Source organism: Pelecanus crispus, chromosome 3 (assembly GCF_030463565.1).
Source record: "Pelecanus crispus isolate bPelCri1 chromosome 3, bPelCri1.pri, whole genome shotgun sequence".
In the NCBI taxonomy this organism is placed as follows: Eukaryota; Metazoa; Chordata; class Aves; order Pelecaniformes; family Pelecanidae; genus Pelecanus; species Pelecanus crispus.
Window position 1 is genome coordinate 105083756 of NC_134645.1, and position 72089 is coordinate 105155844.

A 72089-nucleotide genomic window follows, 5' to 3' on the forward strand; every position below is an offset into this window, starting at 1 on the left:
CTATATCTCCCTCGCTTGTCAGAAATAGGACTTGACCACTTTTTAAAGTGTTACGTATATGAAAGTTGCTTTTAAATACTGACCTGGGGGGGACCATTCCAAGTAAGAAGGTGGTTAACAGGATTAAAACTTAACTAGTCAACATCACTAAAGTAGAAATCCATACTACTAGCTTAGCTTAACAGCAAAGTAGCTCTGTTCTGAGCTGTCGGAGCTGTTGAAGAGCAAATGTTTTCTTCCATCTTGTTTCTCAATACAGAAAACCATTCTCAGAATATGCCACGTCTTTGGCATCATGTCAAAATGAGAAAAATGGAGACCTAACTGTAACTCTTAGTTTTGAGCTGAAAATGATGAAAAATTTCAGACTCCATAGAAAGGTACCAAGACATCTGAAAGCACCTGTACCAAATAAAGAATGAAATGGCAAGACAGCCTTTTGAGCATTGCAGTCTCCTCTCTTGTCAGCAGGGTGCTAATGGAATATGTACTCATGTAAGTGAAGACAAAACTGGAGTAACATGCCTCAATTACCTGTGAACTACCGCAGCTTTATGTTGCTCTAACTCTCCCGACTTAAATGAAAACAAAGTAAAAAAACCCCAAATACTGCACTGTGCGGTACAATATTGATATAGGCAATAAATTACAATAAGTACCACAGTAACCTTACTGATTTCTCTGCATTACACAGTTGCAAAGCTACTTGTTGGTTGTACAGCTTATTCCACGTAATGCTACAAATGAAAAAAATATATATTTATCGCACAGCTTAGTGGAGCCATTTAAAATTTTATTTTTACATTGTCTTGCAACAGATTTTGGTATTATATTTCTTATGACTTCTTTTATAAACCACAACATTTCCTAATACATTTCAGAAACCTGAAAAATGATCAAACAGTTTTTTCTCTGAATAGTAATTTTTCACCTATCAATGCACAAACATCTATTGCCGCATAAGCTTTTTGTTTCTCTCAAGGGTTGTAACAAATACTACTATCCTCATGTATTAGACAGCTGGAAATTTATTTTTTCTTATTTTTAACCTTTCTTTACATCTAATTCATGTTTGTTAGCATGAATAAAGAGTGCAGTGCAAACCCATTAATAAGAGAACCAACGTTTTGCAATCTGAGAGGCAGTAAAAACTGTTTATTACAAGGCTGAAGAAATTAATTTATTCACTGGGTATTATGACCGTATGTAGGGGTGGTTTATGGTTTATTTATGATATGAATTGAATGGGCACCATATGAGGAGCCTGTATCTCCTGGCCACACTGCCCTCCGCTGCCGACGATGCTCTCAAGGGCCACGCTCAGCATTGCATAACTCTCATCAGCTTTCGCACAGCCACCCTCCTAGATCTATTATGGTGCTAATGGTATTTTATTTAATGTGGAAATGACACATAATTTTTTATGGGTTTCACAATTCCCAAGCCATTTGGCCAGATGACCATCATGCATGGCAACAGCTATTACTTCACAGCCTTACAAAACTGGGAGTGCATTGGGTGTGTGTGGGGTGTAACAAACTTGCAATGTGCAGAGCACATTTAGGACACATTAAATTACATGCATCTCCTTGGAAAAGCAGAAACATCAAGACAAGCTTTGGGAAAAAGGAAGTTAAAAAATATAAACTCTATTTTTCCCTCAAAAAATGTGCATATCCCTTTTCTTTGCTGATGCAAAGAGCAGGTATCTTTTTTTTTCATATTTGTCCCTTCTGTTTTGTGAAACAGCTAGGTTCCCACACAGACACCAGGCAGATCAGACAGGACTGGGTGACCATTGTTTTCCCACCTTTAACACCTAATTCTGGAAGGAACAAAAGAACAGTTGATCCTCGCACCACCTCCCCAGTGTGCTCCCCCACCTTCAAAGCCCTAGCTGCATGCAGGGCATGGGGCTGGTGTTCCCATGGCGTCAGAGCCTCGTGCTCCCCAGGGAGCTCTCGGTCTTGTAACATTTCTAAAACAGTGGTGTCAGTACATTAAGCATCTGATCCTACTTCCACTGAAGTCTGTGGCGATCTTTTGCATTCATTTCAATTAATCTCGGATCAGGCCTTAATGTTGCACCACTCCTATGCAGGGTCTCTAAGGAGAGATCTGAAAATGAAAAAACCACTAGTTCTACCGTGATTTTTTTTTTTTTTTTTGCATTATTACGTCTATGAGCAGGCTCTTCACTGAAGGCTCTTAATCTTCTGTGTAGGTACAAAATAGTAGTATATATCTATAAACATAGATGACTTGGTAAATTAAAATATCTGTCTTCTCAGGACTCTCTAATTAGCAATCTACTTTGAAAAATACAGTAAAATATTTCCAAACTGTATCAAAATAGATTTCCCAAAATTTACTACAAAATGGAAAGCACTGTCGCCTCAAAGCTTGTCCCAAGACCCTTGTTCTCCCTCTCTCATTTCCTTCCCAAATATAGTACTGCCTACAAGTGTATGTCGGAGCTCATAAGAGTACAAGGGAAAACTAAGGATCCTCCTAAAAACTACCCACACCCTTTTTAGCACCACCTGCATCTTGGTTAAGTTCCTTTGCTGTACTGTTAATTTAGGCACCATTGTGAATAACTGTCTGCCCTGCTAAAAATGTTAAGAGTTATAAAAAGTACAGTATTGCATTGCTGTTGGCTGCGTAACTGTGGAAGTATGTTGTGCCTATATTGAAAATATGCCTAGAGCACTAGAGAGAGACTGCGTGTCTTGGGTCTGAAAATGCTACCTCTGTCAAGACAGAGTATTTAAATATAAATGTTCATTTGGGAAAAATACCAACTATGGCATTTCAGCAAGGAGTGAACAAAGTGACCAGTGTTCATCAAGAAATTCCTAAAATCTCTTCCATGGTCACAGGTAAAGGGGAAACCTAAATTTTCAGCAAAGGACTGAGATGCAAGACTTTGCCACTCATAAATAAATACCATCCCCACAGTAAAACAGTTATTGCTATGATGCATCAACCTAATAAAGTTGCCTGAGAAACAGTTTGAACAAAAAGCTGATACTGCTTCACTGAAATCACTGACAATAACTATGGTGAGTTCACAGGAGCTACAGCAGATTCTCGGTGAGAAGTAGATTTCCATAAGAAATCTCTTCCCAGGGCCACAGGTAGAAGAGACAAATGAACTCAATCTAGCTGGTGCATGAAATGCCTTTTTGGTGTTTCTTTCTAAAGAATAAAACAAAGACCTTCCTAGTAGGACTCCTCCATAGAATGCTGTAGGACCTTTAAGATCTAAGAGTGAAGTGGTCTCCTAAAACATGCTCCTGAAACATGAAAAGCCTGTATAAGGATTAAGCTTTCAGCAATGAGTTTTCCCAAATTTCTGAATTTGGAACAAATCTGTTGCACAGCACATTGCAGCTAAATGGTTATGGCATTCTCCTAAGAGACAAACTCCATATCCAGGAGGGCGTGAGCCAGCTGGATGTTCTGGCTGTGCATTGCAGATGAGAAGTGGATGCCATGCTGCTGCCCAAACACCCTGCCTGTGTTTTTTGTAAGCACTAACCTGGCATAGGAACTTAATATCAGGAAATTTTTTATGACTGAGAGGCTTGGATGAACAAAAATGTGTCCCTTAGACTGCAGTTAGGTGCCTAAACACCTTCACTAAGGTTAAATGCTTGCTACTACCACCCTTGACTGATACCTTCTTTGGCTTAGGAGAGGTGCCTTACTGTTTGATGCAGTGAGTTACAAATCTCATTTTTAGATGCCTAATTGCTCCCAGCCTGTAATATTCACCTTGACATAAGGCAGCGTTGCAGGGTTGAGCTTGCAATCTCCCTCATACGCCTAGTCTAAGCACTTGCAACCTTATTTAAAAAAAACTAGGTTATTAAAGCCAGAGTTGCAAATACATCTGGCAACATTTAAAACAGACTGTCACATGTGAAACTCAAAAACTTACCTGAGAAATGGAAGGCCATGGACAAGTTTTTTTTTTTAAACACCAAATAGAAAAATGTAACAAAAAGCTATTTTTAGAATACATTACAGAATACTGGCTTATATATATATAGTTATACAAATGTAACTAACCCATTGAAATTTAAACTAGTTGTAAGTTATTTTCAAGGCACCTTATTTTATAAATAGCTTTTTTAATGTTCATCCTACATTCACACTAGTTTAACCATGTAAACAAGTCTGTGAAAGCTCAGATAAGGTCACTTTAAGATCTGTGTGCCAAATACTTCAGAAAAATATTGTATTACATGGAAAATTCAATAAAGTAAGATAGATCTATCTGCTGCCCAAACAGTTCAATAGATGCTATGGGGTAAATTATTAACAAGATGAAGCCTAAAAGAGGTTTTCAAAAATTAGTTTAAAGATAAGTAACATGCAATGCATTAACACTTGTGTTTATAATTTGAAAGTGTACATAAATGCTGAAAAAAATGCAAGCCACTATTCCTAGTGCTATCCTATTTTTAAAGGGCAAATCTTTGGAATCAGTATTATTTGAAGTTTAAAAACATCCTCCATCTTTTTTCCCCCACACTTAATCTTACAATATGCTAGTACGTACTTTCTTCACAAGGAAAATGTATAAAATCAATCTTACAATATAAACATTATCAACAACCCTTGAGACGTCTTCTGGACACAGAATTTCTGCAAAGACTTAAGTCTAACAATTCTAGGATTATTACGTAAAAATATGTACATTCATTCCAATGTCCTAGACCCAAGAAGAAACCCAAGTAATCTCTACAAAAGTTGCCTGTCAAGTCTTGTCCAGTTGAGATTATGTCCAGCTTTGTTACTCTTGCTGTATTTCAACATAATCAACAAAAGTTTTACTTGTTTTTGTGTAGGAAGCTCCCAAACTTTTGCATAAATCCTCTCAGCTTGTTATCATTAGGCTGCAATGGATGGTAAGCAGTTGAGTTGTAGCTGACCATGTGATTACTCCTGCCGTAATTATTCCCTAAGGTCTTGCTTTTGATATCTGTGAGATGTGAACTGCTGTTGGGTGCATTTCCTGCATGTTGGCTAGCATTTTCCATCTTGCAGAATGGCTCAAAGCGGCTATAAACACGCCTTTCACTCAAACGAGATCTTAGCTCCTCTTGGTGTTTTGAACTTGCCAGCTGTGGTGTCATTGAACTTGCTCTTTGAAGAGCAGAAACAGGGGCACTTTCGGGAGTGGTATTTGTAGTGACTTCCTTTACATCTTGATACTGAATCTGTTCTGTATTAAATCTTGGGGTAGATGCATCTCCTGCAGTTTCTATGAACTTACTTTCAAGGGAGCATAAGAGGGGACACTTTTTATTGCTTTCATCAGATGGAGGTTTTTGAGGTTTTGGTGACTTCGGAGACTTTGGAGACTTTCTTGGGCTCCCGGTGACATCTTCTTTACTTCTGTTCAAGCTTCCTTGAGAATTTGATGATGTGTTTCTCTTTCTCCTTGGGGAAGAATCTGTTTTATTCTCAGAAATCTTTGGTTTTTGATTCTCTTCTTCAGAAACCAATGTGTCAGAACTACTACACATTCTGTAAAAGGCAGGACCTTTGTTTTTTGACAAGTTCTCCTTTTTGTCTGGTGTGAGATTAAGAAGTGACCGCAATTTCTGGGATCCTTTCTTTAGAAAACTTGGGGAATTCTTACTTTCTTTCTTTGATGTGCAATCCTTACAAGACTCCTCTTTGCTAGCTTCAGTGAGAGCAGCCATAGAGATCGCCTTGCTAGCAGTCGGGCTCTTTAGCTCTCCTTTGAGGTTCTTTTCCTCCTGTGGCAGGTGGTTGGTCACACTGTGCAAACTTTTAGAGCTCTTCAGCGTGTCTTCTGGAAGTTTTGGACTAACTGGCTGCTTAAGTCTGTGCCTAGTCAATGTGCTGTAAACATAACTGGATGCATTTTTGTTGGCACCAGGGTCTAATATGGATTTTGAATTAAACATGGGAAAACTTCTCCTTTTTAGCATATTTTCATTTTGAAGGTTTTTCAGATTTTCTGTATGTTTGTCTGCACACAATGTTGTGTACAAGTAGAGAGATGAGTCGCCCGTTGCATTTGAATTTACACCAGGTTTTGTGTTGTCCGCAGTATGAATTCTGTGGTTTTTTCGTGCATCTGATTTAAGTGGGACGTTTGTGCTACGCTCTTCTAAAGTATTTTCTGTTCCATTTTCCACACTTGGAGCATGATTAGATGTCCCTTTAGGTGTTGCACTTCCCTCTGACCCAATTATAGTTGAATTTGAAGAACTTGCACAGCTGCTTACTTCCTGCTGTTCAGGTAAAGTTGGCTGAAACACCAATGATGATCGTAAGCGAGAATGAGAATATAGCGCATGAGCTTTAATATTTTCAGCTGTGTCATAGCTATCATATCTGTCACCCAAGGCTGACCCATTAGACTCTACTGGATAATCTGACTGATCATTCAAATATGACTTAATTCGCCAGTTACGTAGAAATGATTTCGTTGTGTGTTCGAGGGTTGGCATCCTTTGCTGCAGATGGCGGATATGATTATCTGTCCCATTAAAAGACCTCCGTACAATTGAATTTCTTTCTGCAAGATTTACCTTTGGTCGTGAAAACTGATCGGCAAAACTTTGCTGGGGTGTATTGTAGTTATTTGCATACCCTCCTCGTAATGAAGAAACAATACTAAGGCTATCAGATGGCATTTTCCAAGTATTTGATGGATTGTTGGCTCTATTAATAGCTCTGTTGAGCAATAGGTAAGGTGTCCTTTCTGGCTTCTCCCCAGCATAACTATGTCTCTTCCAGTGCTCATTTTTTTCACTAGGTTGATACTGCTGTATTGGATTTTGCATATTAAAACCTGGATGAAATGGTTGTTTATTATAGGTTTGATTTCTCAAGCCATATTTATCTATTTCATTTACAGCATATCTTCCACGAGTTTTCCAACAAACAGGATCTATCTTATGAACATTGTCTTGCCTACCAAAAAGGTTTCTTTGGCTAGAAACGGAAGCCAAGGAACACACAGACTGCTGGTATGTATCATTATCCCAGAGTGTCCTGCGACTGTTTACCCGCACTAATTCTGGGGCAAATGAACTAGGAACAGAAGAACGGGCATACAGTGTCCTGAACTCTTCATCAAAAGATTCAACCAGCTGTCCTGTGATAACTTGAACCATACTAAGGTTGGTTTTTTCAAATGACCACATAAAGCTGAAAAAAGAACAAATGACCATTAGAAACAGTTCTTTTGAACTGAAGTATTACACTGGTCCTTCTTGATATGAAAGCTTTCACACAAACCTGGGTTTTGCACAAATACTTTCTAAATAAATAAATAATTTGGGGGCATGATTCATGGAGTTTGGATTTGGAAGGTCTAATCTAATACCAGTCGAACTCAGCTGGAGACTTTCCACTGCTTTCAGTGGGAGCAGGAATGAGTCTATAACTACTTAATTGCTCTTATAAAAAGTGGATATTGCAAAAAAGTATTCACAAATGCAGAACAGTGGAGTACAAATACCTAATGGAGGAAAATTACCTCTACAAAGACAGCCGGAATTGACTAGACCCACTGTATTTACTCCTGCGTCAGAGAATGTTAATGTGCGGTTATGTCGTGAAAAAAATACATTTGAAATAATATGCAGAACTGCTTCAACGGTTCTGAATGTACTTCACTCTAAACACATTTTCAAAAAGATGCACCTCAGAGTTGTTAAAAAGTTTACTTTTCTACTATGCACACCAGATGGATATGAACATTTCTTTTAATTGCAATGATGATATACTGATTAAGGAAATTTTCCTCTTTTCTATTGTACTTAGAAAGGCTGAACACATTCTCAAAACTAAGGAGCTATAGCTACTTTACAGCCACAACATGAGATAAAATACATTAACATGTACATTAAGGATGTTTCAACAAGCCTAATATCATGGTGTCGAAAGCATGCAATTTGTAGATTACAACGAAGAAAAAATCTGGTTTGCAATCCTATTTTCATGGAAAAAAAGTGAAAAAATTAAATTAAATCAATGAACTTGTTTTATTTGCATTTGTCTTCTGGATGTTAGAAATAGGTTTGTTGTATTCACGTAAATAGCTTGCTGATTTCGTTTTACTTGTTTTGTTAGTTTTGTATTTTTCAGGAAATAATAGTGTGCTGAGATTAAATAAAATCATGCTGCATAAGTTTTTTCTATTAATTTTCACAATTAGGAATAATATATTTTGTAATATTTGGAAAAAAGCTAAACTTTAAATTGAGTTCAGAGAACAAGAATTCAGAAAGACTAATCTTTCCTTTTATAAATCACTAGATTCTTACACAAAGCAAGCTTAATTTCTACAGAAATTGATGATTCCAGCCCCTGTGATGCTAGGTCTTAAAGCAGTGTTATTTTTCAAAATGAAATGAGAAAAACTGTCACATTCTCACAGACACTAACACTGTGTGTACGTGTCACAGCAGACAGACTCTCCCTGGACTGTCTTACACTGGCTCATTTATGAACTTTTCACTTACCTCACTACCATTTATATACATCAGTCTGAATCTGGGGCTGGACAAGTCTCAGAGGAAACAAAAAGCCAGATTTTCGAAAGCTAATAGTGGTGGAAATCTATGAAAGTCAATGGCTGTGGATCTGGCACCCAGGCACTAATGCTGGCAGAAACTAATTCAGTAGGCCAAAGGAGAGGAGTGTAGCATGAAAAGAAGGAAAATATTTAATAATGCGTGAGATAAAACTGTCCCTGCTTTAACTTAGTTTTTTTCCAGCTCTGCAAAGCTATAAATTCTTCCAGCCTATGCTTTGCACACAGACACTGGAAATAAAATGGAAAGTAGAATAAAGAAACTTAGCCAAATATAAAGAGAGACTATGTCAACTTAACTTGGGCAATTCTGAATATGACCATGATACACTACAGAGTGCCATAGAATAGGTCTATAATGTTAGCTTTAGAAGATTATTACGAGGAGGAAGTATCCAAGAGAGCTTATAATTTTGGCAGCCTTTTCTGGAGTGAATGTTAAACAAGAATAATTCAGACAATATAAGACAAATCTGGATTTTTCTCTCTTTTTAGAAAGTCTCCAGCTGTAGCAAAAGCTATATCCTTTATTTCTTATTTGTGAAAAACTAACAGAGGATGAAAACTTGGCTCCGTGGTAGGCTATTTAGCAATAAGTATCTATGATAACTTGTTAAATTACAGAAAAGATAATCAAATTTGCCCATGGAGTTCCCTAGAAGAATTTTCAGAAATAGAAAAAAAGTAACCTGCAATAGGAGAGGTACTGAGATGACAGGTTTTCTATGGACACCTCAGTGACTGATCTTACCTGTAAGAACCATATATGACTTTCTTACAGTCAACAAGAATGAATTTTTGTTCCATTTTTCCATGGAATTTTGCTCCTGTTTTAGAATAGTAATCTTGTCCTTTTACTGTCCGCACCCTCATGTTCTGAAAAAGACAATTGAAATACTTCAGTTGGTATACTATATTCCATATTTAGCATCCAGGGGTTTAAAAGTCAGAGGTACAGTACAAGAGTGATATTATTAAATATTAATAAACTCTGCAGGGAAGCAAACTCTGATCAAACTTGCCCCTTAGGGACCCAAAATGGCAAGTTATTGCTTTGTCTTCAAGACTGATGAGATTCCCTAGGCCACAGAAAATGAAATTCTGCCTTTCCGCAGCCACCACTCCCAGAAATGAGGTTCTACAACAAGAAGTCTTTGACAAGACAGAGAGGTTTTGTACTGAAAAAAAAAAATTCTTTTCATCATCTGATGTACAATATTTAGAAGATTTCCAAGCATCTCAGCTAATCAGAGAAAACTTCTAAACAGCCAGGATCACTTTTCTTTTAATTGAACAAGACTGATGTAGCTACAAAGACAGATACCCCACTCTGAGATGATCTATTGAATGATACCAGCTGGCACCAGAATCCCTTGCAGTTTTACCACCAGTAAGATTTCTCACTCAGCTTTGCACCATGGGATCAATCACATTTCTAAATTCAGAGATGCTATCACAACATGCATAGGTAGCACAAACTGCGCAGCAGTTAAGTTTGAATTCTATTAAGAAGCTTTATGTTTTACTCATGCAAACTCAGTAAATTGCACTTGGGAAATTTTCCATGTTGGATCTCAAAAATGTGGTCAATTTTTCTCCCAGACTGTGGATGAAACTGATTCAGCTAAGACAGTGTCTTTTTTTTCTTTCCTCTCTACTGTCACTTGTTTCTTTAAGCTCTTAGAAATAAAAAATTAAAAAGTGTTACAACACCTTCTGGACTGTACTAATAATAATTTTCTAAAACTTCTTACATAGGCATAGAAAAAAAAAGAGAGCATTTATCAGAAACTGTTACAGAAAGGTGCTTATTTATAGAAAAAATAAAATTTATATTCAATGCAAACCAACCTACAGCATCTACCTCATGTGGCTGTTAGATACAAAATGCTTCACAAGACATAAAAATAGCTTGGAACATAGCTGTGAATGATCAGAATATTTACTGTAGTTTCTGGCCATGCAATATTTGTTCTAGCAATGCTAATTTGTGGTAATTTACAAGTATTCCAGTGGGAGTGAAATCCGTAGTTTAGCATTGGCAGTAAGAAAACAGAATCTATATGGTTATTATATAGACCATATACATGGAAATAGTGGAATATAAGACTTGTGAATACAGAGGAATGTCTTGCTGCACAGGACTGCTACAAGGACAGGTTGAAAATCACAGCAGATGTGCTCTGTGAAGGCCAGGTACAGACGGATTAAGGCTGTTCATGAAGCAAAATGGATAAGCTTGTGTACAGAGTAAATTGAGCAAAATCAGGGGGATAAAATAAATTAGATTAGATTAGATTAGATTAGATTAGATTAGATTAGAATAGAATAGAATAGAATAGAATAGAATAGAATAGAATAGAATAGAATAGAATGCAATACAGTACAATACAATATTTCATTTGGAAGGGACCTACATTGATCATCCAGTCCAACTGCTGACCAGGGCTGACGAAAAGTTAAAGCACGTTATTAAGGGCATTGTCCAAATGCCTCTTAAACACTGACAGGCTTGGGGCATCAAACACCTCTCTAGGAAGCCTGTTCCAGTGTGTGACCACCCTCTTGGTAAAGAAATGCTTCCTGATGTCCAGTCTAAACCTCCCCTGGCGCAGCTTTGAACCATTCCCATGCATCCTGTCACTGGATACCAGGGAGAAGAGCTCAGCACCTCCCTCCCCACTTCTCCTCCTCAGGAAGCTGTAGAGATGTTTAAACTTACAAAAGTATTTAAGACTCCAGTCTATAAAGTATGACTGAGTTTGCAATACAGTTACATAAACCTTTATTGTCTATGGGAGCACTTACACATTTACCTAAAACATACAAAGTTCTAATAGAGGTTGTAAGAGTTTTAATGATAGAGTCTACTACAGTCCAATGAACTTTATCTTTACAAACAGAAAATTAAAAAAATTAGGAGAAAATCTCCATGAAATGAAAGCACATTTCCAAATGACGTCTTCTAAATCAGTATATTTTTCACTGTTGGTATCTTAGAACTTTTATCAAAAGAAAAATCAAATCAAAGAAGCAAGAGTTACACTTAAAAGCTGCTGAGTTGGCAAATTATGGTTTAACTCAAGCTATCGAAGTTCTTTAAATTTTATTTATTTATTAGGTGAGTTTTTACTTAGCATTTTTGTCAATTGTTTGAACAAAAATGCACCTCAGTTAAAATGTAGAAAGACAGCATTTAAAAATTACTGTTGTTTGTGACCTAAATGTCTTGCAATGTGCTAGAAACATAAAACATAATGTTCGCCTCTTAACCAGATAAATAAAAGAAGTATTATCTAGAAGTGCTGTAAAATTTTAAAAGGTAAAAATTTTAAAAGTGAAAATACAGGTGGATGCTTAGGTCTATTTTCAGAAACAGCTGAAAAAGAATCAATAACAACCCAACTTGCATTATTAAATGGGACATTAACATCATTTTGCATCTCTACCTGCTTATCACTTTTGATAATCTAGCATTGTGTCTTTCAAGTTTTCTACACTCCGATTAAAAGTCTTCTTGTCAATGAAAGTCAATTTTCCCGCTTTTCCAGTGTGGTTTTTGTTGAACTTTGAACAAGCCAAACCCTCTGAAGAAAATTATTCTTTCTCCAGCAGCTACTCAAGCTTTAAGTAAAAGTAATTAAATAAAAAGCTTTTATTTGAAAGTGAAATAGTGTGGAAAAAGTAATTCCTGAAAAAGAAAAAAATAAAATACAGGAATTTACCCATCCTAAAGACCATCACAATAGTAAACCCTTATTTACTATAAAATTTTGTGAATTAGTCATGAAATTTGCATTTACTTCAATGACTGTTTTACCCAATTCTATATACCATGTAATTATATTTGTATGTCAGGTTTATATTTAACTATATTAAATTATATTTATGTCATTATAATTTGAAACATGCAACTTGAGAGGCAGCTTATACTTTTTCAAATAACCATAAAAAGTAATGCTGGCCTAAAGACATGCCAGTTGAACACATCAAATCTTATTGAGTTAAGGCCTGATCGGTATTGGACAGGATATCACTTGGGAATCTGGAATGCTGGAGGCACAAGCAAGGCTAATGGCTTGCAGATTACCATACTATATTAAAAAAAGCTTTGCCTTAGGTACTCATACGCTGAAATATACCTTCAAGTAGGCATATCTAAAAAAGGAATAAAATTTACATTGAAACGCTGTTTTAAAAAAAAAAAAACATAGTCACTGCTTCCTCTGTTGTCCTTTCTCTTCTCTTCAGTATTATTCCTCCTGCAGCTTTTCTATCCTGCTTCCTTAATCGTGCCAACCCTTCCCCTGCCTTGGTAGGTCATAGAATCATAGAATCATTTAGGTTGGAAAAGACCTTTAAGATCATCCAGTCCAACCATTAACCTACACTACCAAGTCTACTCTAAGCCAATCAAGGGTAGACTAGACTAAACCATGTCCCGAAGTGCCACATCTACCCGTTTTTTCTCCCATAACACTTCCTTTTCCTCCAAAGTTCATCTGGCATTCTTCACCTACTTCAAACACTCTGTTTAGATGCCAAAGATGCATACTTTGAATAATTGCCCAAAATACAGACAATATTTGAGGATACATAATAACAATGTGTTCCACTTAGGATTAGAAGCAGTAAATATATATGTACTGAATTACAAGCCCCATTTAGTATGAAATGCTGGGCTTCACCTGCCTACTTGGTTTCACCCTCAGGCTACAGGACTCCCTTGCTAACAGCGCTAACAGCAGTGTGTCACTGATCACTGCAGAAGTGTTATGCATCATCGTGGGTAAAGCAATAATTCCTTTATGAATCCTGAGAGGAAAATCACGGGCAAACCGTAAAGCACACATCATGAAGGATGCCAGCTAGCCCGATGGGGCACACAAAAGTATGTAAATTAGCCATAGCGAGTCAAATGGAAAGTCTGTCTGGTCCTGTAACCTGTGTCAGTGACTGCTAGTGGATGCATATGGAAGAATAATTTAATCAAGGACTTGATGTTTTAGGAGGTTTTTGAAGCCAGACACAGGATCTTCTACCTCCTGCAAGAGCAGGGTGTAGGACACTCAGGGACATTTAAAACATCCAGTGGCTGCAGTTTAAGGATGGCCATCAGGGCTATCCGGTTAAATGACACCCAAATGATGAACAGGAAACAAGCTCTAACCTCTTTTTATGTACGACTGCACCACTATCTTCCCAGAAAGAGCCACATAAGCATGATTTAAAATTTTGAAGTATAATTCAACATTACACATTTATTTTCATCAGTAAAAACCCTCCAATGTGATAGATAAGTACAATGAAAATACTGGTCTCAAACACTTGATTTCAGCACTTTTTATTCGTAGAGTCTGTTTTTATCAGTGCACAATTAATCACCCTGTACTTGCTGTCAAGAAAATGCACAAAGAAGAAAATGGATGTCTACCTAATACTTAGCCTAACAGTTTTAAAGGAAAAAAAGTTACATTTGTCATATTATTCATCATTACCAGTCTTATTTATTATCCCGGGCCTCTCTTCTTACTAAGAGATAATAGTTGGTGTACAAATGCTAAGCAGTTTTCAGCTTTGCTTCTATTCTGACCTTGAATCCGATTCAATGACCACTGAAGACAAAATCTCAATGACTTCACTGGAGTCTGCAGTCCCTTAGCACAGAAGTTTGCTCACAGATACAACATTGTGCTGTGCCCGTCTATTTAATAACCAAGTTTGACTTAGACTTGGAAGTACTGGAAAACTTCTGATGATTTTGATAACACTGGTGAGAAATAACAGGCAGCAATCAGGTCTCAGGAGCAGCTCCTACTATGCATTTAAACATGCATATCTGGGAGTAGACTTCACAAAAGGAAAGTAAAATCAATTCATTAGTGGTTCTATTTTCTCATTCCTGCAATTCATTAAAAATACTGCGAGGAGTATCAGGCTATAAACAGCTCCTGTCAGATTGCTTTCAATATCCTCCTGTAGCAACATGATTGTTCATTATTGCCAGAGAAGTAAAAATAGGTTTCTGCAGAGCATGGAGCCTCTCCACATGCCTCACCTCATATCACACAAAACACAAAGATCTCGCATCAGCTAAGGACCTTGATTGACTTCTTAGGCATTAAACAACATTGCCTACACTGGTTCATTGTTTCCAATCCAAAATTAAGTTACTGCATTGAGCATTTTGGTGGTTCTAAGGATTGTTGTCTTGGTGCTGTATTACACAGTACAAATCTATTTCATAGTTTGCTGCAGCACGTGTCATAGCAGAAAGAAAGTACCTCTCAAAAAATCTAGCTATTAGCTTTTGAAAAATCACCGGAAAAAAGTCAGAATCTGTAACGACTCTTCATCTTTCTATGCAAAGGAATTGCTGAGTGAACAACAGGTCAGACTGGAGAAAAAGTTAATCTAAAGAAGCTTGGATAGAGACACAAAAAAAAAGAGAAACACATTAATTAATGGGGAAAAATACAGGACAGTCAGGAAACAGATGAATGAAAGTATGGAAAGAGAAATGGGAAAGTATAAAAAAGGAATTGTTTATTTGAGTTGAGTTCCACTGGGGATGTTAAGGTGAACATTAAGTAAAAACCAACCCACAAGAAGAAATGCTGTAGGAAAGACTGAAAAAGCTCTTAGTAAATCTCTGATTTCATATTCTCCTTTACAGAATCCACATAATTATTAGAGTATATAGTCACTCCATTTTTTCAGTTACATCTTTCAATAAAGAGGGAAACATGTCCTGATACGCAGTCAGACTACAGACGAGAAAAACTGTCTGCACAGACATTTAATGTAGATTTATGACTAAAATCCTCTTTTATTCCATACAGATTACTGAATTATAAATCTCAATTAAAAAATATGGTCTCAATCATCACTGCATCTCATTTTTTACTGATCCAAAGGATCCAAAGGAAGAGAAAAAGAACCAGAGAAGGCATTGAGTCAGAAAAGTTTTACAGAATCTCATCATCCTCGTCTGCCATACTCCTGCAAGACTGAACCAAATCATATGAGAATAACAAGACCAGTGCTGCTGGTGCTACATCCTGGGGAAAAGAAACAGATCCATACATCTGTGTCCTCTTCCTGCTTTCACTGAACAGAAGGGGAGGACCAAAAGCCAAGAGCACAAAAAGTTAAAGATGGTTTGTTTTTTGTGAACTTTGAGGTGATGGGAAAAAGAGAAAGGGAGAAAACTTCTGCAAAGTACTGACTGTTCTTTCATAGTCACCAGCAGTTTCTCTTCATCCTCAAGAAAGGCACAGGAGAATTACTGTGGGAGTAGTAAGCTTCTATTCCCAGAGCAACAGTCACTGGGAGTAGCACTTGGATGAGAAGGCCATTAATTTGAACAATTTTATTACAAGCTAAACTGGAAACCCAGCACACAACTCTCTATGGCATATATTTCTAATTTTCTGATAAACCTTGAAGGATTCTAAGTAAACCTTGCAGAGTAAAGATATATTTTATTTCTTCCATCATTACGAAACAGAAATATATAATACATAATGTCACCGAAGAGGCCAAGTCCAAACCTCTCCAATCCACACTAATCCATACAAAATCCACTCTAATGTATGTACATTAATTCTTTCAACTACAGTATAAATTCCTGCAGGTCTATAAAATCATATTAAAAAGACAACCTCAAACCCACCCAAAAGAAGTTAAGATTTCAAAACAGCTGTAGATACACATTGCACAGAATTAATTTGAAAAGGCATACTCTGGCATTTTTTGAGATATCATTTGAAATGCACGATCCTAATTTATTTTGGGAGGATAAAACTCATGCCATAAAAAGTCATACACCATTTTTGGCAACCTCTACAGCATAGTTTACCCAAGTAATCAGCAAATAGTGGCAGCTCAAGTTCCAGAGTATGGGAATGTTGCCAAATACTGACTTCATGAGGGCAATCACCACCAGTGTTTACAGACCCACAACATATTTTTAATGTTTTCTTTCCAAAAGTTCCCATAGCTCTGTGTATTATGCCACCAGAGGGCAATCCCACACACTCATACACAAGAAACAAGCATGGAGAGTCGTGTGGGAATACTTTTAAGGACGTAAGTCAACACTCCAGTGCAAAAACTGTTATAAAATACAAGTTTGCTCCAAAATTCTAACAAAAAGCCTTCTTCATCCTCACAAATACACCACGCCTCTATCTGATTTTCAGACTGGGTTCTTAAAATGCATGCTGCTAAGAAGAGCTTTCATGATATTTTTGCCAGGAGCAAATGTAGCCTAACTAGTTACAGAAATAAGGATTTGCAAATGGAATTATATGGAAGTTCAGCCAAGGCAGTGCTCAGAGCTTTGCAAATAAACTCTGGCAACATCCTCGGAACTTCTTCAGTGCTATCTACAGTACAGTAAATCTAGAAGTATTTATGAAATATTTATGTCAGGTCAGTGCAGCTCATGGCTTGTATTCTAATCCCTGTTAAATATTAGGGTGGCACAAGACATCTTGTGAAAAATGTAAATGTTAGTCGCCTTGTTACCTTTCTTAGAGGATAAAATTACATATTTCATGTACAAAAGTAACAGTCTCTTAAGACATGATGCAGACAGACGTGCTAATATAGCTTTCAGGAAAACAGTAATAAAAAAGAAACTTGCGCCTTTAAAAGTATTTTAATAGATAATAACTTTAAAGAAAAAGATCATAAAATGAAGGATGCAATTTATTAATTTACATAAGCTTTATGACTCTATTTGCAGGTTACTTTAAGAGAAAGCAAAAAGAAGTTAAGTTTTTCAAACATGTAGTATTGCTAAATACATAATAATGGAAAATTATTTTATAAATAATGTATGAAAATTATGTCATTCTATAAAATACTCTTGTTTTGACAAATGAAAAAGATAACAAACTTGCTAAAGAGAAAAACATTTGTAGAGAAGATTCTGCTGGGAGCTTACCTACTTATACCTCGTAGTTAATCTGAAAAAGCAGTATTTGATAATCACTTTTTGAATAATAGTCCCTTTTCAGTAGGTTGTGGAGGAATGAGTAGTGAATGTTCATGCACAGGAACACAGGAAGCCTTACCCTGAGCCTCTGAACTTGACAGCCTTGTTTCTCCGTCATTTTCAGAAAGTGACTGAAGTTTGACTCATCAAGCAGGAGATACACTGCAATTCCTCTAGCAGATGCCTCCACAATTTCTCTAAAGATATCCACATCTGTAAACATATCCATAACGATGGCAATGACCTGAATAAAACAGAAAAGACACAAATTGTTGTCTTGTATTAAACATATATACAAAACTCTTCACTGAAGCTTACACTGGGCAGCTAACATAGTAATATTTTTTACACATCAAAAAGTTCTAATATTTTCCACATGGTACCACTTAACCTGGAAGGCTTTTCAAGACCGCTGGATCTTCTTTTTGAGAAGTCAGGTGATTGCTTGTGTGACATTTGTCACAAGTACCACAAGTACTTGTCACAAGTCTGGCAAAAAGCTGTGTTGTGGGTGTGTGTAGTGATTGGTTTATACGAGGAAAAGGAAAACCAGTGGAAGAGAGAGGAAGAGGAAACAGCAATATAAATATGGTGGGAAAAATTAGGCCATCAAAATATAACTGCAGTGTGCATAAAAAAAATTTCAGATAAAATTTCTGTACAAGGGGCTGCTTCATCTTTTATCATCTTCTCTAAAGCTAATAGTTCAAGAGCTTGAAGGAATCAATAAGCAGATGTTGAAGAGCTGGAGGAGTTGAGGACTTCAGGAACCATACTGATTCAGCACTCTTACTGGGATGAAACTTCTTCAGCTGGTGAGAGCTTGATTCAAGAAGATTAGAGTGCTGAACACCAGCTACTGATGTCCTTCAACCTATGGGGATAAAGTAAGTATTTCTGATTGGGAAAAGCAATGTCCCACTAATGGTATTTTGGAGATGATATACTATTGACATATCATTAGCAATTTGGGAAGAACTAGTATTGAAGTGTTAGAGGAAATAACAGAGGGAGAAGAGTTATCTGTGTAACTTTTAAAGATACTATTCTTATCCACTACAGTCTTCATAAAAAGTTCCAATGAGATGTCTCAGGTGCAAATTCAAATCAAATAAAGCCTCTCACAGGTATCAGAGCAGGCTTGATAGTGAGCATGCTTTACCATTTTCACTAATCTTTAAACTATCTGTACCTCAACTTTAATGGTGTAATTGTTAAGTTACAATCACTCATCTTACTTGGGAACTGAAACATTTAGCTCACTCACAAAATTTGGTAAATGCTGTTGCACACACTCAGGTAAAAGTTATGTCTCCAGTCAGTCATCTGAATTACTTTTTGAATCCTACCCACTTAGAACTAAAAGACTCACTTATGCCAAATAGGTACTTAACCTAAATGTGATTTTTAACAGTACAAATTATATTTCTTTACCTAAATTTGAAAGGAAAGGCTGAAAACCACAGAAGTTTATCTTGACTCTACGGACCTCATCACTTTCAGACTGCACCTTCTGCTTGATCTTGTTTCTGAGATACAAAATGTTAACTGAACATGGCAACCCTATTTATTCATATGTCTTGTTTCACTTACAGACCTTATTGCTCTCTACAACTACCTGAAAGGAGGTTGTAGTGAGGTGGATGTTTGTCTCTTCTCCCACGTAGTTAGCGATAGAACGAGAGGAAATGGGCTTAAGCTGCGCCAGGGGAGGTTTAGGTTGGAAATTAGGAAAAATTTCTTTACGGAAAGGGTGGTCAAGCATTGGAACAGGCTGCCCAGAGAGGTGGTGGAGTCACCATCCCTGGAAGTGTTTAAAAAACGGGTAGATGTGGCACTTTGGGACATGGTTTAGTCTAGTCTACCCTTAACTGGCTTAGAGTCGACTTGGTAGTGTGGGTTAATGGTTGGACTGGATGATCTTAAAGGTCTTTTCCAACCTAAACGATTCTATGATTCTATCTGAGCAGAAATTTGCCAAGACAGATCAAGTGTGTTAGGTAAAAAGACAGAAGAAGAAAGTCTGTTCCCAAATAGTTCTGTTGCTTTACCTGTGTCCCCCTCCCTCTGAACTCCCTAATCTCTTCTTAACCTTTCCATTTCTTCAGATCTGTTAGAAATAGGTGCTCGTTACATTCAAGGATCTATTTAAATGTAAGAGAGAAATCCTGAATGGATTCATTAGTGTACACTGACACAAATACATGAAATACTCAAAATCAACAGTACAGCCTTCAAAAATCATTCTAACATTTTCCTATGGCAGATATATAAGATTCTAATTTTTCTGCAGCATCTGTGGTTGCAAAGGCTGATATATGGGAAATATACAGAAAAGAAAAAACAAGAATGAATAATGCAAAGTAAAACCCAGGGCTGACTAGAATGGGCATATCTACCTTTATGAAGAGGGGAGGAGAGAAATAAATACCTAAGCAACCAGGCCAGTAAGCTGGTGGCATGAGACGGATGCATGTGCACTACTATGCAAGTACACCATAACTTGGGAATGAACAGGGAAACCCTCTTTGTCTTCACTAGTAGGATTGTTCTTAAACCATTTATCTTATTAATTTTGGAATTAATTCTGCAAAGCATCAAAGTATTCTTGCAAGAAAAAGTAGCTTTCACTTCCAGAGCTGGCATACAGATTACATTTTGAAACCTAAAGCTTGTGCTAGCTGAAAAATCCTCAACAGATTTAAGGACATATTTGCAAAGCCACAGTCATGATCAGACAACCAACTGGACATCCATTTCTGCATTTCCTGGAAACCAAAGATGACTCTGGCTGTTTGTCCTCGTTAGCCTGCCCATTCACTCTTAGCAACACTCAATCGAGTCAACACAAACATAATTAGGCTCAACTGCTGGAGGAAGAAGAGCGCCAAATTTGAACAATGCATATGATATACAGTCCTAAGTAAAAAGTCATTTACAGTTAGAAGGCCATTTCTGTATACTGATTTCTATCAATCAGACTAGTTGTTTGATCATAAACTATAAATTTTGATGCATAAAGAGCAGATCCCATAAATGTCATAGAATATTCAGGCTTTGAAATGTATTAAACTTCCTTTTTTTTTTTTGGGGGGGGGTACATTTCCCCATACATTTGCCTACTTTGCAGCAGAAGGCATTATTGACCTTGGGGAAAGAAAAAGCCAATACAGTATTCAGGGTCCCAAGTTTTGATTAATTAAGGAGACCAAGAGTAGGCAGTTACTTCAAAAGAGGTAGTCTATAATGTGTATCTACCTTTAATTAAAGCTGTAATAACAGCTGCAGGATTAGTTAATTGCTGCATCACTTTGGAAAAAAAGATTTCACTACTGTGGTTTTTCATTTGTTTTTGCAATTGCAGAGCTAATTCCCACCCTGATACTTATAAGAAGAAGGCACATAACAGTGAAATCCAGCAAGGAAGAAGAAACTGATAGAATTCAAATTACAGAAAATAGGTCAGAAAATTGCCTATTCCATAAATTCTGTTTCTTTTGGGCATAACACCACTATCCTGTGTCGAGAAAATCCCCCAAGGCAGAACGCTCCAGTTTCATACAGTAGACTTCCTTACAAACTGCCATTTTCTTTCCAAAGTATATTTGTTTTCCAAAATGCAGAGGTCTTTTCAAAAGCAAGCACCAATGCTGTTATAGGAAATACAAAGGCCATTCAACCATGCAGGGGACACTGGATGGGTGCAGCAGTTTTCTCCTGAAAGCACCAGAATCCTGGAGAACTTTCCAAACCTTGAGAAACTGATTATCACCCTGATCAAAATGACCCTCAGCTGGGAATAATTAAGCATTTTACACTTTCAGGGAGGACAAAATAGTTGGCGGAGCAGATACTTGCTGTGCATAATATCAGATAACACTGATATGCGCAGCAAGAGTGAACTACCACCACCTGATTCGGTATTAGATAGAAGAGCACATTTCAGTGATCAACTAAAAGTGAAGACACTGCAGACACCGATTTTTACACTAGTCTTCTCCCCCCCAAAATTAAATTTAAATAATCTTAGATTGTCACTACTAATCTTTTCATCTTATCTGCCAATTCTTTTTTTAAAGTGGTGAATGTTTTTTAAGGTTAAAATTTGGTTTCAATGGCATCTTTAAAGAAGAAGAACATCTGCTGAAGTCAATAAGCACAAAATTACTCCTAATAAAATCAATAGTTTTATCAATTTAAATGAAGGCACCAGTACAGCCATATTCCATTATTCCTACTACTATCTTATCTTGACACTAAGACTAGCAGTAGAAAAGTAAAGCTTCACACATTACTTTAACATTTTAGAAATATTTAAGTATAGGCAGAAAAGTATAATTTTGTTGACTAGCACAATTTTTATGCAAATATTTTAAAACACTTATTTTTTTGGTAAGCTGGTATTTAATTCACACAGTACTGAGTAAATTAACATTTTAAAACTCATTATCTCTTATCTATCAGATCATTTTAACATAAAGTTCTTTTCATTCTTTAAAAGTTTTTAATAATTTCCAAGTTCAGGAAATGAATCACTCCTACATAAAATACTAGTGACAAGATTCATGAGAGACAGACACACACATATTTTGAAGATTAAAATAAACAGCTATAGCTGAAATTTCCTGCAAAATTATGCAGATTCTTGCAAAACAGGAGCTTAAGTACATGGTAACATGACACTACACTGGATATTATGAGCCAGTAAATGGAGGCTGGTGCTCAATTCTGTTGATCTATCATGTTAGAGGGCCAGTTGTTGCTCCTAGGAGTCACTAGTTCAGGCCCGTTCACAGGCATTACATTTTCTTAAATAGTTCTCACCTTCAGAAACTAACTCTATTCAAAGGCTTATATAGAAAGAAGTTGCCAATCCCAACAGTACAAATACATCTATCACTAAAGATCTCCTGAGCATGTCCAGGGAAGGGCTACCAAGATGTTTCAGGGCTGGAGCATTTGCCCTGTGAAGAGTACGTGAAGAAGCTGGCTTTGTTCAGTCCAGAGCAAAGTTGGCTTCAGGGAATCTTACAGCAGTGCCCAGTGCCTTACAGGGAAGGTCTCGAGGAGATGAAGCCAGGTTCTTCACAGTGGTGGCAGGACAAGAGCCAATGGTGAAACTGAAACAAGAGCAGTTCTGACTGGATATAGGGAAAAACCCTTATTCCCACAAGGACCGCCCAGCAGTAGAGCTGGTTGCCCAGAAAGGTTGTCCAGTCACCATCCTTGGAAGTTTTCAGACCCAACTGGATAAAGCCCTAAGCAACCTGGTCAGATCCTATCACTAGCCCTGCTTTAAGCAGGAGGTTGGACTGGAGACCTCCTGAGGTCCCTTCCAACTGACCACGTCTGCAATTCAATGATTCAGAGATCTCCACTGCCATCATTGTCAAAATCCAAGCAAATTTTGCCATGTTTGGCAGTTATCATAAACATTGTGTGAGGCTTAGAGAAAATAAACAGAGACTATAAAGACTACTGAGAAGTAAAGGAGTTTTTGTGCTTTACTTCTCCCATTTTTTGGTAAAAATTTGGTAAGAAAAATCAATGGCTTTTAATCTTCATCACTCAGTTTTAGGACATCAATATCAACCCTTTTGATGGGTGTGTACTGAAATTAAGGCACAGATGTAATGAAAGGCCTTTACTGCTAGTGCTCTGTAAGTCTGTTTTGTGAAGTACTGAGAGTTTCATTATCCCACTATCTTCACTCCTTTCACAAGCACTAATTATAATTCTTTAAGGGATATCTTGCAGAGTGTGTCATTTAACACCTCCTTTGCTATAAACAGTAAAAAAGAGGAATACTCCAATGCAACTGCTTCCTTAGGTCAGGCTTTACTAAAGAGACACCTACTGTTACATCAATAACCTAGTAGGGAATAATGCTAAAGACCTATCCTACACTGCAAGAGTATTGATTTCTTGTAACTTATGTGAGGCTTACTTTGGGCATGCTATGACAAAAATCCATATTGCTGTGGAGTGCTTTCGAATGCCACCACCCTTCCTCACCCCAAGACCAAAGAACAGATAGAAATGTTAACTCTATTTTCGTTGACCTCTTCCCTGGTACTCCAGTCAAATTCCTTTTCACAGATCTCTGTTTTGGAGAGAATCTCCTTGTAGCACGGGCTGAATCTGGCCTTTCTCAGAGAGCAGGCAGGCCACAATGCTTGCAACAGTGCAGGAAGAAGGTATGGTACTGCATACCTTGCTGTTAGTAACAGGAAGCAGACAGCAAACTGACTGGGTGGGTTGCAGGCACCATAAAAGACAGACAGACATATTTGGTTATCAATGCAGACAGCCTTCCCACTAGTAAGCTATATAATATGTCCCACAAATTACTGTTTTTATTAATTATGTTATGCTGTCATTTATGGTTGAGGGTCTAGATCCAGTTTCTGCTTGCTGCAATTTGTATTAGCAGCACTCTAATAAATCGTGATATCATTACTTTCTGGCACTGTTGCTAACACCAGAGTGCTTCTAAGATGATAGTTCATTAACTTCACATTAATTTTCAAAATTGAACACAGCCCTGAAATGCTTTGCACAACACATCCTTCCATTGCAAAACATACTTTGAAGCCACTGCGAGTTGCACCTGAATATCTCAGGTCACCTTTGGCCTGGCTGAATTGCTGAGGTCTCAGGTGGCAAATGTAGCAGATCAGATGTCTTGAAATAAAGTGCCAAAGAGCAGTATAATGGGGGGAGCCCTCCTCTGTAAATAGAGCCTAGATACAGTAACACAAATAGTAATCAAACTTCTGAGTATGATCCATTCTCCTACAATTTCTGTGGCACTGTAACAGAACAAATCCTCAGATGATTTACACTTATGCAACTTCCATGAAGTTAATGTCACTACTTGTAGTATATTATCACCAAAATTGGCTCCCTGAGATCATATTTAATTTATTTAACTTGGCTCTGCATTCAGAGAGCAATAGACCATAACCATACAGTGTACTTCAAAACATTCTTCCATTATTGCATTCTTTAAAAGCAATTTAATTAACTACAGGGTAAAGTCTGGCACTTCACTATAACAGGCAGCTACACTACCTCAGAGGAAGCTCTCCTAAACCTCCCTATCCTCTTTTTCTCCTCCTGCTCCAAAAGAACATTTCCACCATCAATTCTGAGAACACACAAAGTGTACAGCTCAGAACCAAATATGTCTTCTGTTCTGATCACCAAGCTTCAGTTTATCATGTCGCATACCACCTACACAACGTAAGCATTTTAAGGTGAAAACTAAGTTTAAATGGAATAAAAATTGATTTCAACATGTACATTAGCAGTCCTCAACAACCTCAACAGCCTCTCTTCGTAACAGGATGTTAGACATGCTCAACACCGAAGAAAATTTGTTAAAAAGTCACTGTCCAGAAAACAAAAGGTAAACTAAAATTCTAGAAATCTGCAAATCAATATGGAAAACCAAGGCAAAAGATTCTCAGAAAATTATGAATGCAGGCAGCCACATAAAGCACTATATAAGCAACCTGAGCAACCTGATCTAGTTAAAGCTGTCCCTGCTCACTGCAGGGGGGTTGGGCTAGATGACCTCTAAAGGTCCCTTCCAACCCAAAGCATTCTATGATTCTATGATTCTATGATAAATAGTTTAACTGTGTTTAACTGTGTAGCCCACATAGCGAAGCCACATCTGTTCTGTCCAAGACATGCAAGAAAGATGTGTGGTAGAGGAACTTTCTAGCTATCCGTAATGGGGAAAAACGTTCTGATTCTGCCAGCAAAGAATGATATGGCAGTGAAAACAGCAGCTCTGAAGAAGGATGTGATTTAACTTTGAAAATCACTGGGAAAATCAAGTTTTTACAATGTACCATCTTCTAATAACTACATGACAATTCTGCCTTTTGCTCAATTTGGCAACTTTTGTGCAGCTTACCATGTGTCTAAAAAAGCAGAGGAGTAGATCAGGATTAGCTCTTCTACAAATGAAACTAAAGTAAACACAAAAGAGAAGTTCTCTGAAGTGCGGATAAGATTGTTTTCTCTGCAAAGTGAATGTACAGTAGCCTTCTGCATTACCTTTCAGAAAGCTATTGCAGCTGAACTAGCAAGTCATATACGTACCATCTTAAAATGACCCCTTCTGTGTTACCTCTTCAAATTCACACATCTGGGAATTCTACAGGTAAGTATCTTGCAAAATGTATGGGAGTGAGCTACATTAATTCTACGCATGTGATCTGTATCTATGGGTTTGGTAGTTGTTATTCTGGCTGAAGGATTAGTAAGAACTCAGCTTGAGCTGACTGAATTACAGGAGACACCACCTCTCTGTGGCCAGCTGCAGAGGCAATAATTCGTCTGAAGCTTTACTTCCGCACATGCAGAATCGAGTTTCAGCAAGTCATGGAAACGAAAGGAGGCAAGGGGATATTCTGGGGATTCTTTGAGGGGACTTTCCGAGAAGCATTTCTAAACCTAACCCTTGGAAGAAAGGATCTGCAAAGACATGGCTGCTGCCCGGTGACTGGTGCACCATAGACAAGAAAAGATTTATCTAAATCTGCAAAGACCTGTCATGCATGATTAAAGCAACAAGCATTCACAATGTTCAATTTTAACACTTTCCTTTCTGCTTGCAATGCTCCCATCAATAACTAAACCACTTTTGGTATTTAACAAACAAGCTGTGTTCTGTCACTGCAAACAGAAGCGGGCAGAGGTCCTACAGAGAAGCTCATAAGGCAGCACAGAAAATCCTCGGGATGAGGGAGGGAACGTGTTTGGGAGCTTACTCTGCCCTTTCTTCTCTTGCCATTGATGTCGTTGCTCTATTCTCAGTGCCATGTGGGCTGCAGCTGGTTGGGTAGCAGCATTTTAGTATTTGTATTTAGATCTTCAGAATGTTCTTATTCAGTTGACATTTTGGGAAGCTGCCAAGCTTTTCCTGAGGAAAGCAAACAGAAAGGAAATGCCAGGAGTTCTGACAGCCACAGCTATACCAGAATGGAAATTCATGACAAAAATAAAAGGTACTTCTCTAGCCTCTGGCTTTCTCTATGATGAATTTCAAAGACTTGCTGCTTCGGAAATAATTTTTTATTTAAAAGACTATTAACAGCTTTAATATGTGGGTTCTCACCAGATCCCTTAGTATTTAGGGAATGTTCAAGCTACTTGAATTAATATTATAATGTTATACTTCTTATTTTAAATTTGTTTGTAAGTAGAAGTACTCATTTATTCATGTGTGCATTACTTAGTGCCTGCCCAAAAACAAACAATGCACAACCATGTGATAAGCCTTAATTATTTGTTTTGAAAGTGCCAATAGTAATTAGAACTAAACTCTTAATAAATTTTACTTTTTGAACTGCTGTGCGGGATTGAAAACCTCATACAACAACCCTAGAGACCAGTCTCAGTTTTGAGACTTCCACCAAATAATTGGAGTACTAGTAAGAGCGGCAGATGCTCCTGGCTAGCTTTTACCTGGCCAAGGGAAGTATAAGTTGACTACCATATGGTTAAGAACTCTTTTGGTATTATGGTGAATGGTGGCCATAAATTGCCATACACAGCTAAGAACGTGGGAAAAGGCCACCTCAAACTCGGGGCGGGGGGAATGCAAAGGGTCAAAACCACATTTAAACATGTACCAAAATTGTCCATTCAAATTGCTCCTGCTTACAAATATTCTTCATGCCAAGGTAAACTAGACTGGATGCCAACACTTCTAAGGGCTCTTTCTGAGAATTCCTTCAAGAAATCTTAAAATAATTTGCTGCTTATCAAAGAGTCAGAGTAAATGTCTGAGATTTCAGCTAATCTGGACAACAATTCCTGAAAAGACTTTGGGTTTTTGCCACCTTTAAGAGTATATTTTGGTGGTGTTTCTCAGACTGGGAATGTAATGAAGTTCTCAGTCAGTCTGCCTTCCCACTGCTCCACTCCAGTTTCCTCAAGAATCCTGTATAAACACATTGTCAACACTGAACCCCACTTCCTGAGAGTTTACATATTTAAAAGCACTAGACAATGTACAGAAAACCACAATATTAATGAACACTTACAGGCTGTAGACTTTAAACTATCAAAACAAGCAACATTTCTTTAAAGTAGACAACTTTGTTGGCATTTGTTAATTAGACACTTGGAAACAATGAAAGATTCTCTTAGTCAAAGACAGATTTATAGGAAGAAGAAATGATTCAGACCCACTTTTCTAGACTGGGAAGAATAATTTTGCTTTTAAGTTTGCTTAAGCAAGAGCTGTGCGCTGTTTGTCATCTTTGAGACCTTAATAGTAAACACACGTTTCTGAAATGAAATGAAATGGGAAGAGCTGAATATCTAATATTCATGTTTTATAAATAAACAAATATTTAAAATATCCTGCACAGGGTTCAATGCTGCTGCTAGTATATATATTTCAGACAAAATAATTCCAATAAAACATAACTATATTGTTCAATTGTATAATACTGCCTGAAATCCCTTGTTGTTACTTACAGGAATGAATATGTACTACAGGTGCATTTAACACAAAATAAAATAATCAAAAAAGAAAGGCAGGGACTTAAGACAGAGGTGGAAACAAGTGCTTCTATAGCAGACCTTGGAAAATAATGGAGGTAGATGAAAATGTTTCTAAAGCAGGATATGCTTATTTTCTATGTTTCTAAGCACAGGAAGATTTTTGGTGGATCCAAGTCAGCACACAAACCTGATGTGTTTCAGAGTTGCTTAGGATTCAGAAAGACAGACTTTGGAATGCCTGTATGCAGTATGTTAACCACAGTCCACAAGGATGGCCTATCAAACATTTTTAGTATGCGGAAAAATAAAAACATACAGTCGCGGAGGACTTGTAAGCCATGTACTGGTAAGTCCATGAGCCTTATACCAGGGTGACCTTGCAGCAAATAACAGAACTTCATTAGAAGATTATTATTTTCTAACATAGAAGACATTGCATCCAAGAGAAAATAAATCTATTTTGGATGGCAGTGCCCAATTAACAAAAAAAAATCCAATCGCTAGATTTCAAATTAGTGGAAGCCTACAGACCAATGAGCATGACCTGATTATACTTAAGGCTGAGAAACAAGCCCTACTTATATCATTAGTTGTTGGAGATTAGTCCCCTATAGATACTCAAAACTTCTTCCAAAAGGTAGATTTCATAATCCTACGGAACACTGCTAGTGAAAGTGTCTCAGAGATAGAAGAAAGAAGGTAGAAGGAAAAGAGGAATAAAAAATTGGAATTCCTTGCAGAAGACATTGTTAGATGTCCACAAAACCCTAACTGAGACTAGAACCAATTCCGGTTAAAAACCTCCCCTAGTTCATGGTATAGTGAAGGCAATACCAAAGTGGAGAAAGTAGTCTCAACAGAGGCTTCCTGTTAGTCTTTGGAAAGAAGTGGGATAATCTCTTTGTCTTATAAGGTTAAGAAGGAACATTACAGTCCATTGCAATGGAGTAATATTTTTTACAACCGCCATTAGTAGACCTGGATAGTTTACATGCAAGACCGTGAATGAATTCCCTGCTCTGCTGTTGGTCACTTTTAATTAAACTTTTGAGTATCAGGGAAATAACACTTATGCCCAATATTCAAAAAACAGCTTGATGACCAAGTTGGTTGCTCAGCCTGACTTCTGAAAGGAAAACCAACACAAGAGTCAATGAATACAGCAATAAAGGCTAATCATATATTTAGGGAAGGGTAAGTGGGAAAAAAGCATCTATTCAAATATTGCTTATTTCATCCTTTTTCAAGATTACAGCTTTTGTATTCAGCTTCATACATGTGATTAAGAGTCAGTAATAGACACATGAGGTATACACACTTAAGGACTGGTTAATGGCCAGATGTTTAAAGCAGTTATCCTGTGAAAACATTTTGATTGCATATGAGTATTTCTAGCACCTTGTAGGACTCAATGATATCAAAGACTTTCATATTGCTGTCACAAAAAGTGCAAGCAAAACCATTAAAATTTACAGATTATTATGGCCTACTTCTGTTACCCTCCTCCCTCCCTCCCTTCTCTCATTGCCTTCCTCTTCCTTCCTCCTTCCCTCTCCCCTCCCTGTCCCCGCCCCCAACTCCCTTAATTATTTCTACCTACCTACCTGGCCTTCCCTCCCTCTTTCAAGAATGTCAAACTCTGTTAAATTTGAGATTGAAAAAAAAATCTGATATTGGATACTGAATGTGGGCTTAAAATGGGTTCCTACGCATTTTTTGCAAACTTTACAATATATCACTTTTTTATTGCACATTTTATGACCATATTGTTATGATATTCACAATAAAGCTTTTGCTTCCTGCTACGGTTGCTGTTTACTTCACTGCCACTAATTTCAAACCCTATAGATGTACCTAATCCAGTTTAAGGAGCTCAATTCAAGCAGTAACATGGTTAGGGTAAACCAGAAAAATACAGAATCCAGGCTGTTTAAAATTACTGGTCACAGGTCAGTGATGGGTCAGTATGAAGGAAAGCCAGCGATCCTCCTGTATAAATAGAAGAGGATGAATAATGAGAAATTTCCTCAGGGTTTAACTCTGACAAATTCTCTGTTCACCTTATAGATATCTTTAAAATTTTTCCAGTTCAGCTACATGACATAGTAAAATGCATTTATAAGTAAAAATACCATGCCTGGACAAATACTTGTAGTGATATTCATGTTGCTAAAAAAAGCAATAGCAATGATGTCAGATAGCTATTCTGCAATATATATATTACAGACATAATCTATGCAGATATAATGTATACAGACATTAGAAGGTGAGGTAAACAACCCAGCCAGATGATTTCAAATATTTATTTTTTTAAACATGGTGCCACTTGAGCAGGAACCTTCCCTGGTACTTGGGAGAAGTGGATTACACCACCTGCTTATAGACCAGCTACAGTTAATGGTGCAACATGTTGCTAATTACTGTGTGTTGGCAGGCTGCATTTCAATTTCACCTATTTTAAAGACAGGTTGTGAAACTAATTAATTAATTATTGTCTGCAAATCATGTTGAGATCCTCAGGTGAAATCCATTACCCTGGCATGCTAGGTTATTTATTACAGATTAGATGAAAAAGGAAAAAATAATTGTGGACTAGCCTGAAAGCATCAGCAGAGTGTCCTAAAGATAAGAAAAGATTAATCTAGTTAATAACTAATTATGTGCAGCTTTTCAGGAAGAAAACAATTTCAAAATTTTATGCACATTACCATATGGAGCAAGGTGTCTGAAAAAGTAGGGAAGCAATTAAAGAAACCCTGCTCAAACCTCCTGTGAAGCAACCTGAAATGAAGCAGATAAGTAATTCTACAATTCTCATAGACCCCAGTGGAGTGGATAGTGAATTGGAACTAAATAAGGTAGTAAACAAAATTTAATTCCTGGATCAAGTGCAGCACTTAAAAAAATAAAACAAGAGAGGAATTACAAGCAAAATTATTACTAGTTGAAAGAGTTATCATTTCAGTAGCAATAGTACGCTTTAAAATACCGTATTTTAAAAAAAAAATTTCAATTTTGAACCGTCTAAAAGCTTTTTAAAAGAAACTTGAAAGTTCTTTTTCAAAGGTGAATCTTCCAGACAGTGAGGCATTTGAGGGAGTAGCAAGTCAATGGATAAGAAAGGAAATTAATAGAAACAAGCTTAAAAAATTAAAAGAAACATTTCTTTCTTATTTCTTTCTGCCAGGTTTCTGCTAAATTGATCTTTTAGTCTCTATGTGAGCTGAATTTTGAATAACCATCTTGGTCAGACAATAAGACATACAGCTTAAGAATGATCTTGGTGACGCTTTATTTTTTTGTACATGCACTTAGCACCAGCTTTCACTGATCTGCATACAGCTCCTCAACAAGGCCACAGGAGAAGTTTTAATTCATCATTTGCAATTTGATACTGCAATTATGCAAAATCACAGGAAAGGTTATTTAGTCTTTGCGATAAAGTCAGATCAGATAATCATAATGCTCCATCTTCGATATCTACTAGTCTTTCCATTTAAATGTAAAAGTTTATTTTTAATGTGTAAAAGTTTATTCAGTGTATTCATAATATTTTCTTAAATCAGAGACCCAGGCCACTTCCAGGATGTGCCTGGGGAGAAGCAGACACATGGTCGGGCTGCAGAACAGAGTTCTGCAATCCAGACTCCACTGCCTCAGCCACAGATGGGCACTGTCATCCTACACTCATGGTCTGCTCCTCTCATTTTTCTCATCCTCACAAGAATAACGTGACGCACTTATTCATGAATGAACAAAATGAACAGTTATTCAAATAAATGAGTTATCAGTGCACAAGTAACTCAACCCTTTATAGTCACTTGAGCTAGTGACCAATATGGCAAGTTAACAGGGTTTTATTAATGGGTAGAAGAGAAACACGTTATCACAAGTCTTCCATTGTACAACTTCATATATGTGAGATCATTTCCCCTTCTACAAAATACTCCTCCTGATGTGCACTGCATGCTGGTTCACACACACACACATTTGGGTAATGATAATCAGAGATCTAATCATGAAGTGTGCTGAACACCTGCAAGAAATGCAAAGCTCCTGCTAGGGCAAGGGGGTTTCCTCCAAAACATCACAGCAGGCACCTGGATTTTACAATGGCGGGAGAAGAAAATCAGTCTCAGGGGCACCTACTGCAGCTCTTCAGTAGCTTTCTTTGAGAGATTCACTGCCTACTTGTGCCAGTGAGGCCCTTGTAGCCACAAAACATTCCTGTGCTGAACAGATGTACACCTCAGGTGTATATATACTAGCAAACATGAGGGATAGAGAGGAAAATTCACTTGTTTTGCCATCAAAAACAGAACTTGTCTAATCGTAAGGAACAAAAGGCAGAAACACCACTGACCAAACCACCCATGGACTTATATTAAGCCACATTCTGTTGGAAAATTTGCTCTTGAAAAACATGCCAAGCATGCTAATAGCTTAATATACTAGATGACTTGAGTTGCTTGAAATAAGGATGGAGATGAGAACCTGCAATACCTCTGTGGAGGGGAGGTGAACATTTTATTCCAAGAACACTTTGGAAAATAACTGCTTTTTAATGCAAACTAGTGCCTTTCAAATAAACATTTGTTCTTATGAAGTACCTGCCTGATCTGAGGAAAGATCTTCCCTTTAACCTGCCCAATCCAAATTCATGCCAATGAGGCTCTCCATACCAGACTGCTACACATCCTGTGCACGTGTGCATACCTAGAAACCATGCTTTCTGTAGCACAGTGTGTACACGTGCATGTACAGGATTGCACGCACATGCACGCACACTGACTGAAAAAGAAATATTCTAATATATGCTTCTTTCCTTTAGATAAAATTTTCAAGCCAGCATTGTATTGACAAGTGTGGAAAAAACAGCACTTGGTCCCGATGTAATAACAGGACAGCTTTTATCCTTTTTTCTTGCTCACTTAAAAATGCATACATCTTTTGCTGTTCTTCAGAGTCTTTCCTTGTAATTCTGAACCTGCTCTCAGATGTCAGTGTAGTCCGCGCTCACTAGAGAGATGAGGTGAAGCTGTCAGGAAGGAATTTTTCATGGAGTTCATCATTTTTGGTTAACCGTGACCAGTAGTTGGTAATTAAAAGATACTCCAGTTTCTTATCAGTCATAAAAAATACAATATACCTAATCTTAATTGACACGGGAACAATTTTTTGCAATGAAACAAGAGTCAGATATGCAACAGATAAGACTTTCACGACATTTATGTGGGTGACTGAGCATTCACTGAAATGCAACCTAGATCAGATACACTACTTCAAGTGGACAACAGCAAAGATATTTTCTTATTTCTTACAGCTGCATAGAGGAATACTGTGACAAAAAAGTAACAGCAGAACATGGTTAGATAATGGGGAAGCAAACAGCTCTCTGCTTCCTATTTGGAGATGACTGAAATATTTCTGCTTGAATGCTCTAAAGCAAACAAACAAGCTCATGGACAAGAACAAACACACAAAAGGTTGGTGCAAAATATAAAGTTGTAAACCATTAGAAGCACTTGAGAACATTGATTCCTGTTTAAGCTCTTGAAACTGTGTTCACTACCCCGAGTACATGAGTACCCCGAACTATGTATATGCCTTCACAAATCACTCTGAGCTAATATTCACATTTATAGATACGGACTCTACGTTCTACGAGGAATTTGTGTACAAGTCTTCCAAGTCCTAGACCAATGCTTTTAATGCCAAGATTTTTACATTCAGCAAAAATAAAAGGATACAAAGAATAACATCTTTTTAAAGTTGTAAACGGTCTTTGAATTGATACAAATGCATGGGACTAGAAAAGCAGGTGAATCACCCCAAAAAAGCATTTTAGCTAGAACATACTAGCATAGAAATATGTTTATAATAGACTCATGTTATTTATGGCCTTTGAAATCATGCATGGCATAACAGAAAAATTAAAACTTACTTAAGTCTGCTACTTCTCTGTCATAAAAGACTCAGAAAAATTACCAGAAAAAATAAGCAGCCTTTTGCATTCCTCTTAAATTACTAACAATAACACTTAAGTGCATACAGAAAGCTTTTCATATGTAAAGCACAAACCATTTCGTAAATGTAGGAATACCATTATTGCATCTATTTTTATCTGGGAAACTGAAAACATACAGGGCGTGTGTGTGTGCGTGTCACACGGCTGTCCTGTGTAGGGACATCTGAGTCAGCCCATCACTAATTAGTTTTGTTACTGGGAACAGTCTAGTCACGCTAACGTGATGCTCTAGGAAGGTGAAAATGCGCTGGTCCTTGTGAATCTCCTTGCTGCACTTTACCGTGCCATGCGAACAGATCCTCAGAGGCTAATGGCCTGTATTTAGAGATGCTGAGCATCCCAAAGTCCCTCTGAAAGCAATCCCTGCAGCTACGCAGCAGCCCGAGCCTCACCTTGCCCTCCAGTCCTGCATTTAAAATTCTCTGTACCTTCTCTTTTGTCTGACTGTCATGTTGAGCGATGAGATACACAAGCACAAAACTCGGGTAGGCTTGGTCTGGGCTTGCAAAATGGGTTTCTTCAAGCAAATTCCATTATTTAGAGAAAAGTGATTGTACAAAAAAAATCTGATCTCCTGAGCAGTTACGAGTTAGTTACCCAGAAGTGCTGACTGTAAGACTAGTATCCAAGTGTTTTAAGGTCAGATTTATTCTTAGTATGAGCTCTTTGAAGATGCAACATTGTCAGGCTTGTGCTGTGCAGGGAGTCAGATTTCATTGTCATAATGGTCCCTTCTGGCATCAAAATCTGTCGATCTCTCAGCTTTATCAGCCTCTGCTGATTTTGCATTCTGGAAATGGCTGCAAAGATGAATAGGGAGGACCCCAAAAACTGGTAAAAAACTATGAGTTTTTAAAGGATACAAACATTTATTACAGGCTCATGTTTACCCAGCTCTTTTTCAAAACAACTTCCAGTAAAATCAATTAGAAAATCTTATCTGAAAAGGAAAGCAATGACAGGGCCCATGGAGAGGACTCATGAACACAGTACAAGCAGCAGCATATAATCAAGAAGTAAAGAATACAAAAAATCGTATTCATTAAAATATCGGAATCACTACTAGTCTTGGGGGGCAATCGTGTCTCTATGCATGAGCTCAAAACTAAAGCCTTGCTGCTGGGATTTTGAGGGGAATGAACCTGGAGCACAGGAAGTCTCACTGGATGCAGTGCAGAAGACTCATTCCCTTGAAAATCCTAGGCACAAAGCACCCAAAAGCATGCCTGAAACAACCAAGCAAGCAAAAACTGCGGATAAATGATTCTGTGAAACACTGAGGAATATTTGGCAACTTGAAAACAAATTAAACATTTCATTTGAGATTTTCTTGGCTTGGTGGTTTTGAGCAAATCTGAGAAAGGAAGGAAAAAGAGGGTATAGTTTATTAACATTAAAATCCTTCACAGACAACCTGCTGACCTTCAAGAGCCTACCATGACTTTAAAATGAATTAAAATGTCCTAAGTGAAATGCCATTCTCAATTTTCATAATGTGTTAATTTAGTTAAATATATTAATAATTACCATGAAAGATTTTTCGCATACATCATATTCAGAGGTGTTCTGCATTTCAGCCTCTATGGTGCAATATGTACTGTGGCAGCTGCTGACAGCAAGCTTTTCAATGAAATTCCAGAGCGTGTGTGTGCATATTTATTTATATAAGTATTATGTAACATGTATAAACCTATGTTTATACAGATCATTTGAAAATTATTTAATGTCACTTTTTCCTTTTTTATAGGTAAAAAGATTTCCTCTATTGGGTTTATACAGTTTATAGTCATAAGATTGACCAAGCAGGATGCTTTACATTTTACTGTTTCAGGCTAAAATCCCATCAAGAGGCACAGATAAGCAACTTAAAAACAAAACCAGAACAGATCAACACTTGTTAGCTACATTGTAATTGCTATGGACTTTATTCATAGCTGTTGAAAAATAGATATACTATGATGTGAAAATATAATTCTGTCTACTTTTACTGTAACTTAGCACTATAGGATTTAGAGTCAATGGAAGACAATAATTCAGAAAAAAAAAATAGTACTGGATGATTTTTCATTTGTATGGTACAATGTTTTCCCATATTTCCAAAATTCTCCTCGCTAGAGAAATAACTTAAAGCCTGGTCAAAGCGATTTCTTGCATAATTTCCAAATTTCCAAACAGAAGAATATTTAGTATAATTATCAGTAACATCTCCACTACTAGGACAGCAATGCCTACAACAGGCATCAACAAGAAGATTTTGTACTTCTGTGCCATATCAGGGATTTGTTTCCTAAACTTTGTGACACACATTCAGCCAAGGCTGATCAAAGAGTCTGCCCAGATTTGGATTTACTGAGCAACCATGCTTAAATCTATGTCCATTTCTTTTTGCATACATTATAGTATGGATTCCCATACAAACTGTATGGAAAAAAGCAGCTTTGAGTTCCATTTGGGTTTTTAAAACTAGAAACTCTATGTGAACATCAGGGTGAACTGAAATGCAGCCAACAATGTTATCATTAATTCCTTAAAACAAGACAGAGAGATTTCTATATTTGGAATTAAAATGCCACAACGTCTTGTTTCTCATTCAGTATAGTATTTCCACAACAGCTTGTCCTGGTTTTGGCTGGGATAGAGTTAATTTTCTTCCTAGTAGCTGGTGCAGTGCTGTGTTTTGGATTTAGGATGAGAATAATGCTGATAACACACTCATGTTTTAGTTGTTGCTAAGTAGTGCTGACACTAGTCAAGGACTTTCCAGCTTCCCATGCTCTGCCAGGTGCACAAGAAGCTGGGAGGGGGCACAGCCAGGACAGCTGACCCAAACTGACCAAAGGGCTATTCCATACCATATGGCGTCATGCTCAGTATATAAACTGGGGGGGGTTGGCCGGGGGCAGTAATCGCTGCTCGGAGACTGGCTGGGTTACAGTCGGCGGGTGGTGAGCAATTGCATTGTGCATCACTTGCTTTGTATATTCTTTTATCATTAGTGTTATTATTGTTACTTTCTCTTCCTTTGCTGTCCTATTAAAATGTCTTTATCTCAACCCACGGGTTTTACCTTTTTTTCCCGATTCTCTCCCCCATCCCACCGGGGCCAGGCGGGAGGGTGAGCGAGTGGCTGCGTGGTGCTAAGTTGCCGACTGGGGTTAAACCACGACACAGATAATGCTATATAACTGTGCTGCTAGAACGTTTCAGTCAATGTACTTTGCTGGAAATCCCCATAAATCTTTAAACACCTAGCTTTTTGTGTTCTTTTTAAACTAATTACATTCTATGGAAAAAAGTATGTCAAAGATAATCTTCTAATGCTGATTTCAGATACAGTACTCAGCTCGGTAACTTCAATGCCTGCACTTAAGTACTATTATTACATATTTCAGAAATTAGATCTTTTCCCTTTTCTAAATATCTGTATTTTTACCACATGTAGTCTACTACCTTAAAAATAGACAGCTTGGTTATGAACTAGGGAGTAACATATTAAACTGAAATGCTTTCTTCTTTTACTTTATATCTCAAGAGGGACTACTTTGTATAATTAAATGTAGTGAGTCACATAAGCAATGTATCTCTATAGAATTTAGCAGGTTATGAAATTCTGATCCCTAGGATCTTTTGAAACACCACTAACAAATTAAAAAATAAGCATGTATATCTGTGTACACACAATTTTGTGTCAGCAGAGTGTCATAACTGTCCATGAAACTATTTCTCAAGGTGGTTCTTTTTTTAAATTTAAGAATATGTAGCATTTACAAAACAAAATCCATAAACTATTTCAGACAGTTCTACCGTAATAACTAAATTCCAGATGGTCACTTCTTACTGTTTTTTCTTTCCTTTTGCTTGCATGCCAGCATGCATGAAAAAGTGCACGTGTGCTTTTAATATGTATTTTGCAATCATTTCAAAAGCCTTAGAGTACAAATTGAGAAACTTCTTTATGGAATATTCCTTGCGCTGTATATGAGCTCAGTAAGCATGTGTAATATGGCAGAAGATAATGAAGCCTCTATCCGCAGTGCAAACTCTTAAGGTTTGCTAGCAGAGGACTCAGTCATCTTGGTTGAGGCCATTTCTACAAAATCAGAAGAAAAAATGATCTTTGATAAGACATTCTATACTGGCAAAAACTATTCTTGCTCTTTATGCATCAACAGGATAAATTAGTCTTGCTCTTGAACTTCTTTTTAAGAGACCAGCCTATCCTCTGTAACATTCATATGTGCGTCCATTCTTTTGGGTTACACTTCTGTGGGACCTGGGCCTGCACACGCGTGCTGGGATCAGTAAAGGAGACCTGAGTGGTGGAATAGTATGTGGGGAAGGGAAAACCTTCCACCAGTTTCAATGCCTTGCTTGGGTTTCAGATATTCAGTTATTCAACACAGTTTTTATTTAGAACAAAGGAATTACAGCAGTCTGCTTGGACACACATTATTCTTTTTTTAGTTGCTCACAGTGGATGCAATCAACTGAAGATATATGCTCATTTTGTACTACAAGCGTACTCTGGCAGGATTTAAGAGAAAGAGATTAATTAAATATTTAAAATCAGATTGTTAATGATACATGGTCATATCCCTAGGCATCAATCCTGCAAACACATGTGCATGTTAAGTTAATGGAACTTCTCACATACACAAAGTATTTAAACCCTCTCAGGATTAGGGATCTAATTTTGTTTGAAGAAGAAAAAAAGTATCTTCTTTGAGCAGGTATTATATTTTTCTCTCTCTGACCTTTATTAAATACCTAAAAAAATTCAGTTTTTATTAGACGTATTGTTTGGCAAAATGAGATGGAAATCAATTGTGTATAAAAGTAATTTTTGTAATTAAATAACCTATTGTAATTTCTGATACACAAATGTTCTATCTCTAAACTACTTCATCCTCGTTGCCAAGATCTTCAATTTATTGCAAAATAAAACAGAGGGCATGTAAGACAACCCTATTCAGAAAATATAACTCCCCTAATATTTAATCTATTAGATCTACAATTGATAATAAATATCAGAAACCTGCCAATGAAATTGAGTGGTTTGACTAGCAATTCAAAAGCATTGCTGTGTTTCTAACATCATGATGGTGTTTTACCACTTCTTACTGGGAGAGACAGAGGAGGAAAAGACTCAAACCCCATACTGCAAGCACTTGCTTCTGGTGTGCTGACTGCTATCCTCCAAGGCACCCACATTTCTTTATTGATCTGAGGGGGAGCTCACATTCCCAGATGTCACGCCTGGAACTGCATCGAGGAATGATGCCAAAAGTACCTAGAGCAGGCAGTAAACGCTCACCTCTGGCTGAGGTGCACGATGAAAGGAGAAAAAGAAGAGGAAAAAGGTCTGTCCAAGGGGAAGGGCTGGAGTGGGCGGTAAAGAGGGAGGGGAAGGAAAAAGGAACTACAACCGAAAATGTATAGGTTTCCTATCGTACTGTAAGTATGCTCACTTCAGGGGGTGAGAGCAGAAATGCCTTTATATCGCAGACACTACACACGACTTTCATGCCTTACTTCCACCCATTTGATAGTGATTCTCATGGAGTTACTTCTGATCTTCTGATGGGCTGAAGCTGCGCCAGGGGAGGTTTAGGTTGGATATTAGGAAAAATTTCTTCACGGAAAGGGTGGTCAAGCATTGGAACAGGCTGCCCAGAGAGGTGATGGAGTCACCATCCCTGGAAGTGTTAAAAAAATGGGTAGATGTGGCACTTTGGGCCATGGTTTAGTCTAGTCTACCCTTGACTGGTTTAGTGTGGACTTGGTAGTGTAGGTTAATGGTTGGACTGGATGATCTCAAAGGTCTTTTCCAACCTAAACAATTCTATGATTCTATGATCGATGCACAACAGCATGGAGTAGAGCCTGGCTGAATTGAACACTGGTTCGTCTGCGTTTGTCTCAAGGTGTCCCCTTCCACATGACGCTGTAAGTCTTAAGTAATCCAAAGCTGCCAGCATTGTCACCCTGGGTGCAGGCTCCAGAGAATTATGGTCCCTCAAGAGATCTAAACATTGTTGTGCTGGTGTCTAATAGGAAGCCTTCCAGCAACAGAAAGGACTAGCAGAGATCCCTGCTCCTCTGACATGCCTCTTTCCCGACTCCCGAGAACAGCATGTCTTTTCCTTCCTTTTTATTCCTCCAAGAAGCACTTGGAGCCCTGGCTTTGCAAGGATCTAACGTTTACAAAGAAGAGCTTCCTGGCCTCCCAAGCGCTCATTGCAAAAACACTGTTTAACTCTTCTGAACTTCAAGTCAAAGTACCCAGCCTTTACTCAGGACAGAAATCCTGTAACAGGAGATTGCAAACCTGTATCACAGCACTTCAGATCTGGACTGCATTTCCATCATTAAATTTAAGTTATGCATAAGAAATCAAATCATCTGACTAATCAGATTTCTGGCACAAGTGGCTTACTGTCATTCAAGAAGCCTAGAATTCATGAACAAAATAAATGACGATATTACTGCAATCATATAGTGCATCATAAGAATCTATCATAAAGTATAATGACATTACTGGTGATCATATAGTGCTAAAACATGAAATGAGGTGATAGCAAATAAATAAACAAATAGAAGAATCAGTCATAATTCCCAGTTCCATCTCTATGTTTAGTTTTCTCACTTCAAAAGTATCTCCTTTGAGCAAAATAATAGTTTTTGTCACATTTTAAAGCAGCTTTCTGTAGACTTGTAACAGTACATACAGTAAGAGTTGCATCCATTGATAGTTGATATTTTTAGGCTCATCCTCAGCAAAGACAGGTCCAGATCTCTATCAAACAGATACCTGTGCAGCCACATATACCTGCCTATTATTTAAAAGAAACCCACACCCTTGACAGTGACTTTTCAGGCAATTATTGCACGCCTGTGCTAATCTACTATTAAGCAGTGCCAAGAAATTATCAGAACAGCAGGTAGCTTCAGATACTGTTGTGCTCTGTCATGCTGGATGGAGACCTGGCTGCTTTGACAGGCAGTATCCCCCTGGCATTTGAGGGAAATCAGATTTGCTGGCTGACACTGTCATTTCTGTTTGCTGCCTCTGATGTCTCTGATGAGGAGGTACCGCTCACTAGCAGTGAATTCTGCACTGCTTGAAAAAGGCTGTCCCTTGGTGGGCATTTCTTCAGAAAGGTCTCACAGAGAATCAGCAGGCACTTGCTCTTCTTCTGTGCTGGTTATTTCATCTCATCCTCATTATTATTTTGGGCTTATTGAGCATCAAAAGCCTAGCAGGAAAATACTAACTACAATACCTTCTGTGGGCTGATGCCACTCAGATTCACCTGAATTAGAAGGTGATGTCTAGTGCTTTACCTAGTGCTTAAGCCATAAAGGGAGTTTATTGAGCTGAAGTGCAGCCTGCTTGGCAAAGAGTGCCTGCAGCTCCAGGAAACAGCATGAAAATAAGGATGAGATGTTATATCTGTTGTTTGAACTGAAGGCACACCCATTTGGCTACCTGAACACACAATCCTGTGCTACTGTTCGAGCCTGACTGCTAGTGGATGAAGCAGATATCAAAGTTTTCTTTTCATCTCTAAGAGATATGGTGCATAACTTCTCATATTATCCTATCGCCCAGCTTCATCTCTTACAGCAGGATCGTTTGCAGAAGTGAAAAGGCCTGAGGAGATCTAGTGCTGCAGTTAGCAAAAAGCCCTGGATAAAAGACGCACCACAGAAGGTTTCTGAAGGCAGCTTCATGCCCACACGCCTTGCTGGGGAGAGCAGGGCTCACCATAGACCCTGTTTTTGAGGAATCTGTTCTGGTTCCCTTACATCTTACATCTTCTGGACAGTCAGTGCAAGCACTCCAGACCAAGAGACAGAACTGGTTAAGATAATCCGCTCTTAGCTAAGGTATGAGAACACCCTGTGTATGTCTTGAAGATACACCCTCTTTATCTGAAGATAAGAAAGGACTTTATGCTTTTACAAATATTTTTGAAAAGTAAGCACTACAAAGCTACAGTTATATACTAATGCAAACCTTTTTTGAGAAGTACTGATGTTCCTCAGAAATCAGTTTTCATAACTATAACACTAAATGCATGACCATGATTTTTTTATCAACTAAAACCACAGAGACAAGAAAATAAAAACTTGTTATCTGTCCCCTACTTGCTCTGAGAACTGTTTGCTAACATGTAATACTCTCAGGCTTTTGGTTTATAATTGTCTCTCTTTTTGAATTGTGATATATATTAATTTAATGCTTTTGTGGCTCAGTATTCTCATCTACAAAACTGCACACACTTTGGTCATGTTCTTTGATGGCTAAGGATAAAGGAGATCATATAAATTCTGAATCTACTGTTTATACTGCAGTAGTGGTATGTCGGCACTGCCTGGCACCAATCAGGAAGTAAGATGCCAGTAAACTATATGATACACAGACATGCAGTGAAACAACTTCTATATTTATAATGCAAATAACACTACTATAAATTCAACTGGTTTACTGATCAGTGGACTGTATACTGACAACTTACTAACTTTGTTGACCAAGCAAGCCATAGCCAGATCTTGCAATTATTTAATCTGAACAGCTATATTGAGGTAAGTCATTTTATGGATGTCTGCAGATCCTACTATAAGGTAGCAAGCTCAGCGCCAGTTATACCTCATTACTGTTGTGACGGCCATTGCTTCTTTCCTCCCAAAGGTAAATTACAGTAGGATTTTAAAGAGTAAAAGACCTCTGAGGTCTCAGGCTTGCTGACAGCATTTTTGAAAATGTGGACTTTTAACTTTTATTGTACAGAATAGCCCTTCTTTATTAGAACATGGTTATAGACATACTTTATCAACAGGCTAAAACGAAAGGCGTGATTGCACTGCTATCAACGGCAAGGTCTGCGCTTCTTCTAGAGCGGTAAATACTAAAGTGTACTTTGCCTCCTCTATCACCCACGCTGGAATTCTTGCAGTACTCCTCAGGGAAAATCACACAGTATTAACCTAATTGATCTGAAATAATTACAAGTGAAGTAGATACGTGTAGTCAGGTCTGATACACAAGGAAACTTAATACACATAACTCGGTGGCATTCAGTCCCGCTCCTCCTAAACAGGAGAATGGGAAATTCTGAACTGGCAGCTGTACTTGGATTTTTGTGCTTTTTGTTTTGCTCATGTCAGCAGTTCTCCACTTTCCATGTAGTATTTGTATTACACAAATACTGCTGCAGTATTGCAGGTTTCTGTATACCAAGTTATGCTCATTTAAAATTCTATCACAGATGGTATAACATTTTAGTTTCCAAATTCTGACACATAACAAACAAATTTAAAGTTTAAAATCACACAAAATGTGTCCCCCATCCCTCAGAGCATCTCTGGTTATGTTGGAAAGCTATCAGAGATCAAAAGGTATGCTAAAAGTGCAAGAGATCAAAAAACGCCTATGGCAATATGAATGTGAAGTGATTAAGCCTATAGTTCTTCAGGCAAGATTGTTCCCTGGCTGAAAAACATTAGAAAGACTCAGATCTCTGGAGGATAGGAATTCAGAAGAACAAAAACAGAACTTCAACGTTATCAGGTTTTTTTGACAAGCAAGAAAAGGAGAGGGACAAAACTCAAATACACTGGACTGGGCACTGAAAGAAGCATTCTGCCTGGGCAACACTTTTAAATCAACAGTTTTGTATTTATAGGATATTTTGACCTATAATTGCTTCAGCATATTGTAGTACATAGTTATTCTTAAATACACTGGACTGGGCACTGAAGGAAGTATTCTGCTCGGGCAACATTATTTTAAATCAACAGTTTTGTATTTGTGGCATATTTTGACCTATAATTGCTTCAACATATTGTAGTACAAAGTTATTCTTGAATATGATAAAGAACATTTTAATCTACTGAATGTGCAAAAAGCATGAATGACTTTTTAATAGCACTTTTGTTTTGACTGACAAAGATTTATGTCAATGAGAGAAAAGGTTTTAATGAAAAAATACTGCTACAAAGCATATGTGTATACTTACTTCTTATATGTATGTGAAAGAGACAGACATTAATAAAGAAATACAGCTGCTTGTAAGATCTGGCCTTTAACTTTCCCTATTCCATTTTTAAATCCATCACGGAGGTATGATATTTTGATAACACATTAGCACAGTTGTGACGTAAAAATGGCAATGCCTATAAATTAATTACATCTTTTACTATAAAATACAAGTATCGAATATGTCAAAACAGTCTTGCAAACCTTTGACCTGATAGAAACCTGTAAGTAAAATACCACCACAACTGATTAAACATTATTTGATCAGACTCCCACTCCCCAGGCTAGTCCTAGCGTCTGCTTGCTTTTCAGTTTTGGATCCTTCCCACCTAACGCAAGGGCTACCAGGAAAAATGTGGATTTCATGTTTAGAGCAGCTGTGTGCAAGACATGCATTTCACAGAAGTCCCAGGCTTTCCAGATTATAAAACTGCTTGCAGATGTGTCCCATTGATGGCAGTTCTCTCTGTATGCATTACAAGGGCACTGCTGTGACTGCTCTGGGACTACCCTTACTCAGAGGGAGTGGGATGGCAGGGGGAGAAGGGGACAGACAAGTAAAATAGTGTGAAGACTCCAAAGGCAAATCCAAGCAGATAAAATACCTGAGATAATTACTTGTTGTGAGCAGATGACAAAAAACTGATACCGGGTCACACAATAATAGCACCAAGAGCAGGACACGTGTCCTCTTCCAATGCATGGCACGCGCCCTGTGTGATTAGAAAAGCTGGGACATGGCCTCACTCTCTAATAAATCTATCAAAAGCTAAAAATCATGTTTCACCTGGAAACCATACGCATGACTGCCATGCTGGTTTTCAGGAAGTCATTTCTGATGACTTCAGGAAGTCATAAATGACAGGAAGTCATTTAACAGAAGGTGACTGGAAGTGAATGATGAATGCACCCTTCAGTGTAGCAGCTGAACCAAAAAGCACCTGCTGAAATTCTTGTGGGGTAGAATATTTTAGCCGGGAAAATATTGCCTATATGTCTTCAGCCGGAAACTGAGTCTTTCTATGTGTTACTCTCAGCTTAAAAAAGATATCCACTGTTTATCAGACACTCTACAGATAATATAGAAAACTTCTGAGTGGGATGATTACTAAATTTATCTACTCCCTCTCCCTGAATTCAGCAGATTGCTCTAGCTTTTATGAACAAAAAAATGCAGCCCCTCTCTCTCATCTGCTTGGACTGCTGTAATTAATGAGCTAAGACAAGCATTGCCACAAGCACAATTCATTATCATTGTTCCAGTCTGTGTTCAAGTTATCTTTAAAATAGTTGGCAAAGAGTATTGTTGAGAGAGGAAAAAAAGATTGCTCAACACACCCATATTCTACAAGTTTCTTTCTGTATAGAAACATCACTCTTCATATAGGCATGGAAAGAATTTAATTTTCTTTCATACTAGACTGCAGCCAATACTAGGTTATTATTATTGTATTATACACACGACCAAACGAGATCAATAGTGAATAATCATTTTTTCTGCAATACACATCTCACTCTTGCCTGAACCAAAACAAAACAAAATGGAAAAAAACCCAACCAAACAAACCCAAACTATAAGAAAATATTTTCCTTTTTATATGATTGTAAAAGGAGTCAACTGATTTTGTTTATTTGATTAGGTCCACTGCTCTAGAATGCAACACAGGCATCAGATTTTGTACATAAATCTCTCACAAGAATTCAAAGAAAGTCCTTTTTGACTTACTAAGGGCCCACCTACTGTGGGTCCAGCAAGGCTTAAGAAGTTGCGCTTGTTGACAATGTAACTTAATTCCTTTCCAAGGGTCCAAGTTTTGCAACCCTTTCTCACATTAAAAAGCCCAATCATGAGTAATTCAGCAAAAACAACTGCCTTTTTTGATTTTCTGAAATTATAACACACTAATCATCTAAATTTCTATTTAAGCTTCTAAACAATTAACTTTTTAAAAAAGTCCTACAACTATCACTGCTTTTATGAAGCCAGGCTTAAGACTGCTACTCTATTTGAATAAAATAAAATCAGTGAAAAGTATTGCATATTTATCAAATAGCGTGCAACTTCACACATTCCATCAGAAATCCCAAAAGTATGTCAGGGAAGTTTTTCAGTGTTTTCTGGCTTGTGCTGCAAACCAGCAATCCTTGGGTTTTCTAAACAACACGGTTCTTTAAAAAACAGGTTTGAATTCTCTCCAGGAAGAGTTGATCCTTACTTGGATATCAATCTAAAAGACTCAGAGCTATGCATTCTCTCTAAAACTGTGTAGGAATGTCTCAGTGGTGGAGAGGAATCCAGTTAATGAAGTAAGAGAAAAACACACTGCCAAAAGGACCCTTCGGTGCTCTGTCCTGTCCTTTCACTGTTGCCTCACCCTGCCAATTATGCCTGAGAAGATAGTACAAGCTGTTTCTTGCACACATGTACAAGCCTCATAACTGACAGTTTTGAGGCAACTCTCATGAGAAGTCATATAGGGGGAGGACACTTCATTATTGAAGTCACTGTGTTACTTTATAGTAAGAGAAGGAAGTTTCATGTTAACCTGACACAGATGAGTAATCATCTTGATACCATTTCCCAGATGAATAATCTTCGCCGGAAAAAACTGCTAATCATTATCAGTTGCAGTTCAGACAGCCCAGCCGGGATGAGTCAGGCTGTAGGAGCACCTCAAGCTTCAGGGAAGCCAGAAACCTGCCAATGATTAAAGGTAGAAGTCTCCAAAACACATGAGAAACAAGGCTACTGGCTTGTTTGCAAAAGTCCATCCATCATTAAGGTCAGACAGACCTTGCAGTGCTTTTTCCCCACATGGTTATATCAACATCTGAAAAAGACTCATGTCTCCCCAGCTGACACAGTCACGCCAAACAGCCTCCTTGTATGATCACAGGTTATGTTGACAGAGGAGGGTGGATGGCAAGCTGTATCATTTGGAGATGAGGTCTAGTTACACCAACAGTAAACCCATTTTGTTGACATGTTACGTTTGGCCTAAGGCACTCTGCTAACATCACACTTATTCTGCATAAGTGCTGTAGTATAGACTGCAATGTAATGCCATCCTATGTACAACACAGTTCCCCTGCTCTAATACAAGTTCAGAAACATGTATCACAAGCATGGGTTCATCTCCTTAAAATGGTTAGCTCATTTTTCTAGGATTTAATAATATTGATCCTTTTCTGTAGGACGAACTCAATTATTGTATTGCCTGTACTTAAGATGAAGGTGATGTGCATAATTTTTATGCAGATTATGCATTTAAGAAACATGTACATGACAAGATTTTCTTATGACACTTTTTCATAGTCACTGTTTTTAGTCTAGTGTAGCATATTCTTACAAATTATTTTCCTCTTTTGTCAGGAAAAGTCACTGTCAGCAAGCAAGTTGCTTAATGTTGTTTACAACATGTCTTCTTAAGGTCAAAATTAACATAGGTAATGATCATTTTAAGGAGTGACACTGTGATGCATCAAGCATGAAAGAGGTCAAGAGTAAGTCCACTAATAATGTCATCTTATCCTTATATATCTCCAAAAATTCACAAGAATCTAGGTTTCAACTGGCTCAGTCTCCTTCATGAATTTTTGGGCTAGTATATGCATAAAAATATATATTGAATGGGTTCTCATGGGGTGAATCAGTGCAGAAACATTCTCTGCTTTGCCCTTGTAGGAACTGGTTTCCTACTGCATCGAGTGTTCATGTAGCCCAGGGAAATCAGTGCCTGAACTCAAGCACTCAGATTTGGTGCTTAAAGTTAGGTGGTATGAATACGCGTGCCTCCAACAGTCTGTTTATTTTCCCACAGAATTTTGCCAAAATTCCCATAGATTTTGCTTAGAGCTGTATAGGTTTAATGTGATTTGCTGAAGAACTTGTTTATTCTTTACAGGGTTCTGTTTTTCATACGTAACCTTTCCCTATTTCCTTTGAATATTCTCATAAGACTACACATCTCCACTACTACATAACAAAGAACCCTTTTTAATATAACTACATTTTTATAAGTAACTTAGGAGAAGTGGGTTAGCCTGTTTACAAAGTGTTTGCCTGCTGTAAGCATGTTTTAAATACCTTACTTTACCTTACTTAGAAATCCTTTAAACTTTTCTATGCATCTGCAGACAGAAGAGGCTGAACAACACTAATTGCTGCTTCCTGAAGCAACCAACCCATATCACTGTATCAAAAGTGTCATGGTTGTTGCTGTTGAGGTTGCGCTGATCAACTAAACAAACCTTTCAGCTGTCAGATTTGACAGTGACACATACATAACATCCTCTTGATAAAGTGGAAGCGCCACAAGCACATCGGTGAGCCAATATACTATGCACTCAACCTTTTTCCAAAGAGGGGTAAGAATCACACCTAATTTTTCTCCATAGCTGCATTCAAAGGAGGCGTTTTACTCCTTAAAATGGCGCTTTACAAGGCAGCACCACCAGCTAAGAGAGCCATTGGAAAGGGACTGGACTGCACGCAGGCAGGCTACTAGGCACAAAAAGCATGGCAGCTAATGGGACACAGCCTTTCTTCATGGCATTTCAAGACCTTGTAGCAAAACTGAACTACTCTTGGCAACAGAGTTGACTGTGTTTTTGTGGTTTCCCTTACAGTGGATACATTGATAGCTCAAGAGCTGCATTTTAAAAAGATTATGGAGTATCTTGGGCAAGTCACAGTCAATCCTCGCTACATACAAAAGCAGAAAACACCTCTCTCTCACTCTGAAAGGTACAAAGAGGGAGAAAAGCAATTAATTTTTCTCTTCCTTGAGCGTACAGTCATTCTAGACTGTAAACTGCAGGATAAAAGGCCTCGTGATAACTCTATTATGGCAACAAATTATATGCCTTATCTAAATAGAGGAGAGACATCGTAAAAAGATGCTGTCCTTCCCTTCCCCGCCCTTTTCAGTCCACTTCTATTGCACACGTTTACATGCACGTTTCAGCCACTGAAGTGTTTACTCGAGCACTCAAGCTCAAGCCCGTCCTACTGATTTAAAGTCCACAGAGTCATGCAGAACCCAATTTATTTTGCGAGTTAAAAAGGGGAACGTGACATACTTGTTAGGAATACTTCTGAAACTTTGTCACATCTGTTCAAAGAGGTAACGTGGCCCAGGGTCAAACAGATCTGCATGCTAATACATTTTTTTTGGTGTTTTTTTTAAATTGACACTGGAAAGCAAAAGGTGGTTTGTACATACAGCACCCTGTCACTGAGGTGTAAGCCAGGTGTGCCTTAGGAAACTCAAGATGCAAAAGCCCCTAAGTGGAGACAAGTGCATTTAGTGAAGAGTCCACATTTCTTATAAATTAATCATTAGTCAGAAATGAAGGTAAGGTACCCAACTAAAATCTACTTCCTTGTTGCCTAAACCTCATTTTTTTTTCTTCTGAGCTCTCTTTAACACTTGGTGACTAATTTCTGCAAGGACAGTTGGCATGCAAAATCATAAAACCTGAGACTCTCAAGGTACGCAAGTCAGATGTACACCAAGGTGTTATTTTCTTGTAACAACTGGCTACCAAACCGATGCATGCTCCCATTGATGCAAGAGAAAAACCTCAGAATATATCCTGAAGTTAGACAGAATGGTATCACTTGAGGTATATTCAACTGAGGCCAAAGAAAAGGTGTGCTGATTATCTACAAATTTCTCTTGGACTGGTCAGCATTACAGTAAAATGGTAATTATGCTTCATTAATCCTTCCAATTAATCCCTGATCCCTTGTAAATAAGGTTAATAACATTGGTGCCTGTGATACCAAGGGACCGATCTCAGTCTGAGAAAACCTTTCCGTTTGAACTGTTAGCAGCCAGACTGTTTTTTCCTGCCAGAAGGAAAAAAAAAAAGCCTCTAGTAAAACACCAGCTAGAATATTATTGTCACATTTTTTTTTTCAGTAACATTTTTCATGTTTACCTTTCTTGCATCTCGTATCATCTTCCGAATAGTTTCCTTTATGGTGTAAGGCTGTGCTCGTGGTGGATGAAAAAGCAAATCAATATTCGTGCCACCAGAAATTCCAGGCATCAGGTAGGGCCAACCTAAGTCAAGATTTGGAGCTTCCACATCTGATTCAATGGGCCAGTAGGTCCCCGAGGAAGAGGTGTCATCAATGGCATGGTTAGAGGAATAAACTGTGTTTTGGGGAAGTTTGTGAACATTGTTCAAAATATAATCAATTTCCTCATCTGCTAGGAACTCTGAGCATCTCTCTTTGCAAAGAAATTCTTTGTAGGCTTCTAAACCTCCTTCAATTAGAGCATCAATAGCTACACGGTACCATTCCTTGTAATGAGGTTCAATATAGTTGTCTGATCTGCATTCATCATGTAAGGATGATAGCAAAGATGAAGTTTCCATTTTCACATATATTTTGTGTAAAGTATCTTAAACTTCCATTCGTGAGCTGATGAAATGTATCTGTACAGAGAGAAAAGTAAGAAAACAATCAGAATATTTCTAGAGACCTATGACACGCACACAGACAGTATTCAAAATACTTTTCTGGTAATGTTGCTCTAAGTTTTTCTAGCACCTTCCAAGAATTTAAAAATGTTTTGAAAAGGCTCAGGGATTAATATTGCCAAATGAATATTAAAGAGCTAGATAAAGAGCTGCTTCTACATAAGGCAAAACTAAACACATAATTAAGTGATTTGATGAAGTTCTTATATTAAAAGCTACAGCAGAGCTCATAATACAGTGAAGATCTGTACCAGTAACACCAATACATACCCAATGCATGTTCCAATACGCTACCGTAGGTTGGATTTCAAAACTCTATAACAACTGACAGAGTAGTGTTCAGAGAAATACTTCAGAAACCAATTGTATTTCCTACTTTTTGCTGCATTAATCTTTCTTTGCAACACATTCCTTTTCTCTGGCTTCTCTGAAACAACAGTCATTCAGGTCCTTCTCCTTAGCTATCTCTTCTCCCATGCTGATCTAATCCATTTGTTGCTCCCAAGCAGGACCAGCCTACCTCATTTCAGTGAGTTATGAGGAACTCCAGAAAGATTTCTCCTCCCACATCTGGGATCAAACTCTGAATCAGCAATCTGATGTCTAGTTTCCACCCTGCTCATTCCTTGTGCCAAAAGGAGCGGCTGCTTTAATCTTATCTTTTTTTTTTCCCAAAAAAACCCCATTAATAATAAGTTGTTTACTGATGATGATTTATAAATTCATTCTTACCATCTTTTTATTTCATTTAACAAGGGCTGAGAGGGTTGGTTCCTGCTGTGACAATTTGGGATTTAATGTAGAGAGAGGACAAATGGCCAATGTTTCTTCCTTCACATTTGTGCAACCCTATGGGACTCCAGCAACTCCACTGTTCGCCTAAAGCCTAAATTGCAATGAACTTCTGCACTGGGCACATAAGCCACAAAAAAAAAAAAAAAAAAAAAAAAAAAAAAAAAAAAAAAAAAAAAAAAAAGGCAGGGGGGAATTTTCATGAGAGTGGCATAAAGGCAGGGGGGAATTTTCATGAGAGTGGCATAAGCATGTAAAATAGAAAGATAATAATACATGGTAGCACTGTTTCACTTTTCAGGTCTAGGGCATGAAGCTTAAGAGAAAGACAGCAGAAGTAGGAAGGGCATCCAACGAAGGCAGAATAGTTACAAAAAGCATATACAAAGTATAGCTTGAAAGTTAACACTGGGTTTCCCTACAAGCCTAATTAATAGTATAGCAGTATAATAGCAAGGAATAGTCATACAGAGTTCTGATTGCATTTACTGTCATATAAACGTGACACAATTCTCTCTTCACATCAAGACCTTTCAGATATTTTTGCAAACACTGCATTTGCTTTCCACTGTCTGCTGGGAACAGTTTAAATCTTCTTGAAAGGAAATGAAATTAGCGCCATTAACCTAAAGGAATGAAAATGAAAATCTCCATACACTACTGATTCTCCAAAGCCCAATTAAATGTTCAATTAAACCAAGATTTCTGAGGAAGTTGGGAAGTCTGAGGTTAAAAAAAGACCAAGAAAGAAAAATCCAGATCTGAGGCTGGCATCAGCATGTCATATGAAATAATTCCATTTGAATCCTGTCTCTCAGCCAAGTAGCAGGGCAGATCTTCCCAGATAGGATTGCTTTCGAGCCTGGGGGAAAGGAGTGTTTCTGGCTGCTTCCAGAGTAGCTCTTTGTGGTGAACTGGAAAGCAGCAAGTGAAAGGGATCCAATTGCTCCCCCCATCAAGAATCACATGTATTCCTGTGACAGATATTCAGGACTTCACTCTGCATTGCTCTCACAGGTAGAAATAAAATGTTATAAAATAGGAGTGACACCATTTCACTTTGCCCAGGTGATGACACAGCCTGTGGTGTAAGGTGACAAGGAACTGAGCACTCAGTATAGATAAGACAGACCAATTCAAAGGTCAAACTCTTACAATATTGTAAAAGTAAAACTTTCACATCAGTGTCCCATGGAAGCCAATCATCTGGAACAGGTTTCCAAGCCACTTTAGATCAAGAACGAAAAACTACTGAGAGTACAAAATGCAAAGTTACTCAGCTGAGTTGTTCTCAAGAGTCTGAACATTAATACAGATGACTGTAGTGAGAATCTAACACATAGCTCTCGTAGGGCCCTCCAGGACAAGTAACTCTCTAAACAGTTCAGTAAAGGAGTCAGTCTTATTATGACATTTAAGGCTAAATCTGATTTTACACAGGCACATGAAAGATATTTCTAAAATTCTTACTATTTCTAATATAGGAATTTTGCCACTGATTTCATATATACAATTGAGAAAGATGTGTTTATTTCAAAAGCTTGTCTAAATTCTTTTTTTCTTCTTCTCACTCTTTCCTTTGAAAATAATATAAGGCAACAGGACTACACTTAATACATGAAGTTGTGCAATATAAAATATTGAATGTTATGAACAAATAAAAGGCAAAAAATTACTGCATGTGTGTGCTGGCTCACATGCATTTTTTGTTTTGTTCGGTTCTTTCGATCTGTTTTTTGTAATAGTATAGTATATTGTTTGACTTCATTGAAAAAAATGAATTAATCAATTGTGGCATAGGTCAAATGCAGTAACTGATGCTCAAGACTTATGCTGCAAGGATATAAATATACCATATTCTTGGAAAGGTGAGACTTCTAGTGCAGTGTCTTCCAAACAAGAATAGTTATTTTACAGTGAACGTCTTTGATGTTGATCTTTGATTTGCAAGTGCTGTTTTATAAAAGAAGCTTAAAGCAGTGTACATTTATTTAAGACAGTAAATGTAAAATCTGTCATCATGGAAATAAATCACAGAATAGATGAGAAAAATGAAAAAAATCTAATTCTGTTTTTTGGAATTAAGGACATAAGCATACAGTACCTTCATTAGAAGAAACAAAAGAAAACTCCCAAATTAAAACAATAGCTTCAGGTATATTTGACAAAAGCTCTAGATGTCTTGACACAGGTTGCTCCTTACAAGCTAAGAGCTATTTTGTAGGAAATGTACCTATGAAACCAATATAATTTTGGATAGAGAGGCAGAGGTTTAGACAAAATTCTAAAATAAACTTTTTGGTGTCTTCTTCAACCTGTATAATGACTTCTGCATAATCAACTTGATTCTTCAAAGATCCTCCTCAGGTTAACAAATCTATTAGCAAGGTTGTGCAGAATGAGGCCCATCTCCGGAGGCTTCCAGAGCTTTATCAGACTTCATGTACACGGTTACAAATTTTACCAGCACCAGGAAAGCTGTTGTTCATCCTGTGAGAAATATCCTTGGCTTTCAATCCCAGCCCAGTTTATCAGCCATCTTCTCTGCTTGGACACAGGGATCACTTAAACTTTTTTTATCAAGTACCGTTAATGGGCTTAAATTGAATTTAAACTCCAGTGCAGTGCTAAAACTGAACCTTTTGCTGAAGAACACAAATTCTGAATCCTGCACTGATGTGATCAACTTGTCCTTCTATTAACAACAAGCTCGGACCTTTCCAGTGCCATTGTCAGGAACCCAGCAAGAAGGGAGCTTTTTCTTTGAAACAAAAGTTAACGTGCCTTTTTGCAGAAATATACACAGAGTGTCCCAGCTTCCACAAAAGCAGCAGATGACAAATGCCCACTGGAGAAAAGGATGCAACACTCTGCAGTGGTTCCAGGAGCACAGTCCCCCAGGCTAGAGCTAGAGACAAGCAACTTCCCTGCCTTACTAATATTCTCAGGATTTGAAAAATTTCCTATCCAGCAACTTTGGGGAGCAGCTCTAACCTCAGGCTCCAACAGCCGGCCCTTGGCAAGGCCCTGGCCATGGTGCTCTCCTCGGGAGGTCCTTATGTCTTTTCCAAAGGAAATGTGATTGCTTTGACAGTTTCTGCATGAAGTTTCAACCTTGCCAGTTAAAGGAAATTTAAAACACGGGAACATCTGGTCGCTGGGATGGTTTTGGGGGCATCCACCTGAGCACCTCTAACCCGTGGCTCTTCCGAGGAGCTTCCCCACCGCTTAAGGGCCTGGTGTGACCAGCCTTTAACAGAATAAACAGGCGTTTTACGACAGCTGCCTTGCACCAACCTTTGCATTAAGGAATTGTATCAAGAATAAATAGTAATTACCTACATTAAGCAGTGACAGGCAATTATTTCATTATTAATGAAATTACAGTATTTTCCGTGGACGCAAAGGGCATCAAATTCAAGTGAAAAACAACACCGCAAGCGTTCCTGCTTCTTTCTTTCCTCTTTTCTTTTTTTTTTTTTTCCTTTTTACCAGAAAGTTAACTTTTCAGGCCAAACGGCGGCAGCCGGCCCTCCGCGGGCACCGCCACGTGCTCGGGCACGCCTCAGCCTTGAGGACGGCGCACGTGCGGGCCGCAACGCCCCGCGCCCGCGCCGGACCCCGGACCCCCGGAGGGGGGGAAGGGGGGGGGCGGCGCACGGCGGCCCCGCCACGCAGCGCGGCGTGGGAGCCCGGCCCCGCCGGCCGCCGCTCCCGCCCGGCCCTTCTCCCGCCGCCGCTCCCCCGCCGCTCGGCGCCGGCTCCTCTCAGGTGCCCGCGGCCGCCGCCGCCGCCTCCATTTCGCGCTCGCCGCACCCCCCGCTTCCAAACGCCCCGCGGCTCCGCACCGAGCCGGCCGCTGGCGGGGCGGGGGGCGGCCGCCCCACCCGCCCGCCCGCAGCGCGGCGCCGGCGGGGGCAGACCCTGTCCCCGCCGCTGTCCCTGCCCGTTTCGTGAGAGGCAGAAGGGGGACCCACTTACGGCGCCGGTGCCCCGCGGTGGGGTCTCGCCTCCGGAGCGGCGGGGCGGCTCGACCCGGCTGCTGCGATCGCGGCGGCGGCGGCGAGTCCAGGCGGCGCAGGGCCGATGGCAGGTACTTCCCGTCGCTCTCAGGCGCGGTGGGTGTGGAAACCAGTTACAACATGTCAGGACGGTGTCGCACCAAACCCGCCGCCGCCGCCGCGGGAGCGGGGCAAGGACTTGTCTGAACTGGGGAAGCCCGGCCCTCTTCGCGGAGCGAAGGGCAGCGCCTTCCCAGGGGCGCGGCGGGGGCCCCCCCCGCCCCATCGCGGCCCGCCCTGCCCTGCCCTGCCCTGCCCTGCCCGCCGGGCGGGCCGGCAGCCGCGGGCTCCCGCGGTCCCGCGGGGCAGGGGCCGGGCCGGGCCGCGCACACCGGCAGCCCCGCGGGGGGCCCCTGGCAGCGGGGTGTGCGTGTGCGTGGGAGATAAAACTCAAAGCAAACGTTGGCTTGAATTAAAAATAAACCCGCCAGCCTCGAGACACGGTTTCCAGGTTGACTCCAGGGGAGCAAGTCACGGCAAGGGAGCGATACCCGTTTGAGACCTTTAAATTCGGTTACGCGGATGACCCCACTCTCCATAGCCCAGTTGCTGTAAAAATGCTCTTCTTTTGCTCGTCGTGTCTCGGGGTTAGAGAGACTGACCTGAAGGCAGAGCCCCCCATCCTGGCTGCGGTGCCGGCCAGGCCTTCCTGAATCCGGCATCGTCCTCCTTGCCTGCCCGCCGGCTGGGCACGCCAACGTGGCAATGCCACGTTTGGAAACGTTTGAGAGCCCTCTCTGAAAGGCTCTTCCAAAACACGATCGTCTTTTTAGTAGGATCGTGCAACTGCCAACAGATCGGCGCATCACATGTGTGCATGACCAGCACGCAGAGGCTTAAGCACACCGAGTCGTCTTTGTCATTTTAAATTAATGGCAATAGATAGAAAACTTGTTATAGGCTTCGTCCATATCGTGCTCTGTGGTGCATAACCGCAGGCAGCTTTTTCATGAGCCATTTAAGACAATGCCATGTAACCCTGACAATGATGCTTTATCAGCAGTAATTCATCCAGTCTGGCTTTAAGCACAAAACTTTTTTTCTAACCTTTACTGCCCAGTAGTAAGTGCAGGGTATATCCTATTTCTGAAGCTAAGGATGGTTCCACTATGACTTTTTGATAACAGTTCTCTGAGAGGAAAAGAAAAAAAAAGTAAAAATATGCAATAGCTATACAATATATTTATATAAATGTATGTCTGGTGCCACCAGGCAGTGACTTTTTCTGTACAGTTAATTCAGGTAATGGAATGCACAAGAGGAAGTAGTTGGTGTCAATATACTCATGGACTACCCTTCACAGACAGAGGATCACCTGGATTAAATTATCAGACTCTTCTCATACCCAAAAAATAATTTCCCTTGTTTTGATGAAAAATAAAGGGGAAAAACTGCTGTAAAAACAAACAAACTAACTTTTAAAATGGACTTAGTACTTTACAGTTAGTTAGTACACAGTGCTTTTTGTCCCATGAAAATGTGTGGTCAGGAAGGAGAATGTGTTTCTGTGGAAACTTGTCCGTAAAGAGGTGGAGCCATGTAAATTTTTAAAAGAGCAGATCTATTTTCTAAAATTATTTTTGAAAGGGTAGGAAAGTAGATGGATAGTCACAAAAGCACTTTTGACCTTGACTGAGTTGGTTGGACTTTTATTACATAAAATTTACAAGTATTACTGTGTGTTTCTTTTAGAGAAGTCAGTGGTTGAGTATTGGCTTAGCGTAAACAAAAAGCTGTAATGAGACCAGTAATGGCTTTCTAAATAAGGAAATCTGCATGAAAAAAGGACCTAGGTTTTTTTGCTACATTAGTATCTGTACAAGAAAAGTTTTTTTCTGTGCCTTTACAGTGCCCGGCTCAGGGGCAAACCGATCTAATACTGAGATATTAAGCAACATGCATGCACACATGCAATACAAATGAACAATACAGTATAAAACAGCAACAATAATATCAGTAATAATAAGGCATTATTATTGCTGTTGTTACTAAGGAGAACGATGCGCTCTCTAAATAGTCAGTACATCATGTCATCTTTAAAATTAATGGGTAAACAGAGTGATGAGAAGAGATGAAAAAAACTTAAACAGATCTTTTTAAATACTGAGAAAGCCCTTGCACAGAAGATGGAAAAAGGGGATGGCAAATGCTGTTGGCGATTCGTGGACGCAGGTGGGGGCTGCCTGAGTTTATCAACTGAAGCCTTCCAGTAGCTGTACCAGACCAGACATTTCATAAAACTTAGCTTGGATAACGTGTTTTGGAAACCAGCTAACCACAGCCAACTCTAAAATAAAGAACTTTTTTACTCTGCAGGTAGTAAACTTCTGGGTCTTGCAGCCACAGGAGGCAGTGGAGGCAGACAGTATGAGCAAGCTCAATAAGCAGTAAGACAAATTCTTAGACAATAGCTATAAAACTGGATTCTAAAAGGATGAGGCAGGGATATGCCCTTCAGCATCCTTACCCCTAGAGTTGTGGAGCTTCAGCATTTTGAGGGGAATGGACTGCAGAAACTGGCCAGGCTCTCATTTGCCGATACAGCCTTTCCTTTTGCCATTGGAAACGTAACATTGGAAAGACCAGTTGAAGCATCCTATTGATTGAAATAATTTTACTGGAATTCCACTGATTTATGAAGCCTCAAAACTACCAAAAAAGTTCTTATTGTAGACATAGCTTGCTCATGGGAAAAAAGAATCAACTCCATATATTTGATACCACCATCTTGAGAATGTAATCAGAAAGAACACTGATCGTCTTAAGTGACCTGGATACTCAGATGATAGTGCTGGTGGATGATCATCTCTGTGACTTCCATCAGTTTCCAGTTTCAGTTCTGAGACTTTTTTTTGTATTGACAGATCATCTTGCCATGTACAGGTCTAGCTGAATGCCAGCTGAAGATAAAAGATTCTTACCGCATGTACAATGACACCAGTTCATAAGTTTATGATATGAATAATTATTAAGGATAAATATTTATATGAATGATACTTATATTCCTACTGCATGCTTACTAAGATTTAATTTAGATTTACTGAAGGGGACATTAATTTGGAAGGAGTGGATGTTTATACAATTCATGACATCTACGAGTTGAGCTTTATTAGATTTTAAACAGATGAAGAAAGAGTACAGTCCTGAAGATTCATGCTATTTACAAATCAAAGGCTGTCTCATCTAAAGCACAAACACAGAGACTTCACACACACCAATCTTAAAATTAAAGGAAATGTCCTATTACAGATGTGGATATAAAAGGAGCTGCACTACATTTATACAAAGCTTGATGAGTACTGATACAAACCTCCCACCTTTCATAAAGTAGCAGAAAGAAAAATGACACAAAAAAGTACAAATTAATATGGAAAAGCAGGTGTTCTACTCTCAGTACATGCTTTTTCAAATTAAATAATCATAACCTACTCTATTTGGTATCAATTGATCGTAGTGACATAATGGAAATACCTGGCAATGTCCAAACACCGATTAGTTTACCAATTACCCCCACAGCTTCAATCAAGAAATGGCCAGTGATTGAAATACAAAGAATTAAAGTCAAAATCTTTTACTGAGACGGGGTTCCTAACCCATATGTGGTGGCCTGGGTATATGTGCTATATACTGTATGATAGATTTTTGTCCTGTGTCAAAGCCTTGTGCAAACCTACTGAAATGACTTCAGGAAGTTCAATTGTGAAGAGAACCTGAGGGTTTCCTTTAAGGAATTTATGGTAAAAGTTGAATAAAATTGTGCAAAACATGTTATTTTTGAGACACAAGTAAATCAATAAATATCCACCAGTTTATTTTCTGCCTCTAATACGTATAGCTGAGAGACAGGGTAAAAGAGCAGCGTGAGAGGGATGATCAAAGGTGGAGAACAGCTGCCATCTGAGGAAGAACCACACAGACTGGGACTCTTCGGGTTGGGAATGAAGTTGGTGACTGAGGCTTCCTGATGTGGTTCATCACATAACGTGTAGCTCCGCAGTAAAACAGGGCTGAATACAGAGAAGGAAACTCCTCTGAGGTCTGCTTTAATATGAAGACAATACCTCTGGCTCAGGAGGCTCTGAGACCAGAAGTTCCAAATTGCTGGAGGATGACAAAGTGTTCTCCACCCCTGTGCTTATTTCTTCTCCTTTTCCTCTTTCCCGCATGTCTGCATGCGCAGCTAGTCATGGAAGGGCAGATACAGGGCTACATAGACCTTTGCTCTGACTTCATATAGCTGTTCTTGTATTCCTTCAGAACATGCTAAGGCCAGTGTATAAAAAAGAGGGAGGAGTACAGTTTCCTTACTTCAGATTAACTTCCTTCTCTATGGGTCAGAGAGGTAGCTCCCCTTGATCTTACAGGCTCCTAGACCTCTGTGTGTGCCCTTAGATATGGTTCTACTCCTGCCCCTGCGGAAGGATGGCTGCACAGCTAGCAGCAGTTAGCCCAGTTTCTCTGTTTTCTTCATGGCTTGTCAAGTTTTTAGTTACACAGTTAGGTATCTTCAAGCTTACCTAAAGCTTCGTATTTTCTGAGGTCTTCTGAGATTTTATGTGTCCTTGTGATTCAGGGTCGATGTTAGAAGTCTTTTTGCCCAGGTGGTATCCATGTGGTGGTTATAACTTCCAAAATATATACTCAGGCTGACTCTTGTCATTATTTTTTCTTTTCTCACTTGCCCTTACTTTAACAACCACCTTTGCCTTACTTTGGAAATAGTACTCATTGTACTATTACTACTACAAGCAGGCAGTGATACCAAAATGGCCAGAAAATAAAGCAAAAATATAAATACATCCATTTTTCCAGTTGGTTGGAAACTTCTCTTATATCTTGCTTTCCACTTGCTCACTTTCCCAGGAAACTAAACTTTCTGGAGTATCTTCCTTACTGGGCTTAGCCTGGCCTTCTCATAGCATCTTCCCAAGGGCTGATGCACTGCTGAGTTTGAATGACAAAATCTTAACCAAGTATTTGATGATCCAGATTTAGAGTTTAAGGCTTTAGAGATTAGGGATGAATATGCTTGTCCCTTGAAGCCAGGCATACTTTGACGTAATGCAGAGATCAATAATGAAAATTTTTTACTAATTTAGTAAAAGGTAAACCTACAGAGAATTTTTTATAGTATACATTTTTTAGTATTATAGAAACTATTATATACAACTTCACATTGTGTATAAGTAAGAATCAAATTATTAAAGGCTAGCCTTAGACCCGAGATACACCAGTTGGACCAAGATTTTGAGTACCTCAAAGTCCGGTTTGCTGTTGATACATTAGTAATGGAAAATATCTCTTCCTGTTTAAGCTGTTTCTCCTCAGTACAGGTTCCATGAGTGTTCAGCTCCCTATAGGAAGGGAGAATAATTCCCTTATGGAATGGCAAGCTGTCTCCTGTTGTTTGGTCTTAATGTTTTAATGAACTGCAGATCCAAATCCTGCATTAGGCCATGGCCAGGAACCCGGAACAAGTACACTGGGTTCGTGTAGACTCTTGCTACATAGCCGTAAGGATCTTCAGTCAAAAGGAGAATTCACAGCTCCTAGGTTGCTTCTGACTGAGAAAAAAGGTGAGTCCTGAAAATAAATGCATAGAAAGAGAAAAATGAAATAGGGCTAAAGGGAACAAATTGTTGCTCAATTTTCACATGGTTTATTTTCAAAGCTTGGTTTGTTTATTTTGCATGGTTTATTTTCTTCCTCAACGGGAGACCATGGCAACAAAGAGAACCTGGTAGTTGGTGTCTACTACAGGCTTCCTGATCAAGGGTCGCCTATTAATGAAGCCTTCTTACTCCAGCTACAGGAAGCATCACACTTGCAGGCTCTCATCCTGCTGGGGGACTTGAACCACCCCTACATCTGCTAGAAAACTACAGCACGGTGAGCTGTAGGCAATCCAGGAGACTCCTGGAATGCATTGAGGATAACTTCTTAAGCCAGGTAATAGACAGCCCTACCAGAGGGGATGCGATATTGGACCTGTTGGTCACCAATGCAAGTGAGCTAGTCGGTGACGTCAAGATTGGAGGCAGCTTGGGCTGCAGTGATCATGCACTGGTGGAATTCGCAGTCCTGAGGGATATGGGTCAGGTGAAGAGTAAAGTCAGGACCCTGAATTTTAGGAAAGCAAACTTCCAGCTCTTCAACAAGTTAGTCAACAGGACCCCCTGGGAAACTGCCCTCAGGGACAAGGGAGCAGAACAGAGCTGGCAGATCTTTAAGGACGTTTTCCATAGAGCTCAAGATCTCTTGATACCCAGGTGTAAGAAATCAGGCAGGGAAAGCAAGAGACCGCATGGATGAGCTGAGACCTGCTGGTCAAACTAAAGGGTAAGAAGGAAATGCACAGGCAATGGAAGCAGGGACAAGTATTCTGGGAAGAGTATAGGGCGCTGCCCAGTTATGTAGGGGTGGGGTCAGGAAGGACAATGCACAGCTGGAGCTGAACTTGGCAAGGGATACAAAGAATAATAAGAAGGGCTTTCATAGATATGTCAGCCAGAAAAGAAAGGTCAAAGAGAGAATACCCTCCCCCTGATGAGCAAGACTGGCAAACCAGTAACAACAGACAAGGAGAAGGCTGAGGTACTCAGCAACTTCTTTGCCTCAGTCTTCACCAACAACCTCTCCTCACCGCTCCCGATTTGATGGACCACAAAATGGGGACTGGGGGAGTGAAGTCCCTTCCACTGTAAGAGAAGATCAGGTTTGTGACCACCTGAGGAACCTGAACATATATAAGTCTATGGGATCTGACGAGATGCATTCCAGAGTCCTGAGAGAATTGGCTGATGCAGTTGCCAAGCCACTCTCCATGGTATTTGAAAAGCCATGGCAGTCAGGTGAAGTCCCTGGTGATGGGAAAAAGGGAAACATTGCACCCATTTTTAAAAAGGGAAGAAAGGAGGACACTGAGAACTACTGACTTGTCAGCCTCACCTCGGTGCCTGAGAACATCATGGAACAGATCCTCCTAGAAGTTACGCTAAGGCACATGGAAGACAGGGAGGTGATTTGAGACAGCCAGCACAGATTAACCAAGGGCAAGTCCTGCCTGACCAACCTAGTGGCTTTCTATGAAGGAGTGATTGCATCAGTAGACAAGGGAAAAGCAATGGATGTCATCTATTTGGACTTCTGTAAAGCCTTCGACACAGTCCCCCACAACATCCTTCTCTCTAAATTGGGGAGATATGGATTTGATGGGTGGACTGTTCAGTGGATGAGGAATTGGCTGGATGGTCACATCCAGAGGGTGGTGGTCAATGTCTCAATGTCCAATTGGAGACCAGTGACAAGCGGTGTCTGTCCCTCAGGGGTCTGTCCTGGGACCAGCGCTGTTTAATATTTTCATCAATGACATAGTGGGATTGAGTGCACCCTCAGCAAGCTTGCAGATGACACAAAGCTGAGTGGTGCAGCTGACATGCCTGAGGGACGGGATGCCATCCAAAGGGACCTGGACAAGCTCAAGAAGTTGGCACGTGTGAACCTCATGAGGCTCAACAAGGCCAAGTGCAAGGTCCTGCACATGGGTCGGGGCAACCCTTGGTATCAGTACAGGCTGGGGAATGAAGGGATTGGGAGCAGCCATGCAGACAAGGACTTGGGGGTACTGGTGGATGAAAAGCTGGACATGAGCCAGCAGCGTGCACTTGCAGCCCAGAAGACCAACCATATGCTCGGCTCCATCAAAAAAAGCGTGGCCAGCAAGTCGAGGTAGGTGGTTCTGCCCCTCTACTCTGCCCTGGTGAGACCCCACCTGGAGTACTGCATCCAGCTCTGGGGCCCTCAGCACAAGAAGGACATGGACCTGCTGGAGCGGGTCCAGAGGAGGGCCACCAAAATGATCCGAGGGCTGGAGCACCTCTCCTATGAGGCCAGGCTGAGAGAGTTGGGGTTGTTCAGCCTGGAGAAGAGAAGGCTGCGAGGAGACCTTATTGCAGCCTCTCAGTACTTAAAGGGGGCTTATAAGAAAGATGGGGACGGACTTTTTAGTAGGGCGTGTTGTGATAGGGCAAGGGGTAATGGTTTTAACCTGAAGGAGGAGAGATTTAGACTGGATATAAGGAAGAAATTTTTTACTGTGAAGGTGGTGAAGCACTGGAACAGGTTTCCCAGAGAGGTAGTGGAGGCCCCATCCCTGGCAACATCCAAGGTCAGGTTGGCTGGGGCTCTGAGCAACCTGATCTAGTTGAAGCTGTCCCTGCTCACTGCAGGGAGTTTGGACTAGATGACCTCTAAAGGTTCCTTCCAACCCAAAACATTCTATGATTCTATGATTCTATAACCACTTAGACAGGCCTGTGTTTGCACTTATAAGTACCTGCTTTTGGCCTAGTATTCACCTTTCTGCTTGGAGGTGAGGTTGGCAGAAGAATGAAAGGTCTATGTTTCCTTCCAATGCCAGAAGTGCCTGAAGCTAGTTTTCTTCCCAGTGCTGATTACAGTGGATGTTTAGAACCTTCAGTGTTACCCTTGTATTTGCTTGGGTGCTTGTGGTCCTAACGAGCTTTGTAAACCCAAACCCATCTTTCTTGTGACCGTTTTCTAATGCTAAAATTCAGGAAGGATTAAAGGTCTCAATGTCTTTAGGAGGTCTCTGGCCATCAATAGTAATACTGGCAGAAGTAGAAGGGAAAAATAAACCAGGGAATAGAGAAGCCTATATCAAATAATAAAATCACATAAAAGTCTCAACAGCATAGAAAGTTATGTTAATGTTCCAAACATCATAAGACTGAATGCAGCTGCTAGAAATGGCAGGCTTATTCTTTTCTGTGTAGATTCACAAACTGCCAATGAAGTTATAGCCAAGGAAGTTATTATCAATGGTATAAGCGGTAAACAAGTTCCAAAAATATTCCATCCTCAAAGACAAAGTTTTGTTAACTGTCCACATACCTGTCCAGAAAACACAAATGGCCTATGACTGGGGACTGTTTATTGGCTGAATGATACAAAGCAAATGCTGGAGTTCACACATGAGCTCTGCAGGTGCTTTCCCATGAATGTGGTACTTTACAATCACTGTGAAGTTGTTAACTTATATGTACAATTAATGAAACAAACATCATTTACTCTGCATTTATCAAGCTGTCTTCAGAGTTAATGTGGAAGTAGCGTTACTGTGACCTTGATAAACTAAGGATATTGATGATACAGATTTTTAAGTAGAGGTAATGTCTTTCATCAAATCGGCTAATACTGTTGTGAAAAGTAGACAAGCTTATGGACGCTGAAACTTCTCCAAGTCTGAAACAGACACAGAAAACTTCAAATCCAAGTACAAATTGTGAACAATTGCTCTTTGAATTAGAGATGTTTCAAGTACGGAAGAGAAAGAACATACAAATACAAGAGTAGCTATACTAGGTCCATCTAATTCAACATCATGTCCCTGACGGTAAGTGGTTAGAACAAAATATTTGGGCAAGTTTGTAGTCTCCCATCTTCACCTGCCAGCTCTTTCAGAGGCATATGTGAGTTGGGGGTGACAGATAAAGTGCGCTGAAAACCCAAACATAACTGAAATCCCAAGTAGAGAAAATACAGTCACTTGTGTCAATCTGTTTTTAGAAACTCTTGCTGTGAGGTTGTGGGAAGAAGGAAATGCATTGTGATGGCACTTAGGCAGTGCTCTCCATGACAATGAGACAACAAGATGCAACAGTCACAAGTTGCAGCAAGAGAAATTTTAATTGGGCATCAGAAGAATTCTTCTCTGTGAGGGTGGCTAAGCACTGAGATGTGCTTCCCGGACAGCCTGTGGGATCCGCCTCCATGGAGATTTTCAAAACATGACTGGACAAGGCCTTGGCCATCCTCTTAATTTTTCAGTTAGACTGTCATGAAGCAGGAGATTGGACTAGATGACTTCCAGAAGCCCTTTCCAACCTCATTTTTCTGTGATACTGTGATTCTATACTTATTCTCCTTCCTGTGACAGCTGTAATTCTGCCAGAGTTTACTCCGTCCCTAGAATGGTAAAGTCCTCACCAGAGTTTTGCTAAAAGGCAATTTTTCCTTTATGCTTCTCTGTTGTGTGTTATAGTCCCCAGTCTTTAACTGGAATTACCTGGTAATAATCAAAATTTTGGTTTTAAAGCTTAAGAGTTTTATATTATCAGCACATAAGAGCACTGCAGAAGTTACCTCTAGGAAATTGAGGGTTTACCAGTTCATAAGAGAAGCAAATGAGAAATAGTAAGCAGTAATAGCTTGAGATTATGAAATAATGTTATTACCTGATTGCATCTACTAATATTATCAGAAATGGAATGGCTAATTTCTCTGATACTTAAGTTGGCTTTGGAGTTAAAACAGCAAGAGTAATGGAGACCATTCACTCCCAACACTGGAGTCTTCAGTTAGCTGTTAATGTCCTTAAGGTCCGTCTTGAAATCCTGAAGCCCAGGAATACGTATTATTTTTAAACACAAGCTTAGATCTGAAACCATAATTCTGTGATGCTATGTGGATTCCTGACGTACAGAGTATACAGAATTATCACTTATGAAACTGCAAGTCAAGCAAAACAAATACTGTGAGATTTTACTGTTTTTTATTGGACCATCTCATTTCAGAGAGAAATTTTATGTCAAATGTTTACAAACAAACAAACTGAAAAGTTTCTATACTTTATCAATAACATTGATATGGCTGCAAGAGATTGTGTTGTGCATCAAACCTTGAAACAATTCAACACTTTAAGTCCTGTATGATATTTGATGGTTAATCTGAAATAGTCAAGTTCCTGAGCAGTATCTCGGGCAAAATATACTCATAAATTCAAACGTTTGTGGATTCTCTCCATTCCCTTCAGCTATCTGAAATGGAAAATTGTTAACCTGTGTGATAAAGAACCAGAGGTGGATTTGAGTTATCATCTTATGTTTACCAATTATGAGACGTCATGTGCTTGCAATTCATTTTGATCAAAGAAATACATTAACATTTAAGTGGCAATCCTCATCTGACTCGTGCTTAATTAGTAAATGAATAGGGGTAGTTCAACTCAGGACAAAAAGTACATAGACTAAGGAGTAATTCAGTAAAAATGGCTGGGTTGTGAACATGGAAATTGGCAGTTGCCCTTGCCAAGAATTAAACTTGTTTTAAAATGGAATCATTTATACAGGGAAAAAAAATAAGTGTTTCAAAGCTAGAAAACATCTAAAGTTCAGTCATGCTGAACTATAAATGTATGGTAAGCTAGAATGAGGCAGACTATCATAAAAATGTAAGGCAGCATAAAAACCTTCTCCAAATGAAGTAAATGCTATCCTTTCATTTTTTATCAAAGCCTAAGCAACTTCTGAATGAAGTAGCCAAAATTATTTCAACTCTAACAAGGGACTTTGATGACTAACACAGGACCTCAGGCACCTGTGTTGAAAATTGCTCATCAAATAAGTCCTTCTCAACTGTTATTTAAACTGATTCCACAGGGTCTTAGTTTTCCATTTTAAAGCTCCAGGGTGCCTGTTGCTCTGTGCCTGTGTATACACAGATCTTGGCCCCTCTGGGCACCTTCACACGTAACTCATAAGCCTGATCAACATCCAGAAGCTTTGAATTCCTCCTCTTGCATCCCACATGATGCTCAGATCAAAAGGGTTTTAGGTACTTAGGTTGTCTGTTAGGTCTAGTCCTCTCAGCTATATTTCAGTCTTCGTTTACTGTGATTTGCAGTGAAATGGAAAAAAAAATGCTCCCATTTTAATTTCCTTCAATCAGCTTTAGTTCAGGCCCTTAATAAACAGGGCAAATCTCAGTGGAGACATGAGCAGAGCGCGTCAGAGAAGACTGGTACACAGACAGCAGTGAGTAAGGAAGGCTTCCTGTGACCTCAGAAACGTGCAGTGCTTGTGACCTTCTACATCATGAACCAGTATGCAACACGTCCACACCCACAGGAAGAACAACAAATACAATGTTACGTCCAGTTGTTATTATGCATATCTTAGTAGTAGGAAGCAATAAAAGAATAGGGGAGTTGGAAGGCAAGTAAACAACAACACTTAGATTTTGATCAATAACATCCAAACTGGCAGTAACTTTAGGCATTTAATTGTGATATTATTAATAGCAGAAATAGTTTTTTGGTGAAGGAGGTTCATAACGAATGATGGTCTGAATTTGGGAAACTACTGCTGATGTCAAAAGTAACTTGGAGCAAGAGACAAAAGGATGACTGAGAAATACCAATACAAGTAATTGCAGATGTGATAAGAACAAAAGTGTTCCTTGAGGGCTATTTTATAGGCAAATGACTTAATAGCCTCCTGTGTAATCTCCCTTATCCCCTTACCTGAATGTGCACATACATACTGTTGTAACATACGTTCTTAGCAATGTAGTTTTCACAGTCAGAATTTTGCTCTTTTCCTTGTCACCATTCAGTTTCCTGATAAAGCCTGCTGTTCCTGAAAAAACTAAATTTTCATTCTCCTTTCCCCTGTGGGTTTGTCCACTATTGTTGCAAGGCATTCCTCCATAGCCTAATAAAGTGCAAAAATGCATGTAGCACTGAGGCTCCATACCTTGTCTATAAATTTTGATTTTATTTAATTTTAGATTGGGCATTGCAGAAAGCCAGGTACAACAAACGTCAATAATATTTATGGTAAGAAGTGCTTGAGTGACTATGTGTTTGACTGAATTCTTCTTACTCCATTGCCAGATAGTAAATAGCACAGTGGAGATCATCACGATGTCAACTGACACACAGAGTCACACTGTCCCTAGAAGAAACCTTGAGAGATTTCTGAAAACGCCTGGCTGTAAGGGTGATCTTGGCCTTCGAGACTAGAAATACTAAGATAGGGAGAAAAGAGATTCATCCAAGTTTTAATTCTGTGTAGTGTAAAATTAAAGCTCTAATTCAGTGTTTATAATTCACTGGAATCTATTTTGTTAGCAAGTACATTCTAGACATGCGTTAACCAGAATGCTTAGAAATGCATAGGAGCGACTGGCAACTGTGAGGAGAGCTGTCACAGTGGAACTGAGGAGATTACTCCAATGAATTGCTGGCATCATAGTAAATGAAAATACAGCTGAAAATACAAATAATCCATATGGAGCTTAAAATATTCAGGGTGGAGCTTAAAAATATTCAGATCAGCAAATTTAACACAAAAATGAGGCACATAACACATGTATTGAAAAGGAAGGAAAAAAAAGGAAAGCATATGGTTTATTTCATAAGAAAAACTAATTAATTTATTCATAGAACTAAATGAACACATTTGTCCAGAATATGCTGGTGCTCATACTTGGAATATAGTTCTTCTTCAAATTAACATTAGTTATTAAGAGGAGAAACAAAGATTGTAAGGCAGGAAAGTTTATAATGAATTAAGGTCAGTATTTTTGTGTATTTGCTTACACTGGGCAGCTTTATATTTCAGATATTCTACCCTGACTGTAATGGAATTTCTGTGATATTAAATGACATTTAGTGCTAGTAAATGTATTTAAGTCTGAATGCATATGTACTACAGTCTGCATTAAATGCTCTTAAATACAGTGAAAACCATATTCTAACCAATACAGATCTTATTTCTTATCCTTCACCATTTTATCCATCATCCCCCAAGTTTTGGCTAAGCCTTGCCAATTGTATATGAAACAGCAGATACAGTTTACTCTGTTCCTTTTCCCTTGGAAGGGAAGTTGTTTATATTTTATACTGCTTGGTTTTGGAGGATTTTTCCCAGGAAGAGTTGGGGGATTTAAAAAAAAAAAAACAAATAAAGCAAACAAACAAAGAACTGGTATGTTTTTACTAGAAAATTTAAGACTGAAGAGACATGCTTTGCATCTGAAATGCAAATTGCTAAACATTCAATGGTTATTATTTTCTGTCCAAAATAATTTTACACTTCTTGGAATGACCTACAAAAAATTCCTTCTCTTGGAGACTCACTTTACCCTTAGGCAGAAAGTTGGACTGTTGTGCACATAAATTCATAAGAGCATATTGAACAACAAATCTCATTTACAACTTTTTGATACCGGTTGGATCTTTTTTGAATGAAAGGTGTTATTTTAATAAAATGTCAGAAGTCTATTTTTCCATTAATTTAATTGATTCCACCTACTTCATGCATTATGTAATTTAATGAACTGCTAAACTTTCTGATAAGATTTCAGTAACAATAATGAAAAGAATAAATTATTTTATCATAATATAAAAATACTTACAAAGGAATCAGAAATACATAGTAAAGATAAAAAGGACAATCAGAATAATTTTAATGACATTGTGTATGAAAACCAGAACTTTCAAACTTTTAAACTGCTTAACTAGTTTATGCAATAAACTCTTTACGTAATTAAACTAGAGTTGCCTACAGGGAGAAACCATACCAAAACAGTGATGAGAATTGCAAAGTCAGGTGCTTAAAATGTGAGTAATGTAAAAATAAAGGCTTCCTGTGCAAATTTCATCCTGCCCTTTTTGTGTATACACATTATCAGACAGCTTTTAATTACATGATTTTATAAGTATTGGTTTTTTCCTCTTTGGGAAATCCTGCCTTATTCAATAAAGGCCTAGTTACTCCATATTTCATCTTCCTTCAATATTTGATATCAGATCTTACTCAACATCCAACAGGCAGATCCTGCATCAAATGTAAAATTATCTAATATCTTCATGGATGATTGTGCTGTGCTCTCACCATAGCATGTAAGTGCTTCATCAAATTAGCTAATCTATGGTTCCCTACACAATGAAGTGTCACTATTATCCTCATTTTATAACTGCAGAACTGAGACACACAAAGATTAAGGTCAGAATTGTCAAATCATCCCCTAATTTTGGATGCCCAACATGAGATGTCTCATGCTTCATTTTCAAAGCGCGTAATACTTTTATCACAATTTTTATCTTCAAAGCGCAGCTTTTATCAACTTGATCGACTTCAAGGACAGTATTGTAGCTGTGTTTCAGCCTGGAGAGACCAAGATTGGATGTTTAGCAAATGGATTTATAGCTCTGTGTCTGAGAGATGAGGTACACTGAGTGTCATAAATACGCCTTGCCAGAAGAGCAAAACGGTGCTTCGGCTCTGATCTAGGCTTTGGAAGGGAGTGTGCTCTGATAGTTTTGGGCATGCATTTGTTTGTATGGAGTGGATTATAGAGATGCTAAGCTAGTGCCACTTGAGCTGAAATGTCCACATGATGCTATACATATTAGGAAATACAAGCGTAGATCCGGTGCTATCAGATAAGTGGTATCTTTATATCAGCATGGTGACACACCTCTAGTTAAACAAGCCCCAATTTTCATATGGACGAATTAGCTCACATAGAGTAACTTAATGGCAATAGTTACCTTGTCTTAGAGCCAGCTCACTTGTCCTTCTCCGCTAACAGGGTAGGCTGCCGGTAGAAATGTCTGTGCCTGCTTTCCCTAATCATGACTGATGCCACTGCATTGGTCCTGTTTTGTCCCAGCAGTGTGTCTGTAGTCCTGCCTTCCAGTTTTCCATCAGTCCCAGAAGTCATGCCCCTCTCTACCATTTCAGGTGATCAGAGCCCTGTCAGGTTTATCTTCTCTCAGTGTGTGTTATTCTGTTTCTGGTCTCAGTTTTCCACTAATGCTCAGTGGCTTCTTGCTCCAGTCATGTGGAGCAACCAAGTCCAGCCCCTGAGCTCCCTCCACCTTTTCCCTCTTTCACCCCTTCCTGCCCATTCCTTCTGTCTCTAACACCAATTCCTTCCCACTGCCATTCTGAAAGAGCCCACATGCTTCTACTCACAACTTTTTCTGCTTGACCTTCCAGCTGGCCAGCTGGCATGTGAGTTTGGTTTCATCCTTTAGCTGCAGCCTCCTCAGAGCTACTGAGGCAAGATCAGCATGTGCTTCTGACTGACTGGCCAGGCTGCTCAGGCAGGGAAATGGAGCACACAGGAGGCTTTTGCTCAGGAAGAGCATTAATCTGGGTTCCTTTTCCCTCCCCAGAAATCAATTTTAATGAAATCCACAGCAATTTAATAGGGTGTTACCTGCAGGTTTTGTGTGTAGTTGGCCAATGGATTAATAGTATTGTAGGGGTGGAGTGGGGACGAGGGCACCAGATGGACTAACAGACAGAAAAATTACAGACAGACCAGTCCTTAAGTAAAATAGGCTCAATAGATACTTTGGATTAAAACTGGATCACTAAAGGAAATAAACAAAAGCTTTTAATGAAATTAGTTTTTCAATTATTATGACTAAGTTACCAACCTTTGAGGAAATATTGCCCAAAGTCTAGGATTTGTGGAAGGTATTTTCTGGCACCTGTGTTTACAGTAGTAAGATGTAGTCACACTAAGGTATGAAAAATTTTCTAATGAAAGGGGAAAAAAGCCAAGAAGATGTCTCAATCCTTTTTTTGACTTGAAGCAGTGTATCAGGAAATTCCTGCTAAGGAAATAGGTAGGTAAATGGAGAATCCTTTCTGAATAAATTAGTATGGAGCTTAATAACAATGCCAACATTCTAATGCTTTTGTGGCCTTTAATGGAAACCAAAATAA

At 38.9% G+C, this 72089-nt stretch overlaps 1 protein-coding gene across 1 annotated transcript; it reads right to left on the bottom strand.

Moving 5' to 3' along the window:
- Positions 1-4841: 4841 nt before the first annotated feature.
- Positions 4842-50584, bottom strand: FAM83B (family with sequence similarity 83 member B). The gene is made up of 4 exons (XM_009487207.2): positions 50141-50584; positions 17674-17838; positions 9342-9466; positions 4842-7200 (listed from the first exon to the last, which is right to left on the bottom strand). The coding sequence occupies exons 1-4, from the start codon at positions 50582-50584 to the stop codon at positions 4842-4844; spliced, it is 3093 nt and encodes a 1030-aa protein (XP_009485482.2).
- Between the last annotated feature and the right edge of the window lie 21505 nt (positions 50585-72089).

Bases quoted from the DNA above. Each gene is read 5' to 3' on its own strand.
- FAM83B (XM_009487207.2), bottom strand. From the start codon at position 50,584: ATGGAAACTTCATCTTTGCTATCATCCTTACATGATGAATGCAGATCA. The intron at 9,467-17,673 runs GTAAGGCTTCCT...TGTCTTTTTCAG, and splicing joins GTCAAGTTCAGAGGCTCAGG to AACATGAGGGTGCGGACAGT. The intron at 7,201-9,341 runs GTAAGATCAGTC...TTCTTTTTTCAG, and splicing joins GTCATATATGGTTCTTACAG to CTTTATGTGGTCATTTGAAA.